General features: G+C 41.5%; 1 protein-coding gene across 2 annotated transcripts; it reads left to right on the plus strand.

Moving 5' to 3' along the window:
- Positions 1 to 5,195: 5,195 nt before the first annotated feature.
- Positions 5,196 to 58,748, plus strand: GALNT15 (polypeptide N-acetylgalactosaminyltransferase 15). Of its 2 annotated transcripts, XM_068236094.1 has the most exons (10): positions 5,196 to 6,128; positions 20,700 to 20,866; positions 26,526 to 26,730; positions 31,739 to 31,906; positions 33,953 to 34,070; positions 42,060 to 42,254; positions 45,031 to 45,159; positions 46,106 to 46,207; positions 49,343 to 49,471; positions 55,080 to 58,748. In XM_068236094.1, exons 1-10 carry the CDS (start codon positions 5,665 to 5,667, stop codon positions 55,203 to 55,205), a joined length of 1,803 nt encoding a protein of 600 aa, XP_068092195.1. In that variant the 5' UTR covers positions 5,196 to 5,664; the 3' UTR covers positions 55,206 to 58,748. The 2 variants fall into 2 exon arrangements, with proteins under 2 accessions (XP_068092195.1, XP_068092196.1); XM_068236095.1 differs by lacking the exon at positions 49,343 to 49,471.
- Positions 58,749 to 72,089: the final 13,341 nt, after the last annotated feature.

Below are 72,089 nucleotides of genomic sequence, written 5' to 3' on the forward strand. Positions count from 1 at the left end.
ATCATTTCCTGTACACTAAGTACCAATACTCAGACACCTCAGTGCTGCTAGATAACATCAGCACATGAATGAGGCCACCCTGATATCGCCCCCTCCTGTAACTCTACACAACCCTGTCCAAACTTCAACCCATCAGCCTCCAGAGCAGGGAACTCTATTGGCAACTTGCATGGAGGACCTTTGTCCATTTCTGATAACATACAATTAAATGATGATCTCAGAATTTTACTTCATTGCCACAAAGAGTCAGAGAGAAATGTTCTCCCCTTGAAATCAAATTGTTCTATGACATCTGAAGGAACCAATAATTGAAGAAGGGAGATTTTATTTTTTACTAATCTGTCCAAATGGTTTAAAGGGGCAGTACGGCGAAAATTATGCTTTTCCATTACCCCATATCAGTTATTTTATGTGGAGCCTAAATTTCTCCATAGACACAAGGTCTATGGAGAAATTCATTCTCTTCATATTAAATAACTGATATGGGGTTAATGGAAAAGCATAATATTGGCCATACTGTCCCTTTAACTGGATTTAAATTCGTTTGTTCTAATTAAAACACAAAAGATTGTTTCTAATAAAAGTTTTCCTGCACAAATATGGAAATAGGATGTACAGAATGTTTCCGTATATAGATACTGACCTATTACTTCTCTTTTACAGATTTCTCTATGCCGAAATAGTTTTGTGGTATCCAGTTCCTCCACAGATTCGGTATCATCCACAGAGATATAAATCCAGACAATGTCCTACTGGAAAGCATGGGCCACATGAGAATATCTGATTTTGGCCTGACTAAATTTGGTGGACATTCCCTCACTTCCTGAGCTGGCACTCCAGGATATGCGGCTCCAGAGGTACCTTACCTGGGGCTTCTTCCAGCCCCTTGCAGTGCTTCTGTGTCTGTGCCGTTATTCTGCCATTTTCCAGTCACTCGCAATACCCCTCTGCCTGCTGGATGCATGTCCCTGGTTCGTGCACCTCCTAATTGCTCTTCCATGGATGAGCAGTAAACAAAAATGTTGTGGTCAACTGAGCACATGCGCGGCTGCTTCTCGCTGAGTCGTCCAGTTGACACAGGGGCTAAAATATATCCTTGCTATTATTTATTTCCGACAGCCTTCTCAGCTGGCCTGTCTTCTGTCTTATTCAGGTCTTTGTTGCATCCTACATCCAGTATTAGGAGCTTGGGACTTCTAAGGTCATGAAGAATGAGGAGAAATGAGGAGACTGTACAGTCATCATGAGAGAGAAGCAGGTTATGGAGATGGCCTTGGATAACCTCTTTTGCACCTACCTCTATGCAGTATTCCAAACATCATCATATGTGTTCTGTGTAATGGAGCAGCTTCCCAGAGAGGATTTGCTTAATATCATCAATGGTTATGGACCTTTACCCTATAGTACCACAAGGTGAGATATTTTTCATGTCATTATGAAGATCACATCTACCCAACCAGTCATCCCTCACCACGAATGTCTATGGATGCATAGTACAAGTAGGGAGACAACAGAGTCAGCATTTCTTGTACACTCTGTGCCAATACCCACACACATCAGTGCTGCTAGATAATATCAGCACATGCATGGGGCCACCCTGACATCTCTCCCCCCTGTAACTCTACATAACCATGTCCAAACTTCCACCCATCAGCCACCAGAGCAGGGAATTCTATTGGCAACTTGCATGGAGGATTTGTTAATTGCTAATAACATATAATTAAATGTTGACTTAAATTAGTTTACTTTAAATGAGATTGTTTTATTGAAACACAAAATATTGTTTCTAATAAAACTTTCCTGCACATATATGGAAATAGGATGTACAGAATGTTTCTTTGTATAGACACAGACCTATTTTGTCTCTTTTACAGATTCCTATGTGCCTAAATAGTTTGTGGTATCCAGTTCCTCCACAGATTTGGTATCATCCACAGAGATATAAAACCAAGCAATGTCCTGTTGGGAAGCATGTACCACGTGAGAATATCTGAGGGCCCCAAGACTCTGAAGGGCACCGAGGGGAACCAAGCGAAGTGGTGAGAACTTTCCAGAATGTTTCCCCCCAGTTTTGAAGTGCTTCATCCAGCAGGCAAGTAGAAGTAGGATTTGGAGTGACACGCAAAGGCCACACTTGTTTTTTGAACCAAGGGAAGGGGTGTGAACATTCCAGAATGTCCCCCCCCCCCCCCCCCCAGTTTTGAAGGACTTCATCCAGCAGGCGAGTAGAAGCAGGATTTGGAGTCACACGCAACTTGTAGGAAGGGTCAGGCTTCTACAAATATTGGGGTACTTCAATAAGTGCAAGCAGGCAATGGCCAGTTACTGTCTGTAAAATTGTATCAGTTTTCAAACAGAAGTGATGGAACCAATGACTTCATTTACTGCCAGGTCTCTACTTCTGTAAAATGAGCAAATTCTCCCACAAGTACTTATTAAAACCTCTTTGGAAGTATTTTAGCAGTTTTTATTCTCTTATTAGAAGCTGTAGCATTTGGGCTACATAGCATATACCTATCATGTCTCGCTTACAGGCTTTACTGAGATCATTTTTCAGGTCCTTTTATTTATGTCCCATTATAATAATCTCACGCAAGGCACAAAAGTCCTGAGGCCTGCAGAGTCCCCCCAGTGATACTAGTGCCACAGTTTGAGAATTGGTGGTATAAGCAAACCTTTGCAACAATACAGTATGTAGGTTAATAGACACAGAACACAGAATAGAGGTTGTGCAGCATAATGTAGATAAGCACTAGCCACCATTAAAGACCTTACCATCAACCAGCCACCATTCTGCACCTTTAAGAGACAGCACCACTGCCAGCACCAGCCACCCCAAAAGCCAATACCATCAGCTCTAAAAAATTAAAAAATAAAGAAGTAGTTCACTTCTTCAGGAGCAAATCCCAGGTTTTTTGGATACTCATCAAGAAAGCTGCTTTCTCTTCAATAAAGCAAATGTCTTATAGTACAGGGACATTTGCATAACAATCGCGCATACAATTTCATACAGTCAGATGTTTCAGTATAGTACTGGAACATCGCAGGGAAAACGCCCTCCTGCTATGGCAATGAGGCCCATCAAACTGGCGTGGACACGCATGCCATGCATTGGGTTATGATGTGCCTCTGTTCACATACAGGGCTAAGTAATGGTTCTCTTAAGGTGCTTTTATGGACACTGGCTCTTTAAAACTATAAAACTATGTTGATGGATGGTTTCTTGTCCACAATAATTATGTATTGAAATTTATAGCAAATTATGTGTTATGATACAATGTAATATGTATGTTTGTATGTATATTCTTGTTTCTACTATTATTTTTCTACTGTCATAAAATTGTTGCCTTTATAAGTGAGATAGGTGCATCTCCATTGAATTCTGTGTGCCCGACGTGCAATATGTCAAAAATTACTCCAGTACCCTGCACTACACTTTTCCTGGTTGCGTTTCACGGTGGAAACCAGGAAAAGTGTAGTGCAGGGTGCTGGTGTCACTGTGGTCAAAGTGACCAGTGAAAGAGTCTGTTGCACTCCTGTATAAGTCACTAGGACTTTGGCAGGTTGAGGAAAACACAAGGGTGATAACCGGGGAGGAGGGGTTCTCAGGAACAGGGAACAGAGCCATGCCCTAGTGGGGGACTACACTTGGGATTTTGTAAATAGTCAGCAGGACACATGACGGAAAGGAGCAATCCCAGATAGTCCAACAAATCAGGACAGTTATTATTATTCAGTAGTTATAGAATGCCAACATATTCCGCATCGCTGTACAGAGAATACAGTGTTGTCACTTAAGTGTTCTCAGAGGGGCTCACAATCTAATGCCTACCATAGCCACAGGTTCATCCTAGTCCTGTGGATCCAGTGCTGGAAGCTATGCACACATTTCTAGGCTATCCTTCACGTTTCCCATCTAATAACACAATCATTCACACATAGGCCTCGATAAAGCATTGCCACATGCGGTAATGCAGAAAACAGCTGATTTTACCGAGCATTCAGGAAAATGTCAAGTCTTAAAGGCTGTTACCACATGGCAAGCAGAAATTACCAAGCAGTGAAGTAACTTACCGGCTTGTGCGGTAAACACCTCAAAACATGTCAGTAAATGTCAATTCACAAAGATTAGAACATGCAGCACGGTGATTACCCCCAGCTATGATGTGTCAGAAACTGTGCGGTAGCCCAACACTGACAGAAGCAGAGAGCGATAACCCATGACTGACAGTAGCAGAAAGACAATATGAACAGCCTCCCTCTCCTGCAAGTCCCTCTGATAAGCTCTGATACCTTCTAGGAAGGGTCAAAGCTTCTCTACCCCCCAGGCAGCGAAGGAGAGAGCCAGCACAAAAGAGATTCCCCTTGCAGGAATCTATTGAAAATTAATGTGCTGTGTGTGGTAGGAATCGATTCCTTCTGAATCAATATCTTCCTGGAAGGAATTGATCATTTTGGAACATTGGGTGGAAAGCTATAAAGGTGGGCATACATCTGTCTATTTTGCTGTCGACCATCCAATTTGATTATTATTACCAAATCAGATGAAAATCAGTGCTGCAACAAGTATGCCCAATTGACGATTCGACCAATTTTGGGCTAAAATTGGTTGAATGTATCAAGGTCATACAGAAAAGTCTTGGGCCGACATGGTCAATCAGCTGGGGTTGGTAACGGAGTGTGACATTGCAACATGACAGAATCTCTGGCTGATGTCACACACACTCCCAATGGCATCACAAGGCTGATTCCCGAAAGATTTCAAGCTGAAATTGATTGAGAATCTGCCTGTGGTATATAGGCAGCCGACAGATCTTTCTCTGATCAGAATCAATCAGTGAGAGATCTGTCTCCTGGTCTCTGCATCGCTAGATCTACAGGCACCTTTCGTTTATGTGTTTAAAAGCAGAGTACACACAAGGGGAAATGTAAAAATATTACAACAACTGATAAAACTAAGGAGATATTTCATACATTATGGAACTTCAAAAAGTAGACACTCCATGACCCTGTAAGAAGCAGCTGTAAAAGAGTACATATGATCATGAGAAAATGCGAGTCTCTCTAGACAGGTTAGATGACAGGGAAACATAGAGGGCGTTAGGACCAGGCTGCAGTGTGGAGTGTCTGGCAGTGCTGAACTTGTATAAGAAGGCGAGGCGGTGTGGCTGCCTATTTACAGTCCATCTGTTCATCAGATCTCAGCACAGTATCACAACAGAGCAGAGATCACACATCTGGCCTCGCTTCCCTTCCAGCAGCTGGGATGAAATGATAACACCGCACACCAATACAAGGCAATGGAAATAGAGTCTATAAGGAGATGACATCTAGAGGAGAGGAAATATTTTATTATTACTACCATGTGGCATTTCATTGAAGACTTTTTATCCTGAACAAATCCCAGGGATTACTGTTACTTGTTTGTTGATCCTATATATTTCCTTACATTGGCTGGAAGGAATTTATCTGAGGAAGGCTGCTTGATTTAAAAGGGAGGGGGTAAAAAAAGGAAAAGAAAATATACACAGTAAGAGCGTGCTACTGGAATGCAAAGAGGAATAGACGGATCTGTGTGGGAACATACATGTGAGGGAAACTGATCTGGAATGAAGATAATTGCTAATACCATGACGGTGTGTGCTTTACTTTACAACCAGAAACATGTTGCTGAGGAAGAGGTGCAGATCCCTGCTCTGCCAGCTGCAGGTCCTGGTGCTGACACTGGCATTGGTCCTGCTGCTGGTGATGGTGGCTATCCTTGATCCAGAGGCACAAAGTGAGGACAGCTCTGGCTATGCTCATCCACACCATAGCAGTGGGCAGCGATGGGCAGGTGGAGGATCTTCACTGGAGCAGTCAGAGGATGACAATCAGTATAGAGTGGAGCTCTTGTCCCCATTATCGTCTCTCAGGGAAGAGGAGCTGATTGCCATTGGGATGCCTGGACTCAGCAGAAACCACAACAAGTTCAGGAGAAACCATTATAAGATAGTGAAGCATTCCAAGAGGAATAAAGTTAATCAGAGTGGGCATATGGAGCAAGCAAGGAAGTCACAAGTGTATAATGACGCTGGCAGCCAGAAAATTCCTTTACACAGGGCAGTGCCTGAAGGTCGCCATCCACTGTGAGTATTGATAAAGGTGACCTGGGGTAACATTTTATATCAAAGCACTTGAAGTACTGTAGAAACCAGCTGGAAAAATTCTTAGATTTCTATATAATTCGTTTTCATAGTAGATCTAATAAAGGAATGTGTTTGCAGTCACTGAAAAATCAAACACAAGGGGCTTGATTCATCAAGCAGCGCGGCTTAATGATCCGTAGTGCGCCCTATGCACACCTTACATAGCAGTGTGCGCTGCCATGTAAGGAGTGTGCCTTCCTTAGTTACGTGCATTGCAATGCGCATAACATTAACTGCGGGTGGCCCTGCTTCTGTGACGTATTGCTACCGCCATACTTCACTCGCGGCCGCTACTATATCAATTTACATAGCACATTGATAAATCAAGCCCAAGATCTTAAAGAGGAACTGTAGTGAAAATAACATAATGAATAAAACGGCTTATTTTTTACAATATTCATTCATAGATTATTTAGTTAGTGTTTGCCCATTGTAAAATCTTTCCTCACCCTAATTTACATTCTGAAATTTATCACAGGTGGTGACATCTTTAGTTCTGCCAGGTGATCTGTACAGAATGTTGGTAACTGAGAGTTCTATGCACAGCGGGAGATACTAGTTGCTTGGCAGTTGGAAAAAGCTATTATTTCCCACAATGCAACAAGGTTCACAGACAGAAAACTGTCAGGGCCATGGTCATGACAGCACACTGTGGGAGGGGTTTCACTAAAATATCAGCCACACAAACCCCCCTGGCAATCGAAAGATTTCTCATAGAAAAGGGGGCATCAGCTATTAATTGGGATGAAGTTCAATTCTACATTTAAGTTCCTCTTTAAATCAGCGTATATTGGGCCTGATGCATGTAGTGGTGGTAATATTACTGGCCCTACCTACAGAAAAATACTGTGCTTTGCGCAAATAGCACAACCTACAGTACATGAGTAACATGAGCGTTGCTATGGTAATGCACATTACAATACTTGCCCAAAGCATGTTACCATAGCAACGCTCATGTTACCTATGTACCCATTGGTTGCGTTAATTGTACAAGGTGTGGTACTCTGCTGGCATTATTACCCATAATATCGATGTGTGCTGCCGGTGAACGGCAATACTACCACCGGTACGTGCATCAGCCCCATTGACTGAACAGCATCAGTTTATTCCAACGATAGCCATAGATTTGATCCAATCTTTCTGGAAATGCAGGATTGATTAAAACATCAATCAAAGGCTTAAAAAATATTGGTTTTAGTCAAAAATGTCATTTTGCTCTCTTCAGATTGTGATAATTCAATTTGCTTCATAGATTGTTCAGGTCACCTAATGATGTAGATTGTTTTGTATATGGAAAGCAATACATTCAGTCCTTATTTTACTTCCATTTTAATGATTTTAGTTAAAATTATTACCAGTCAGTCTAATATATCACCCCAAGTGTTGCTAACATAACACAAACCAACCAATATACAGTATACTTAATAGTAGGAGAAAAAAAACAGAGATGAGACATTGGTTCATAGCAATCAAATCAGGAAGAAATTTAAAGCAGTAGTATTAGCCATACTATGCCAGGGAAAAAACACATACAATATATAAGTAGATAAATACTTGATCTACTTACATAACACATGTTTTGTACTGTCCACATTTTGATTTCAGTGAATGGTATATAGTAAATGAAGTGAATTCTGTTCCTGGTGGGAACCATGTCTTTTGTCCACAGTTTAGGCTAAATCCTGATGTAATTTCTTCCCTTTACTTTTTTTTCTTTTTTCCTCCAATCGCTGAGTCACCTCAGTAAACACAAGTGAGCAGGGGATGGTGTTTCAGATCGGCAGCTAGACAGGGAAATGGAAGAGGAAGAATATATTATAGATAAAAAGAACCCCCAGCATGCAACTGTTTGGCACTGACTATTAAAGGGCCAGTGCTCCTTAAAGAGAGTCTGAAATGACTTTAAAAACAGCTTTTTAGCTTATATTCTACATGGGCATGTTTGCCCCTGCTAAAACGCCGCTCTTCCGCGGCTGAACGAGGGGTCTTTACCCCCCAATTCCCCTCCGTGGTGTCCGGGGATCGCTTCCTGTTGAGGCAGGGCTAATGGCTGCAGCCCTGCCTCTCAGCGCTGATCGCCGCCTCTCCCCCGCCCCTCCCAGTCTTCCTTCACTGAGAGGGGCGGGGGAAAGGCGGAGATCCGCTGCTGATAGACGAGCATGGAGGCAGAGCTACAGCCATTAGCTCTGCCTCCAGGAAGAGCAAAATCTACGGGATCGCTTCCTGTTGAGGCAGGGCTAATGGCTGCAGCCCTGCCTCTCAGCGCTGATCGCCGCCTCTCCCCCGCCCCTCCCAGTCTTCCTTCACTGAGAGGGGCGGGGGAGAGGTGGAGATCCGCCGCTGATAGACGCGCATGGAGGCAGAGCTACAGCCATTAGGTCTGCCTCCAGGAAGAGCAAAATCTACGACCAAGTTGGTCGTGGATTTTGCAGGGGGAGATTTGGGGGGGTAAAGACCCCTCGTTCACCCGCGGGATAGCGGTGTTTTAGCTGGGGCAAACATGCCCATGTAGACTATAAGCTAAAAAGCTATTTTTAAAGTCGCTTCAGAGTCTCTTTAAGTATCTGATAACTCCAAATCATAACAGCATAAAAAGTTTTAAAAGTTTTGAATGCAGGATTAGCATCTTTATCACTTAATAAACTCAGACCAGTAGCTGTTGAAATTTGATTTTTATGGTGACAATCCCGCTTTAATGTAATCAGTTTTCGTAAAAAAATTCTAAACTATCATAGGTAAACAAAATAAACTCTTGTGTACACCTTAAAGTGCACCTGCGACAAAATGGGGGGGGGGGGGTTTGTACATACCCGGGGCTTCCTCCTGCCCCCTCCAGGCTTATCGCTACCTCGCCGTCCTCCTCTGCCTCCTGGGTCTTCTGTAACTGGCCCCAAAAAGTCCTCCAGTTGGCGCAGGTGCTGTGCGGCCATGTGCGTTCCTCTGTCGCACTCCCGTGGCTGGGAGCGTTCTGAACCTGCGCAGTACGCCCCAGAACGGGAGGACTTTCCAGGGCCAATTACAGAATATTCAGGAGGCGGAGGAGGGCAGTGAGAGAGCAATAACCCTGGAGGGGGCTGGAGGAAGTCCTGGGTATGTATAATTCTAAGCCCCTCCTCCCTTTGTCTGAGGTTTACTTTAACTGTATTTTCTTTAAATCTAGGACAGGGTAAAAATAACCATCTATATGCTGTATACAGTGTTTAGTATTTTTTACGTTTATTGTAATCATAATTTTTAGGTATGATTTAAGATCCAGGCACATGTTTTTTCCTGGTCTGTGTAGGCAGAAAGTCACAAAGCTTGTTTATGTCTGTGTACGAGCTACTTGATTAGTGATGCCAAATAAATGATTTGTGAAATACCTGGTAAGGATCCCAGACACTGTCCATTTCCTGCTCCACAGACTACTGAAGATGATTAATGATATGATAATAATTTCGGCTTACATGCATTTTTAAAGTGACTGTTATAGGAAACCTGAGATGAACGTAGCACAAGCATTTATACTTACCTTGGGCTTCCTCCAGGGCTGCTCCGTTCTTCCATAATAAGCTCCAGTAGACCATAGGTTCTCAACGTGTGGTACGCGTACCCCAGGGGGTACTTCTGAGGGTTCTAGGGGGTACTCAGGCTTGATATACTTAACCAAAAACAACAAATTTAGAGTTTTAGAAAATGATACATCTTATTTAAAACAGCACCAAATTAGTATTTTAGCTAATTACAAGCAATAGTAAATGCTTGGAAATGGTTTAGAACCAATTATAATGTACTACGATTAAATTTATATTTGTCAAGGGGTACTTGTGATAATGTTTACTATGCTAGGGGGTACTTGGTGAGTAGAGGGTTTTAAAAGGGGTACATACCAATAAAATGTTGAGAAACACTGCAGTAGACTACTGGTCTAATGACTACTGCGCATGCGTGGACCTGGTTGCACTCCCATAGCTGCAAGCGGTTTGTGCCTGTTCATGTACAGTCTTAGCAAATTAGGCATGTATAGAACGCTCCTGGCCACGGGAATGCATTGGGGAGGGAGCGCATGACCAGGATTGCACATGTGCAGTGGAGCAAGACTGGGCCAGTCAGGAGTATTACTGTAAAAGATTGCGGGAGATTGTAGCAGACTAGGAGGACGGTGGGGCTGCTCCAATCTCAGGGGGGGGGGGGGGGGGGAGGAAGCCACAGGCAACTATAAATGTGTGTGCTATGTTAATTTCAGTTAAACGTGGGAGAAAAAAGTTGAGATTTACTTACTTGAGGTTTCATCCAGCCCCCGCAGTCTATCAGGTCCCTCAGTGTCCTCCCGGTCACCTCCATTGTGCTGCTGTCCCACCAACTGAAGTCTGCTGAGCCCAGTGGGCTATTCGATTCAGCTCATGAGCGTTATGCGCAAGCACAGTTGCACATTTTGCAAACTGCACATGTGCAGAACTTTGCCAACCAGATTTGCGCAGTTAATAAGTTGTATGGCTGGGACAGTGCATGATGTGACAGTGGCACAACAGAGCGGAAGGGAGGGCACCAAGCAACCTGACAGACTGTGGGGGGCTTTAAGAAGCTCCAGATAAGTAAAAATCAATTTCTTTCCCTCACTTAAAGGAGTTATCAGCCAAATTAGGTAAAATGAGCTTTACTCACCTGGGGCTCTCTCCAGCCCCCTGCAGCCAACTGTCCCACGCCGACCGTTCTGCTCCTCGCCGCTGTCCCGGTCTCCGTTCTTGTTCTTTAGGCCGACCGCGGGGTCGGCCTTACTGCGGCTGCGCGAGGCGCCACTGTCAATCACGGCCACGGGGGCCGCGGCGAACTGCTCTGATAACTCCTTTAAGGTTTCTTTTAATACAAATACTTAAAGGATACGTCCAGGCAGTAAAAAAAAAAAACATTTTACTCACCTGGGGCTTCATCCAGCTCCTAGAAGTGTGTAAGGCCGCAAGCCATGGTTCCGCTGTCAGCCATGGCTCCCGGTCTCCCTTCTGGTAGATCACGACCTGCGGCCAGGACTGGATCTTCTGAGCATGTGCACTCCTGATGCCGGGAGCACTCTGCGCTTGTGCAGTTCAATTCTTACTGAACTGAGCAGGTAGTTTGGTGTAGACGCTGAAATGCATTTTCCAGTCCTTTAACCACTTCCTCCACTGCTACAGTATATCAACGTCAGCTGTGGCACCCTCCAAACCACAATGACGTAAATATACTGACGTTTGCAGCCCTGCTGCACTTCAGAGCGCACCCTCCAGCACTGTCAGCTGCATTACTAATTGGCGAAAGGGAACATGTTCCCTTATAGCCAATTAGTCCACTCCCTCCCATGAACGATCGCTGCAGTAGTCAACTGCAGCGATCCTTCATCTGTCCCCCTCCGTGCATAAATAGTTAATCAAGCCGGGACCGGATATTCGGCATAGTGGGGCTGACTGCAGAGCGGGGATCATAGGCTCGGGCTTCAGGATAGTCACAGGAACGAGGTAACGTGAGTGAGGCTGCTTGCTGGAGGATTTTTTTAACTATTTATGCACGAAGGGGGCTGCCTGATGGGGGGGGGGGCAAGTTGGCTATGATGGGGGCCGGTGCTAATCCTGGGGGCATATCTGGCTACAATGGGGGAATGCTGATCTCAGGGGCACATCTGGCTATAATTAGGGGCACTATTCTTGGGGGCGCATCTGATGATCTATGTTGGGGGTGGCAAGTGCAGGGGACACATCTGACTATACTGGGGGGGCTTATATTGGGAACATATCTGACTATCCTGGTGGGGGGGTCTGATACTGGGGACACATCTGGCTATCTATTCTGGGGGACATAATACTAGTGGCATGGTTTTTATGACAGTAGCACTTTTTATTTTTAAGCTGGAACCGATAAAAACGGAGAAATCATGCATTTTTTATTTTTTTCCTCTTTTTTCCCATTAAAATGAATAGAAAACAACTATTTTCTTAGTACAAAATACCCCCCAATGAAAGCCTAGTTTGTCTTTAAAAAAACGGTGTATAGATCATTTAAGTGTCATGAGTAGGGATAAAGTTATTGCTGATTAAATAGGGTCATGGCTAAAACATCAAAACGGCTCTGGTCCATAAGGGGGAAACAAGGTCTGGATGCGAAGTGGTTAATAAAGTTACTTTTGAAACTTCTAGTAAGCCCCCCTACCTTTTTGAAGTTAGGGAGGGCCCAATCATCTCATTTTACTGAACTAACTTCAGCTGCATACAATTTAACCTCCTTGGCGGTAATCCCAAGCTAGGGTCGGGGCGTAAAACCGCAGCTAAGAACGGTAATCCAGACCTCTGCTCGGGGTAGCCACCGGAGGTAGTGTGCAGAGTATAGCGCGCAGCGGGCGGTTTTACATACCTCCCGGTTTTACATACCTCCCGACATCGGCCACCATTCTTCGTCATGACGACAGCCAGAAATTTCACTTAAGAGTTGCAGCGCCACCTGGAGGATGGAGGCATAACTGCAGCGCTGAAGCCAGGGAGGTGCGTCATTATTGAACTGCTGCAGATCTCCCTGGCAGCATGATTTTTTCAAGGTTTTAGGGTCTGAAAGGGTGCAAAAAAAATTGCACCGCTTTTAGACCCTAAAATCTGAAAAGAATCATAACGCCAAGGGGGTTAAATGATTCTTTTATGCAAGCTGAAATTATTAGCATTTCATTTATAGTCTCTGTTGACAGCGTGTCCTGTAGGCTGCACTCTTTGCAGTCAAAATCAAACTGTGCTACTCCGCTTACAGTCTAGAAATGATGCAGTCTTGTCACCAATAGTAGCCACACCTAGAGAGCGTATAATCTGAGTTTCTCTCATACCAGCTTCTGGTCATGTGATCAAAATATTATGGTTTTTTTGCAGAAAGCTATTTTCACATCTGTTGCTATGGAGGAGGAGGGGGAAGGGGTGATGTGTGGTGCATAATGGAGAAGCATCCAGCAGGGCAAGGAGGAGAATAATGTGATTGGAGGTCAGTTAGGTGTCGGATGGCAAGTGCTGAATCTTTAAAAGACATCCAAACTGAAAGAGAAAAGCTAAGGCCTCAGGGGCATTGGGGGGCCACTGTACACATGCTAGATTTTTGCTAGATTATTGGCAGGCGAGATTGTTTTTGGCTGCCTTGGCTGAGTCTTATCAACTGTGAGGCTTTAGGCAACATCAGGGGCACTGTACACGTGTTGTAAACATAGATTTAGAGAAGCTATTGTTGCCTCCCATATATCACAGATGGATTGTACGGCCATTTCCAAGTAATTTAATGTTCCTCAATCTACCTAATCTCTAATAAACAAAATATGATTCATAAGTGGAAATATTCAAGACAGTTGCCAATCTTCTCATAGGTGAAATTCACCTCAAGGTCAGACTGTGAAATGATCAAAGAAATAAGAAAAAAAAACATAAAACACCAGCTACATCTAAAAACCCATATACATACCAAACAAATGTCATGGAAAACGCATGACCAATTCCGCGGAAACAACTTTACCGGCAACTTCATTGAAATGACAAGTTTTTTTCCGTACACGAATGTTGCAAACAATCATATTCCACTACTGTGCGTGCAATCGGAAATGACAATGTGCACAACATTTCCGCATTCAGTAGAACAATGTAATTCAAACAATATTTTTACACACGTGGCCAACCGCACGGTATCTGCCTGATATTAGTCGCTTGTCATGTCGTTTGGCTACATTCTTGCACGTGAATGTCATCCAACATGGCAAAATCTGTACTTAGTTGGACGTTTATAAAGACTTTAATTGAGCATGTGTATGACGCCTTAGACTTTAGGACCCATATGCAATTAACTTTTTCTCCTGAATTTTCTCCTACATGATATTTTCACATATAGGCCCATATGCCAATTCACTTTTTCTCCTTAGTTTTCTCCAAGTTGATATTTTCACACCTTGTCAATAAAATGCCTTTTAAACCCCCAGCAAGCAATAAAATACACAAATTCATTTCAAAATCATTTTGATAGTACTTTTTGTACTTTTTTAATTGCTAAATGCTGAAAAGTTATGTAACAGAGATGATGAAAATTAAAATGCCTTTAAAGACACCAGCAAACAAGAAAATACTCAAAATGATTTTTAAGGTACTTTTTCACCTGTTTTTTTTTTGTATTTTTTCCAATGCAGAGTTATTGAAAAAATAAGTTAAAATGATCTCCTAGGTGAAAAAGTCAATGACTCTTTTATTTAGCATGTTAATTGTTAAAGTTCATGGCAGTACATTTAGAAAATGAATGACCAAGTATGGCTTGTTTGAAAAAGTTGCCAGGAACAATCCTTTTGTTTTTAAAAAGAACATGACAACTTGGCTCAGTTTCCAAAGTTGCATCTGAACAAACCACAAGATTTATGAAACAGTGTCCTTTGGGCAGATGAGACCAAAGAGATGTTTGACCGTAATGCAAAGATCCATGCCTGGTGAAAACCAATCACAGTATAACAGCAGAAACACCTCATTCCAACTGTCCAGCTTACAAGTGGAGTGATATTTGCACTTGTTTTGCTGTCACAGAACTTGGGCACCTAGCAGTAATTTAGTCTTCCATGAACTCTTTTGTATACCAAAGTATTCTAGAGTCCAAAGGGAAGCAGCTAAAGCTTGGCTCATACTGGGGCATGCAACTGGACAATAAGCCCATCCACACTTTACACACATCTATAACAGAAAGGCTGAAAAAGAAAAAAAAATCAAGGTGTTGCAACGGCCCAGCCAAAGTCTAGATGCCAAACCAATCAAAATACTGTGATGGGACCTAAAGAGAGCCATGTATATACAAATGCCCACACGCCTCAACAAACTGAAGCAATGTGTAAAGAAGAGTGGGCCAAGATTCCTTCACAACAGTATGAGACATAGGGGTGGATAGACATTTTCCACAGAATTCCGTTTTCTGATGTTCTGATTGGAAATGGGCTTACCTCAGTGGAAATCAATATGCGGAAATCGGAATTGTGTGGAAATGAAGCATTGGACCAGTCAGAGAATGCAGAATTTTCCAGCAGAAATCGGATTTCCACAGAAATTTTAGGCCAATCAGAGAATGCAGATTTTTTTCCCAGTGAAAACCGGAACACCGTTGTAATTTTAGGCCAGTCAGAAGACTTCAGAAATTTTAGGCCAATCGCAATTTTTTTTCATGGAAATTGGATTACCGCTGTAATTTTAGGCTAATCAGAAGGCTTCAGAAGTATTAGGCCAATCATGCAGTAGTTTACCTTGGCTGCCAATCAGAAATGTGGTTTCCGCATAATAGGGAACATCCCACAATTTTTTTATTACAATTAACTAACTTTATTGATTAAAAAAAATAACATTCTGTGGAAATCTTCAGGAATTGTAAATCGAATTTGCGAAGAATTGGAAAGAAACGAAAAGCATGAATTTTGTTGGAACCGGAAATGCATTTTGTTTAGATTTTTGTGTACAAAATTACAGTGTGGAATCTGTGATTGGTTTTATGCCCGAGGTTATATTTAAGTAACTATAGGACCAATTTTGGCATTTTCTTTCTTAAAACCTTAAAAGGAACCTAAAGTGAGAGGGATATGGAGGTTGCCATACAGGGAGTGCAGAATTATTAGGCAAATTAGTATTTTGACCACATCATCCTCTTTATGCATGTTGTCTTACTCCACGCTGTATAGGCTCGAAAGCCTACTACCAATTAAGCATATTAGGTGATGTGCATCTCTGTAATGAGAAGGGGTGTGGTCTAATGACATCAACACCCTATATCAGGTTTGCATAATTATTAGGCAACTTCCTTTCCTTTGGCAAAATGGGTCAAAAGAAGGACTTGACAGGCTCAGAAAAGTCAAAAATAGTGAGATATCTTGCAGAGGGATGCAGCACTCTTAAAATTGCAAAGCTTCTGAAGCGTGATCATCGAACAATCAAGTGTTTCATTCAAAATAGTCAACAGGGTCGCAAGAAGCGTGTGGAAAAACCAAGGCGCAAAATAACTGCCCATGAACTGCGAAAAGTCAAGCGTGCATCTGCCAAGATGCCACTTGCCACCAGTTTGGCCATATTTCAGAGCTGCAACATCACTGGAGTGCCCAAAAGCACAAGGTGTGCAATACTCAGAGACATGGCCAAGGTAAGAAAGGCTGAAAGACGACCACCACTGAACAAGACACACAAGCTGAAATGTCAAGACTGGGCCAAGAAATATCTCAAGACTGATTTTTCTAAGGTTTTATGGACTGATGAAATAAGAGTGAGTCTTGATGGGCCAGATGGATGGGCCCGTGGCTGGATTGGTAAAGGGCAGAGAGCTCCAGTCCGACTCAGACGCCAGCAAGGTGGAGGTGGAGTACTGGTTTGGGCTGGTATCATCAAAGATGAGCTTGTGGGGCCTTATCGGGTTGAGGATGGAGTCAAGCTCAACTCCCAGTCCTACAGTCAGTTTCTGGAAGACACCTTCTTCAAGCAGTGGTACAGGAAGTAGTCTGCATCCTTCAAGAAAAACATGATTTTCATGCAGGACAATGCTCCATCACACGCGTCCAAGTACTCCACAGCGTGGCTGGCAAGAAAGGGTATAAAAGAAGAAAAACTAATGACATGGCCTCCTTGTTCACCAGATCTGAACCCCATTGAGAACCTGTGGTCCATCATAAAATGTGAGATTTACAAGGAGGGAAAACAGTACACCTCTCTGAACAGTGTCTGGGAGGCTGTGGTTGCTGCTGCACGCAATGTTGATGGTGAACAGATCAAAACACTGACAGAATTCATGGATGGCAGGCTTTTGAGTGTCCTTGCAAAGAAAGGTGGCTATATTGGTCACTGATTTGTTTTTGTTTTGTTTTTGAATGTCAGAAATGTATATTTGTGAATGTTGAGATGTTCTATTGGTTTCACTGGTAAAAATAAATAATTGAAATGGGTATATATTTGTTTTTTGTTAAGTTGCCTAATAATTATGCACAGTAATAGTCACCTGCACACACAGATATCCCCCTAAAATAGCTAAAACTAAAAACAAACTAAAAACTACTGTGGTTGTTGTTTAATAATAAAATTATTCCTCAATAATTCTGCACTCCCTGTATTTATTTCCATTTAATCAATTAACTTGGCTTGGCTTAGCTGTCTTGCTGATCCTCTGCCTCTAATACTTTTAGCCTTGGTCCCTGAACAAGCATGTAGATCAGAAGTCTGACTAGATTAACTGCATGCTGGTTTCAGGTGTGATTCAGATACTACTGGTGCTGGAATGATCAACAAGACTGCTAGGCAACTGGTATTGTTTAAAACGAAACAAATATGGCAGCCTACATATACCTCTTGCTTCCCATGGTGCACACATCCAATTTTGATTGGTCAATGACTGGCCGATGTTACCAGTTCCATGTAGTATAAGAACTTACCTATGCAATCTGTTCATAGTATTCAAAATATGTTGGCCCTCATACTATACAGAGGTAGTACAATTGGTCAGTCATTGGCCAATCAAAATTGGATGTGTGTACACACCCTTAGAATTGAAACAGAGTCTACATTTTTTACAGAAATCAATCTTCTGAGAGATCTCTGTCTGGGCCAAAACACTTTGCATATCTTCCACTGGTTGCCTGTTAAATTTAGGATCTAGTTTAAGCATACAATTCTTGCCTACAAAGCTCTCGCCAATTTACATCCACAATACATCAATAGACTAATTTCTAGATACCATCCTAAAGGCAACCTGCTACTGATCTTCTCCTCTCATGCATCCTAATCACCTCTTTCCACTAACAATTACAGGACTTCTCATGAGCACCTCGGATCCCCTGGTACTCCCTTTCTAAGTTTGTGTAGCACTCACCAGCCTTTGAAATCCTTAAATGCTACCTAAAGCCTCTTTTTTTAAGTGGATCCGAGATGAAAAAACTAACTATAACAAGTAACTTGTCTATATATCTTATCTAAAGTTTAGATAGTTTACACAGCAAATCTGGCTGCATACAGCTTCAACAGAATATGATTATTTATTCCTGTGATACAATGAGGGTAGCCATGTTTTGTTTGTCATCATTACACAGGTAATCTGCAACTGCATCTCCTGCATCAACCTGTGAAAAATTCACTCCCCCCTCCCCTCTGCCTCGGAAATCTCTGGCTAGTATCCTCCCTCCTCCTTTTCCTGCCCAGACTGAGCTCCCATAAGCCCTTGCTACATGGGTCTGAGTGCCTTGGCATTTTGGAGAAGCTGTGGGCGAGGCTTGTTTAGTTTATACAGAATTAGAGTATTAAAACAAAAACAAAAGTATTTGGTTTGAGGAATGCCCTATAAACTATATGTAAGGAACACAATTATGCAATGAATAAAAGTTCATCTGGGATCCACTTTAAGGCAAACATATAATGCGACCTAAGCTATTTTTGCCAGTAAATGACCTACAGTCATTTGCTTCTAGCCTATTCATTAAAGCACAAAGAGTTTTGGCTTACCGTATGTACAGCTTACCAATTTCTCTCAACTCGTGCATTCACCCCTAATTCTTCCCTGTTGTATCTTGATATTAATGCATTAATGCACATTCCAGTGTGTGTGTGCAGATTTTTTGTTGCTGCTGTTCATTTGTACAATATATATTGTACAGTGTCATGGAAAATGTTTATGTGCTAAATATGAATAAAAATGTTTGTCGCTATCAAAAAGGTGTTATCTATTAGAAAGTCGATTTTCTTTAGGAGAAGGTAAATGTTAGGCATCAGAAAGGAGTTTTTAAGAAGAAGAAAGGTTAGGGTTAGGCACCAGGAAGGTGGGAAGATTACTGTTATGCACCAGTGTGTAAAGTGGTCAGGGTTAAATGGAGGAAACCAGGTTTTAGGTACCACCAAAAAATGCAGCATTGCACATGTGAAGCCCCTAATGATATGAAACCATGTAGCCAAAAGACAGATCAAGCATTCTTCAGTCTAATAAGTGATAAATGTTGCTGAATGGACATGCATAACTTTGCACTTAACCATCATGTGAAATTATCTAATGTAAAACAAGAAGTGGAATTGTCTACTACTCCTGTTTAATGATATTGTCTCATTTAAGTTAAAATAGCTTTTTTTTTCTAAAATAAAAACCTTTTGAAACTAAAATAGCTTTTTTTTCTCTTTTAGTCATCTCCCAACTCCATTTAGATCACTGCATTTTCATATCAAAACAGGTTTCTGAATGTTAAGTAAAGCGTGTCCACTCCTCATGCTGAGAGCAATTAACATTCTTAGTTTGCTAGTACGTTGTTTTTTTTTTTTTTTTTCGTTTTTTTTTTTTTACCCTTTCAAAGGATAACTGTACATTTTCTGTAAATCAGGGATCCTTAGGCCTCCTCCTGTATACCAGAGATGTAAGTTGCTCTCTCTATCTGGGATGTGCATTTAGGTAAATATAACTGCCACATCCCGCTGTGCTAATGCACACGCAGCGACTCAGTTGTAGATCCAGCTTAAGGTGCCCATTAACGGTACAATATATATTTTTTTATCAGATGTGACCTTTTGATGCTATTTTTAAAATCGGATTGTACAGAAAACTGCGCAGTGTGTGGTGAAAATTGATGTAAAACGATTCTATGGTCGATTACAGCAGAAAATGTAATTAACCCAAATGTTGGATTTTATGATCAAATTGGAATAGAGAAAATGTCCTAATCGACCCAGGGACAATCGATAATTACCTTCCAATTAATTTCAGTTGTAAGAAATTACAATGAAGCATTGCATGTGATGAAAATTGTACCGTTAATGGTTACCTTTATACAGTTCTTCACAGATGGAAGGCAGTGTAAGGGAGAGTTAAAAGGTACCTAGATTATAAGTTATAGTTTGCTTTAAACTTAGTAAGTTGCCAAGATATATAAAATTACAAATGATGAAGTGTGATTTTCTCACCCCCGGGGTCCGTATTCCACATATGGGCTTGAAATCCCCAGTATGAAATTGGGCACTGGCATTTTTTTCTTTTCAAACCATAGGTGCAAAGGATGCTGGGGGATTGATGTCATAACACCACCTCTAATGTCCATGTGATTTAATCTAGGCAGACAGACAGACATCTGAAATAAGAATGATAGCAAACAGACATGCTAAGACAGGCTACAGCAGTTCTGTGTTTTCTCTCTGTTACACACCGAAAAGAGAAGTAATTTGATCCAGGCAGGCAGAGAGCAGGGGAGGGAGGGGCAGGGGAGGGAACCAGGCTGGAGGGGGTGACACAAAGCTTTCGCATTAGGAGAAATAAGTAAGTGCTGCTACAGATATACATATGTGTCTGTTCTATCCACTATTATGTACCAGATGTAAACTTTATATATTCATCTAACTGTACACAGTGCATAGACTACATATATGTATTGCCTTTTAGACCCTTTTTGGGGCTGGAGGTGGTCTTTAAACAAATTATGAAGAAGGGTTTTAATTTTTTTTTTAGGTAGCTCTATTTTGGCAGTAACTATATTATTTGTATTTCTATACGGAACTGTTCTTTTTTTCCTGTACACAGATGTCTTGAGCAGACTTTTAATGAGAACCTGCCTACAGCCAGCGTCATTATCTGCTTCCACAATGAAGCCTGGTCTCTGCTGCTGAGAACCGTGCACAGCGTGATGGACAACTCCCCCAGAGGGATCCTGAAAGAAGTTATCTTGGTGGATGATCTCAGTCATCAGGGTAAACACTCAGATATTGCTAGACTACAGCACATCTTACCCTGTAATCATTGCTTTAAGAGCTGAGAAAATGACACCAGAATATCTCAGAGCAGTGATTACAAAGCATTTTTATTGGGAATGTTTCTTTCTGTGAAGTCTCTTCATACACACTATTACCAAGAACACTGTGGGGTTTTACTGGAGACAAAAGTATTTCTCAGCCCTGTCTGTCTGCACAGCAGGTGCTTATTATTCCCCAAATGGCAATTTCCATTTATAAAGAGCAGAAAATGATTGCTTTATTTTGTAATCCACAATCCTTCAATTGGATTGGGCATCAAATAAAAATCTGTTTTTATACCTAGCTTTTTGTTTTAAAGTAAATGGGAGCCACTAGAAAAACACGAACCAGATACTTACCTAAGGAGAAGGAAGGTTCCGGGTCCTATAGAGCCTTCCTGCTCCACTCACAGATCTCTCATTCTAGTGTTGGCTTCCCCGGTAGCAGTATTTGAACAAATTGGTCAAATACTGCTTTCTGCCACCGAAGGAGGCTTCGGAAGTCTTTGGGAGCCCGAGAGCTCGATGGGCGTCTCCGTACTCGGCCTGCGTGAGCATGCTCACTCGCGTGCTCACGCAGGCGCAGTACAGAGCTGCCTATCTTCGGGAGCACTCGGCTCCTGAAAACTTCCGTAGCCTACTCCAGCGGGGGATTCTAATGGGGGAGCCAGAGCTGCAACAAGGGCACCGTGAGAGGAGCAGAAAGTCTCTATAGGGCCCAGAGCCTTCCTTCTCCTTAGGTAAGTTTGTGGTTCATTTTTTTTTTAAATTCCCATTAACTTTCACCTTCAAAAGTAATTATCATTAAAGGGATACTTAAAGGGAATCTGAAGTGAAAATAAACTTATGATATAATGATTTGTATGTGTAGTACAGTCAAGAAATAAAACAGCAGCAGCAGAGTTATGAGTTTAATATTATTTCTAGTGCAGGAAGAGTTAAGAAACTCCAGTTGTTATCTATGCAAAAGAGCCACTGATCTAACCACGACTTTCAAAGTCACAGAGAGCTCTGTCTTCTGAAGCTTATTATCTCAAGTGTCTGTCACTGTATTTTGTTTTGTTTTGCAGAGGAAAGTTTAAAAATTTCACTTGCCTGCTCTGTGAAATCATTTAGAATGCTGAGTGTAGTGTGTAAACTGCAAATATTAGAGAATGATGCAATGTTATAAAAAAACTATATAACTGAAAATAAAAATCCAAAAGTAACTGTGAGGGTACGGGACAGCTCCAGGGGGCTGGTAGAAGCCCCAGGTAGGCAAAACTGATTTTTTTTTTCTTAGACTTAAGTGCCTCATTAAGGATTTTAGAACCCCTGAAAATGTTGTGTATTTATACTCAAAGAGGAACTTCACTAAATATAAATGAATAAAATTTGTGAATTAATGATTAAAATTTAGTTATAAAGTATTTAGTCAGTATTTTGTTCTCTGTAAAATCGTTCCTCACCCTGATTTATATTCTTAAATTTATCACAGGTGGTATCATCTTTACTGCTGGCAAGTAGCATCACTGCAGAAAGTTTATTTGTGTATTCTGAAGTGAGCAGAAACAACACCTGGTTTCCTAGAATGCTCTGGGTCAGAAGGCTGTGTGACATCATAGCCTAGACTAAGCATCACTGGGGGGGGGGGGTTACATATCAATATACAGCAATATATAGGAAAAGGAACAGGAGCGCCTCTCTGGTGCATTAACGTTTTAATTATACATTCAAGCGCATTAAAATTACACTTACACTGTGTAAGCAGAAATGGAGCGTGTCTCTTAGCCTGCCTGCAGGTCCCCTCCTAGCTCGCTCGCTTGGCCAGAGCGAGAAGCGCGGTGTTGCGGCGTGGAGTCGGGTCAGGTGGGCGGAGCTTCGCTACGTTGCCGTCTGACGTCACGACGCGTTTCGGCGTAGACCACGCCTTCGTCAGCGTTTGGAGCAGCACCTGAAAGCATTACTATTGCCGGCTAGTGTTCAGCAGCGCAGGAAATACTACTTTAACTTTCTACAGCAATATATACTCTGGAAGTGTTTCTGATGGATAGTGTATTTCATTCTGCTATACGTTGTTACCATGCCTCTTTATGTCTGTGTGCTTAAAATGGGTTATGATGGGGCCTCTATTATTTAGTATACTTAAATTTTTTGCTTTATTTTAGACAACAAATGTGTTTATTTCTAGCGCATAATTGAATGGAACTGTGCACGGTGTCAACCTTTATGATAACATTAACACACTATTACTGTATGTTTAAATATTACCTTTATGTAAACAGTATTAAAGTAGTCTGAAACTCTGACATAACATTCAATAAAAATGTGTTTTCCTACTTTTTATTAATCATAGTTATCATATTTGCGTTTGTGCACAAGTAATATTGTCTGTCTACAAATTACAAGTTTCCAAAGTGTAGTTTATCTTGCCCTGAAAGCTGCCATTGCATTTTATTCCAGCTGCTTTTTATTATATATTAAAATCTTCTAGTGAGCTGTTCTAAACTGTGTGTATGCCTGAAGCACAGAGAGCTTCTCAGATAGTGTTTTCAGTTGTTTACACACAAATGTAACAACAAACAAATGTAAACAAACATACTGTTATCTCCAGTCGGGATGCAGATTTCAAGCTGAATAGACTTTCCATGGCAGGACAAAGTGCTGTGTTTAACTGTTTCAGTGTTGTTCTGCTAAAAAAAATTCTGAGATAGTAGCTTTAAAGCTGTAAGGAATCTGTTAGAGCAAAGTAGAAATGTTGACTTTCAGACCACTTTAACTCAGAATTCAGTGGAAATGTGCACAATATTAACCTCTGCGATGACTGTAGAAACGCAAAATTTAGCCCCCAGGTTTGCAAAGAAATCATCTAAAGCGCCAGGTTTACTGCGAATCTGACAGCAGATTTTGCCTGCCTATCCCTAGCATCCAGTCGCCATTGCTGCAAATGTTGAATGGCACTATTGCACCAAGTACACAGAGCAACATGAAAACCATATGTGGCCCTTTATGCTGCATAACCAGAATGAATGTGCCAATTGGCTGAAAGAATTTGCTGGTCAGGTCTAAAGGTGCGTACACACATGCGACTATAGTCGTTTGTAACGATCGTTCCCCGGTCTTTAGCAATGACGATCGTTACAAAAAACGAACCACCGACTATTAAGGCAAACGACGAACGAGCCAAATCGCTACAAAAGAAAGTTCTGTCTCGGCGGATTTTAACCAACGACGATCGTTTGCAAAAGTAGTACATCGTTGGAAACGGTCGTTCGTACTAGGCTTGACATGCGCATTTTACTATTTCTCTGTGAAACTTCTCATTTTTATGCGCAGGCGCAATAGTTGCTTTACGTGATGTAACGTTCGTTCTAACGATCAGATCGTTACACACCTTTTAAAACTATCTTTACTTAGGTCGTTCTTTCATCAATTAAAAGTTTGTTCGTCGTTCTCAACGAACGATCGTTGTCGCATGTGTGTACGTAGTATAAGACTGGATGGGAGATTTCATGGCTCTGGGCTCCTAACAAGTTGTCCAGCTCACCCCTGAACTACCAATAACATTTACTACTTGCGGTGTATGTTTAATTGTTGGGGGAGGAAATGAGAGTAGGTTATAGAAAATTCTTGGAAAACAAATCTTGGCTACCCACTAAACGGTTCACCTTTTCTAATGGTATACTTTGCTTGAATTGCATTTAGGCATTCTATACAGTGTCTAGGTAAAGTATAAAGAAACAAAACATCTTTTACTTTGCCTGAAATGAATAAGGAATTTTATAGTATGCCTGAATTCCATACTTTGTCTGTATGGAACGTCATATTTTAGGAAAAAAGCTAAAGTGAAAACAGTGGGTACTAATGCTAAAAGGTGGATGGTACTTTCCCAGTAATTGATAGTTAGTAACCAGCCTGCACCCCTTCAGCAAATCTCAGGACACAATTCAATTATTAGTAGAGATGCAATGCAATGTTTCAAATCAGTGCAGGGATCCCTTTGCAAAGCAACATAAAAGGTGGTGTTACAGAATCTTAAAGAGAACCTGAACTGAAAATAAAAACTCAAAATAACCATACACAGGTCATACTTACCCGGTCTACTCCTCAATCTCTTTCTTCTCTCCTGCGTCCTGTTTGTTCACTGTGATCAACAGAATTCTCAGTCCTCCATTTTAAAAATGGCCATTACACCATAACAGCTTCCTGTTCAGCATACTGTTAAACTGTAATATCACCAACTTGAGCCATAGGGAAACATGGACATTTCCTTGCACATTCAGTTGTAACTGACAGCTGCTGATATATAACTGACAGCAACTGGTGTATTTCAGTTCCGACAAAATATTGTCAGAACTGGAAGGGATCACTTTAAAAAGAAAATGGTGAGCCTCTGAGAGGAGCTGGCAATGAAGCAAGTATGTAATATTCATTTGCAGCTACGTCATGTGTTTATTTTAAATGATTTTACCCGCTTCAGGTTCCCTTTGAGTAATACATAGGACCAGGCCGAGGCAGAGGCGAGAGAGGCTGAAGCATCAGGGCGCAGTGTAGGAGGGGGCGCACAACTCACTCAGCTATTATTCCCCTATTGTGATTGAAGCAGAGAGAAATAAGAAAAAGGGACACATGGCAGTAACTGCAAGCCATATAACTAAAGATTGGGTGGTTGTGGGCCCTGGATAGCCTCTTAGTCTAATAGCAATCAATGTGTGATGGCTGGGGTGGGAGGGATGGAGGGGTTCACTTTGGTGTCCCAGCCTTCGGTGCTGGAAGACCTTGTCCCATCTCTGAATACATGAGAAAAGTAGAGAAGAGATTGCTATGGAGATAGAATTTGGGAGATCAGGTTACATAGTTATTTGGGTTGAAAAAAGACATACGTCCATCGAGTTCAACCAGAGGTGTAAAGCAAAACCCAGTCTCTTCCTGTGGTTGTTTCCAGGCGTGTAGGTAACACCAGCTGCCTATCCCAGTGCCGCTCATATTTATTCAGTATGAGCTATGTAGTGTTTTTACCACAAATGTTATTTACAATCTAAAGAAGAGAGAACTTCTCAAAAAATGTGTACGTACAGGTGACCTTTGGCAAAGGAAGGAGGGAAGGATGCAGCAGTTTCCATCATCAATTGTCCATTGACCATGGAAGTTTCTGGAAGCATTCTGCTGCACACTTTCCTCCATTTTTTATAAGTGCTTTTAATGTGTTTTCAGTTCGATATTATTAAATGTATTATCTTAGGTGTTCCTCTCTTGTGGTTTGCAACAAGGTGGAAGTGCCTGATAGCATGATGGTCCTAAACTGTCCCTCTACAGTGAGGCATGAGGCAGACATAAGGAAGTACAATAGACAGCAGCCTTGCTCTCTGATATTTTTTTTTTACTTTAGTAGCAGTGTAGGACCACCTTTTTTGTATCACTAAACATAGAACAGGTGTCTGAAAATATCATAGTTTCCCAGTCCCTAAAATAATTTGTAGAGAACACAAATCATTGAAAATACCCTAAAAATCTGATTTGCTCTGAAATACACATTACCAGTGAACCAGTCTCTCTGGTTAGAACCTAAGCAGTAAAAAGTGATGCTAGCCTGATAACGCTACAGTAAGCAGAATTTTAATCCTGCATATTTTATCTAGGTCATCTTAAATCTGCACTGAGTGAATATGTTTCTCGAATTGATGGAGTGAAGCTAATGAGAAGCAACAAGAGACTGGGAGTTATAGGAGGTCGTATGCTTGGAGCAGCCAGAGCCACAGGGGAGATTCTGGTCTTCATGGACCCCCATTGTGAATGCCATCCAGGCTGGTTGGAGCCACTGCTGAGCAGAATCATGAGTAACAGGTATGGTGTTTTCTGACTCATATTCAGCTAGTACAAAACTGTACAACTGCACAGTGGAAACTATGTAAAGTAAATGGAATACATTGGAGGTGAGGTTCCAATTACTTATTAAATTGTTGTCTAGGTCACAAACTCTCCAGGGTGTTCTACAACCTTAATGGGTACCTGAACTTATATGTATCATGATGAGACAAACATGTGCATTCAGTACAAAGGATACATAAATGTAGGCTGTGTTCTTTTTTCTTTTTCACACTGAAAGGGTTAATGATTCAGGTATGCAATTTAAACTTTCTCTTCTGTCAAACGTTAGTCCACTATAGCATTACTCTCACGAATAAATAATTATAGGCTATAAAATGCTTGCATGACAGTGAGACAATTTAAGTTAAGGATGCCAAGGAAATAGACATAGTTAAAGCGGACCCAAACCAAACATTTTTTTTAATTAAAAATATTTAGTTGCACCACTCTAACACATACAAAGATAAATAAACACTCCTTCAAGCCTATGAGCATTTCAGTGCATGCTTTTCAGCCTTCTCTTTTAATAACTAGGGTTATACTGGGGGCAGCCATTAGCAATTCCTCCATTGCTGGACACCACAGTTTGCCGGATTTTGTCCGGCAATTTGAAAGGAAGGGAGGGGTTCCTACAATAAATGTAAAATATTTTATATTTGTCATCATGCAACCAAAAAAAGGCTGCTATTTATTATTATAATTTAGAAAATAGATTTTATTTCTGAAATCTTGTATTTTTAATTTGGGTCCACTTTAAAGATGGGTATTGTAAAACTTCTAAAACTGTCATCATTCTGTTGAAGCAATAACAATTTTAATCGTATTTTTCCCCCTTTTAAACATAAAAGAGACTGTGGGATTCTAAGTAAATGATTCTAATAAGGAATAGGACTAAAGATACAATGGTGTCATCAGTTTGCTTTCATGTTAGGTTTGCTTTAATAAAATCAGGACTACTGACACCTTATGCTGAGAATAGTTCTTAGTTCATGTTGGTTCCAGCAGATAAAGATGCTGAATAGTAAAGACAAGCCATGACCACTTTATAAGAATAAGAATAAGGTGCTTAGTGTAAGAACTTATACGTTGGTTGCTATGGGCAACAACACTACACCTTCGTTCGGCACCATATCACAGGAAGTGTGATAACTTGACTCTCATCACAGCAGCAGCATAGGAGATAGAACTTCTTAGATGTCGTCAAAGTTTCAGGAGTTTATTCAGTAAACAGACAAACGGCTTGGGCTATTTATAGTGAAAATACCATTCCAGTATAGATCAGGAGGGTTAGGGAGTAGAATAGAAGGAGGTTTGTGATACTTGTTAGGCATAAGAAGTTAGGATTAGGCATCAGGAATGGAATTGTGTTGGGGTGGAGATTAAGCTTAGGTGACCAGAGCCATAAGAAGATTTGGGGAAGGTTAGTCTAATAATGGGGGACAAATGCCAAATTCACTGATAAAAACACAATTATCAGAGCTGATATGAGAGTATTGGTACATGTCTATTATCCATACTCTGACCATCTGTTTGTTATCTTAAAGAGAAACTTCGATCAAGAATTGAACTTTACCCCAATCAGTAGCTGATACCCCCTTTTACATGATAAATCTATTCCTTTTCACAAACAGATCACCAGGGGGTGCTGTATGACTGATATGGTGGTGAAACCCCTCCCACAAGAAACTCTGAGGACCGTGGTACTCCTGGCAGTTTCCTGTCTGTTAACCTTGTTGCATTGTGGGAAATAGCTGTTTACAGCTGTTTCCAACTGCCAAAAACGCATGCAGCAGCTACATCACCTGCCAACAGTAAACATGTCACCATGTAATAAATGTCAGAATGTAAATCAGGGATTTAAAAGATTTTACAATGGGCAATCACTGACTAAATCATGTATACATAATTATTATAAAAATGAAGCTTTTTTATTACATTATTTTCACTGGAGTTCCTCTTTAACACCAAATGTAACAGGCATTGCTAGTGCACACAACACTGAAGATAAACAGAGCAATCATTTCAATTCCTCTTAACAAATATTTCACATGGAATCTAAATCACCATATAATTCAAATGAATGCTGTAAAGCAGATGTTGGTAGTAAACACAGATTTCTAAATATAGTTGCACATATAAAGTACAGTACATTGTTTTAAATTCTGGCTCTGGCAAGAATTTATGGTTGATGTTTCTCATTATTTAAGACCTCTATTTTTACAGAATGTGTGCAACAATCCTAAAAATAATCAGCACATTTTAAAGGCAACTCCAGATGTTAGCAGAAGAAAGCCTTATTTCAAAATTAATTTGTTCCTGTTGCTACAACCTCGGAAGCCCGGTCTTAGCTCTGGAGCTGCACTGTGTTACAATCTATAAGCCATGTTCTAAATACTTATGAAAGCTCAAAAGATGGGAAAATGATCTTAGGAGAGAGATAACTCAATAAGAGGCACGCCCACCTCCCCAAACATTGCTCTCAATTTTGTTGACATGATACTCTTCAAATTTAGACCAGTACAGAAGGTTCACACTAGTATAGATCAATGTATGTAGGTAGTATAGTACCCCTCCTCTCAAATGAACTAATTTTGAATGTAAATAGGCAGGTCTATGGTAGTTTTATGGGGATGTTAAAGTGGAATGAAACCCAGCATTTCTTTGCTCTAAAAGATTATTTACAGCATATAATATATTAACACATTTTGTTTTTTGTAAAACAGCATTCAAAGGGTTAATCACAGGACTGAAGTTTTCTCCTGCAGGGAGATCCCGCATCGGAACTGGTGATAACCTTATCTTGTGTTTACATTCTTTACATGATACAATTAAGTAAACATTCTCTGACTGTGCAGAAACTTCTGCTAATGAGGTCTGAACTGAAACACTGCTCAGAAATCATTACTGGGTGCATTACAGTAGAAATGCAACAGTTATGAATAAAATGCACTGGCAGCTTTCAAAGTAAATAAACTGAACTTTGGGAACTTATAATTTCTAAATGAATAATACTACATGTGCACAAAAGCAAATATGATAACTGTATGGGTTACAAAAAGTAGGAAAACACATTTTTATTGAATATTATGTCACATTTTTATACAGCCTTAAGATATATAGGTGTAAAGAGAAAAGTCACATGCCATCATGTACAAATTAAAACCTTCAAATTTTAATCCAATAAAAAACAAAACCATTACACATATAACATTATAAAAGAAAATGAATCAAACATTGAGTTCATAAATCCATGTCATCCATGGATTTATGAACTGAGTCTTTGATTCATTTTTTATGTTGTTATATGTGTACTGGTTTTCTGTTTTCTTCCGCCGCAATGTACAGAGTATATGTCTTGTCACTAATTGTCCCTCAGAGAGGCTCACAATCTAATCCCTACCAGAGTCATGTTTATGTATGTATCGTGCAATGCATGAATTGTAGTCTAGGGCCAATTTAGGGTGACACCAATTAACTTATCAGTATGTGTTTGAGATGTGAGAGGAAACTGGAGTGCCCAGAGGAAACTCATGCAGACACAGGGCGAACATGAAAACTCTGTGAATATTAGTACCCTGGCTGGTATAGGAACCGGGGGAACCAGCACTGCAAGATGTGGGTGCTAAATACTATGCCAACGTGCTGCTACAAACTCTGTGCAAGTAGTCCTTCACATTTAGTGTCCTTGTACACAGAAAGATTTTAAAAGGAGCACCATAGCGAAAATGGAGAAAAATTTACATACATGAAGCAGTGAGAACAGGTTAAAAATAAGCCAATGAAAAGGTTTAATTCTATAAAATAGGGCGTTGCTAAATCATCTTACCAATGGAGCTTGGACGACTTCATACAGCCAAACCTATGCAGACACATACAAACTCCATGCAGACAGTGCCCTGGCTGGGATACAAACCAGGGACCCACTTCTGCAAGGTGACAGTGCTAACCACTACGCCACAGTGCATTTTCTCAGCTATAATTGATTGCTATGTGTGCTAGCTTTGACGCACAGTTTGAGCTATAATTTAAATTTTTACAAGCTGTAAATGCATGGAACTGAGCTATTATTTGCTTCTACTTTTACCACATTTAGGGACATATTCACTAGATATAGATAAAGTTACTATTACTTACGCCAACTACATAGCGTGGGTTGCGCAATTAGCACAACCCACATTACCTAGTTAAGGGTCGCCCTACTAGGGTAACATGCAATGCAAGTCAAAGTTATGAACAGAAATGTGTAAAAAAAGATCACCCAGACTGGAAGTTGAAAAGAAACCTTATGTTACTTAATTTTAAAATGTATATCATATGTTGAACTAGACAATTAGTGACATTTATGGTAACTACATATGGTTAATTGTTGTTACCTAAACCAGCTCTAATGGTCAGATTAGGAGAGCTGGACATCTATAGCTACTCTTGTGAGATTTCTGTGTAATGCTAGGTACACACCATACAATTTTCTGGCAGATTTACCTGCCAGATTGATTATTTCCAACATGTCTGATCTGAATTTCGATCGATTTTTCGATCGATTTTTAATCATTTTTCGATTTTTCTGGGTCAATTTTCATAGAACCAAACAAAAATCTATCAAAAAAAAAAAGATTGAAAAAGCGATTTCAAAAACGTTCGGGAAATCGAAACATCTATCGAAATTTAGATCGAGCATGTTTGAAATAATCGATCTGGCAAGTAAATCTGCCAGAAAATTGCATGATGTGTACCTAGCATTAGGGGCAACTGTTCATTCTACACTAATAACTTCCTTTTTGCATATAATTTAGCCCTTGAGCGCCCATTATATGTTTATTTTTGTTGGGTAGTTTCTATATCTATAGGTACGTTCGTCCTCTCAGAGACCTATCCTGCTGACCTGTCCAGTGCTGAAAATAATTGGCACCATTGGGTTTTCACCAGCGAATCATTATTGTATTATACAAACAACATCATGAGTAAACCATTACTGTTTTCACAGAAATCGAATACTTTCCCCTGTTCTGGATGTTATTGACAGTAAAATGTTTGGCTATTACCATTCCTCTGACTTGAGAAAAGGAGTCTTTGACTGGAAACTTGACTTCCACTGGGCTACACTGCCAGAGAGTGAAGAGAAGTTATGGCAATCGCCCATTACTCCATTCAGGTAATGTTTGAATACTCAGCCGATAAAAGCTGCAAATGTATGTACAGTTCAGCATATCTAACTTTATAATATAGGGTTGCTCAATGAAATCATCTTTTGTGAGGTGTCCATAGCTTCAGTGAGACACTAGTGAGGCCTTCACAAAGGACTAGAGGACATGATCCGCGCATGGAGGAAAAACGTTTCAGCCATTTATTTAGGAAAGGGTTCTTTACAGTAAGAGTGATTAAGATGTGGAATGCATTGCCACAGGAAGTAGTTATGGCAAATTCTATATCTGCATTTAAAAGGGGCTTAGATGCTTTCCTTTAATTGAAAGGCATCCATGGCTATAATTACTAGGTAATGCCCATTGATGTTGATCCAGGGAATTTATCTGACTGCCATCTGGAGTCGGGATGGAATTTTTTTCCCTTTTGGTGCTAATTGGACTATGCCTTGTAAGGGTTTTTTGCCTTCCTCTGGATCAACAAGGATATGTGAGGGAGCAGGCTGGTGTTGTACTTTGTTCTCTTGTTGAACTTGATGGACGTATGTCTTTTTTCAACCCAAATAACTATGTAACTATGTAACTAGCCAATTTGGCACAACACCTTAGGAAGTGGGCTAGACCCACAAAATGCGTTATTTATATGCCAATAAAATATTCCTATTATAAACCCAAAATCTGAATTTTTATGAGATAAATGTTTGAACTTACTTATTTTTACATAGTTTGTGTACAATTTCAATTGTTTATGGACACCTTCTATTACTCTCCCGTTGTTACATTTTAGGCACCCTATTCCCCTTTCCCTTCTTGTCCTATTAATGTCCCAATTGGCAACTGAAGAGGAACTGAAACAAATTAAGACCCCAGGTGGTTTAAGTCTGTTACTATTTTTAGCAACCAACCCATTTGAGTTATTGCAAATGACATTACTCAATACAGCTAACTACTAATCTACTTCACTTACAGAGCTCCTGTTCCATCTGTTCTCCTTCCCTCCCCCCTGTCAACTGCTCTCATGCTCCAGCCAAGTGCTTGCTAGGGCTCGGTATCAGCATGTGTGACATGTCATGGTTTTCTGCCGTCAAGTAATTTCACAGCATGTCAAGCGCTGACACGTGGTTTTACAACTAATGGCTGCATTTAAATTGCACCCGAATGTCGCTTGGGGGTGGCAGACGGGACGCTAAACTGCTTGACAAGCGTGCTGTTCAGCCGTCTGTCTGAAAGAGGCCTAACTCTCCATCAGTAAAGCTTATTGTCTAATGTGTCTGTAGCATTCTAACACAATTTGTTTTTCTTTTCTTTTGGGGGGGGGTGCCAAGGCAAATAAACTAGCCGTACGGCCCCCAAGTGGTTTCCCCACTTTGCATTATGTTTGGCCCACTCTAAACCACCAGGGAAGCTTTACTGCAGGTGAAGCCCTGGAATACCAGAGAAGCCATATGTGGGATATAGGAGGAAAACTCTAAACACTAGGGAACTGTATTGGAGAGGGTGGGGGACACGAGACGCCAGGGAACTGTATAAGGGCTTGTTTCCACTACACGCAGATTGGATGCAGAATGAATGCAGAAAAACTGACTCCATTGAATGCCTATGGAAAAATCAGAAAAATCATGTTTGTTGGAAACAGGCCCATAGGCATTCATTGGAGTCAGTTTTTCTGCATCCATACTGCATCCAATCTGCGTGTAGTGGAAACAGGCCCTAAGGGAGGGAGGATCACTAGACTGTATAGGGGAGGGAAAAGAACTACTAGACACTAGGGAACTGTACAGGGGTTGAAGGGGAGCAAGGGAGCCATTAGACACCAAGGAACTTTATAAAGGAGGAAAGTGGCCAGTAGGCATTGAGGTTAGTCCACGACTAGGACCTAGAGTTCAATTTCGTCCCACTTTGTATTTGAGTTTGACACCCCTGCCCTAGAGGCAGAGAGAAAATAAGTGATAAAAGTCGAAAACTATTTTTTTATTGTGTTTAGCTTTTACTAATGGATTGTGAATGATACTGTGTAATATAATCTGAACATATAATACCATGTGATATTCACCCAGAACTCCTGTAATACCAGGAAGTGTAATAGCAGCCGACCGGCACTACTTTCAGAATATTGGAGCGTTTGATACAGACATGAAGTACTCGGGAATGGAAAATATTGAGCTCTCTCTCCGGGTGAGTTGAATGTTATTTACGGGATGGATTATGGGGAACAATATAAATACATACTAAAATCAATGCATAATACTCAATACATACTATTGAGTAAACAGTTAACACATTGTTTAGCAAATCATTCCAGCATTCATAAGAATAAACTAACTGGACACTAGACATACAACAAATCCTAACAGTCCGAATAGTAGCAAGCTTAACCACTTCACCCCTGAGGGGTTTTACCCCTTGAGCACCAGAGCAATTTTCACCTTTCAGCGCTCCTTCCATTAATTCGTCTATAACTTTATTATTACTTATCGCAATGAAATGAACTATATCTTTTTTTTTTCGCCACCAATTAGGCTTTCTTTAGGTGGGACATTATGCCAAGAATTATTTTATTCTAAATGTGTTTTAATGGGAAAATAGGAAAAAATGTGGGGAAAAAAATCATTATTTTTCAGTTTTCGGCCATTATAGTTTTTAAATAATACATGCTACTGTAATTAAAATCCATGAAATGTATTTGCCCATTTGTCCCAGGTATTACACCGTTTAAATTATGTCCCTATCACAATGTTTGGCGCCAATATTTTATTTGGAAATAAAGGTGCATTTTTTTCAATTTAGCGTCCATCCCTAATTACAAGCCCATAGTTTATAAAGTAACAGTGTTGTACCCTCTTGACATAAATATTTAAAGAGTTCAGTCCCTAAGGTAACTATTTATGTTTTTTTTTATTGTAATTTTTTTTTCTTTTTATTACAAAAAAATAAATAAATTGGGTAGTGTGGGAGGTAATGAGTTAATCTATAGTGTAAAAGTATGTATTTGTATATGAAAAATGTTTTGGATGTAGTTTTGGCCACAAGATGACCACAGTAATTTTTTGTGTATGCGTCCTGTAAGCATCGGAAGCACAATGAGGCTTGGAAACTTTTTTTTTTCACAATGATCACGCTGCTTCTCATAGAAGGAGCCGATCATTGCTTTAGGGCTGAGATCAATGAACGGGAACGCTTATTCCCATTCATTGTTCTCCGGGCGAGCGGCCGGCGGCGTGCACGAGCGCGTGCATGAGCAAGCAGGAGCGCAGACAGCGGCGGTAGCGGCGGGAGGTGCGTATATCTACGCTCCTGGTGGGGAAAGGGTGTTAAAAGGAGCGTAGATATACGCACCCGTGATGGTAAAGTGGTTGACGTGAACCTAAAGTAAAAATAGACTGATGTGATAATCAATTGAATCTAATATCTATCCTCCTACTCCTAACAAATGACTTTTAGATATCCAACAGTTTTATGCCATAATTAAAAACTAAAAACAAAAAATGTTTTATTGCTTGGTTTCAGCTCACAAACAAAGTCTATCCAGTGTCTCACAGAGGTACAATACATGAACTACTGACCTTTTTTTATCTATCCCCTGCACTCAGAAGCCCAGTTATCTGCCAGAAAAGTATTTTATGGCTGTAATTCCTTATCAGTGAGAAACACTACAGTCCAACTGTGTCCCAACTGAAGAGAAACTCAGTTGTATAGCTGAATATTAACTCTTTCAGTGTAGCAGAAGAGTATTAGGCAGCACCCAACCATCCAAGAGCGACATGCTATGGTCGTTGTCCCTCTGTCCCAGGAACAGCAGTAAGGATTCGAAGAGAAAGGACCCAGCACCGTCTAAGTAGAAGGTGCTGTGTCCTTTTAACTCTTTCAGGCAGAAAAAGCAGAAAATGAACACAGCCTATTTATTTGTTTGCTTGCCACTGTACATACACATGTCTATCTCATTATGTCACATAAGGTTCCCTTTAAAGTCTCCACATCCAGCTGGAGGAAGGATAGGGCTCATCAGTCAGACCCAGGAACTCAAATCTTTTGGTAGTTTAGATCTTCAATCTCAAAGACTGGGGTTTCCTGGCCTGAAAACACGGATTCCCTATGATGTTGTCTTCTTTGCTAAACAGGGTACCTGGCTTTAACTCAAGACCGACCAATGCACTCAGCAGCACTCTTGACAACACAACTGACCACCTTTTACATTCTTCACTCCTCTTGATAAGCAGGCAATCATTTTAATAAATAGGCAATCCTCTTGGGAAAAATAGAAAATGCTGTGTATTGTCTGCTCCTCTGAATAGATCTCAGAGATATATTAACTAATACTTAATACATTTGAAATATCCTGATTATAATATAATTTTGGACATGTTCAGTTTCCACTTCCCAATCATACTTTTCCCAGTCACTGCTTAGATTTGCATGCTTTGCTTTCAAGCAGGGCCAGAATTACCATAAGGCACTGTAGGCACGTGCCTACAGGCGCCTGATGATGGAAAGGCAGCTCACTTGCCTTCCCAAGTTCCTCCCTCCTTCCCTATGCAGAGTCCCAAGCAGAGTGTGAATGAGAAGTTACTCACCCTGCTTTCTGTATTCCACTGATGAGATCTCCTTTTTCACCTCTAGCTACTTAATACTGAGGGTACATCAGACTACCTAATGCTAAGGGTCACCTGTAGCTACCTATGACGGGCAAGGGAAGAAAGAGAGAAGTCAGACATAACACTTGCAGTGTGGTTTAGCAGGGGTTTGTAGGTTCATGGAGGGCGAAGTCTAGGGTACCAGAACATCAGTGCCTATTGGCTCCAATGATGTAAATCCGGGTCTGCTTCCATGTGAGTACCATGTTGCATCCTATGGAAGAGTGAGGACAAGCAGAAGGCACCAGAGCAGGTTCATAAGGTAAAGAGAGCTGGTGGTTTTCCAGGATTCTGACTCCACCTGTATTCTAAGCCCCTGCTCCATCCTCCACTTGCAAGAAAGGCCCAGTAATAAACAGGAGGATCGAAAGCTGCTGCTTTAGGCTCCATTTCACCTTAAACTATTTCTAAACATACGTCTTCTATGAGTGGTCATGTGTGACTACAATACGAATCAGTGGGCTGTCCACTGCAAATTTCAACAGTGTTGAATAGCCACTTGGCACATTTGAGCAGCATTTATATCCCCATTGCCACAGTTAAAAAAAAACAAAAACAAATTCAAAGTAAGCTTTATCAAAAACACAAAATGGAAATGCATGAAAAACTTAAAGGAGTAGTGATCTGCAATTAGATCTCTGTAGCTTTAAAAACAGGCACTTTAAATTGCTTGGAAAACTTATAATAAATAGCATTTCCCCCCACCCTAAAATCAGTGCTCTTCTGGTGTACTAACTAACAAATACACTATCCAGTGAGTCCCCCAAAAATGTAATCTTTTTGGATAAGTAATTAGCTGCACTAATCATGAAGTATTGCAATTCTTCCTAGCGTAATCAGCAGCATGTCCATCAGGAATTTTCCTGTTTGTTGTCCCTCATCAAGACTATACTGTAGATTTCTGCAGAAAAAAAAGTGAAATATAGTTTTTCAAAATCCTTGTGTTGTATAGATAGGCATTTATCATCCAGAAGATTCTAGATAATATTTTACAACCTCAACCACTGTCCCTCTTTTTGGTATTTTCATCTATAGATCTGAACTTTCACCTTATATGGCGTAGCATGGGCAGAGGGGGGGAGGATCGGAAATCATAATACATTATAACATATAAAGTTAATGTCCCTGTCACTAACTTTGATTTAAACTGAAGATCCACTTTAAGAAAGGTAGAAAAAAATGATTTTTTTTTGCATACAATATTGATAGCATTTACACCTAAAAGGAGATATCAATCTATATTTAGGTTAATTTCAAACACCATTGGGCAAGATTCACAAAACATTTTCACACGTATTCTTCTGTTTTCACCTTATCTATGTTATATGTTTAAGCTCTCAAAGAGCAAAAAAATATAATTAAGGTAATAAAATTAATATTGAAATTAAGTTAATGATTAACAACTTACTTTGAGTGATTTTTGTTATTGTAAATATGCTGAAGGATTATTTTTATTAATTAGGTGAAAAATAAGTCATTTATGAGAAGTTTTGTGAAATGACTCCAATGAAGGGTACAAAAGGTTGTTAATGGGAAATATTTGGTTTAAACACATTCCTTTGTCATGCTTTCTAGTAAAATCCAAGGGCTTTTTCATTAGTAGTGTAGAAAAATTCTAATATGCTAACTATCCCTACCGAGAAGACAGAAGTTGTGATAAGCAAATCAAATCTTATAGCAGCTGATGCACTTAGCAAGCAGCTGTTTATTTTTGTTATTTTTGTTATTTGTTTGCTCCCACTTCCTGAGTGAAACTCATTCGAATGTTTTGACAGTCATGACCCTTCAATTTTTTTTAAGAAATCACTTTTTCTTGTAGGTTTTTCTTTGCTGAAGTCTAGGTATGACTTAATCAGTGGCATAGCTAAGGAGCTATGAGCCCTGGTGCAAGGTTTACATTGGGCCCCCTCCCCCCAGCACTCTATACATAACAATTGATACAGTGCACCAAAACCTGCTTAGGACAACCACATTGTCAGAGCTGCAAGGAGGGGATAGGGAACAGTTTGTTAATGATTACTACTAATAAAAGCACCTATAGAAGTGACTATTACCAGCATAGGACCAATAGAGAGCTAATACTGTGGTTGAGGGTGGGCCCTTAGGGCCCTTCTGGCCCCGATGCGGTCGCTACCTCTGCACCCCCTATTGCTACGCCACTGGACTTAATGGTGCATCTTTACTCCAGGTTCAGCTATTAAAGTGGACCTGAACTCTTGCACAAGACAGAAGTGAAACAAGGTTTTTACCCCATAAGATTCCTGACAATTTTGGCAAATCAGCTGTGTCGCAATGATACAGCAATAACTTTTTTTTATTACTTACCCTATCAAAGTGATACACATATTGTTTTCCTAGGACAATCTAGGCTTTCTTTGGATATTTGTTTCCAAGAATTATTTAATTTTATAAGCATTGTATAGAAAGGAATTAGGCGTAAATGCAAAAAAGACACATTTTTTCATTTTACACCCTTTGTAACTTTTACATGATAAGTGCCACAGTATTGTAGTGGCTGGATAGTGTACTAGTTAAGGGCACCGCCTTGACATGGCAGACCAGGGTTTGAATCCTGGCTAGGGTAAGTACCTATTCAGTAAGGAGAGGAGTTCAAGGCAAGACAAGACTCCATAACACTGCATGGTGGCCTCTTGTGCCTGTCCTTAGTGGCTGCAGCTCTCGAGCGCTTTAAGTCCAACAGGAGAAAAGTGCTATACAAATGTTTGGATTATTATTGTACAGATACATTGCTAGGCAACAGCATAGCACTAGCGACCGCATCTGATCGATACGGGCGGCAGCCATTACAAGTGTCCACGAATCTTAAAGAAACACAGAGATGAGTCTCACTACAGCTTTTTTTACTTACCCGGGGCTTCCTCCAGCCCCATAAGCATGGATGTGTCCCTCGGCGTCCTCCTACAATGTCCCGTTCAGCCACGATGAGCCCCGGTAAGCGGCTCAGCGATGTCAGCAGCAGACCTTCTGCGCATGTGCGGACGCAAAAGGCCCCCACTAAGTCAGAGTGAGTCCGACTGAGCTGCTTACCGAGGGTTGACTGGGGGAGAACTGCGGCACTGAGGAGGACGGTGAGGGACACATTCATGCTTATGGGGCTGGAGGAAGCCTCAGGTAAGTAAAAAACTGTAGTAAAACTCATCTCTGAGTCTCTTTAAGGCTGAGTATAGGTGACACAAGGGGTTAATTTAATAGATAGGAGTTAATATTTTGCTTGGGGGGGTTGTGATCACTTTATTCTTTAATGGTGACACTTACTTTGCTGGTGGGTGGGGTGATCACTTTATTGTTTAATGGTGACACTGTCACTTTAAAACTTTTTTTCAACTGCTTTTTTGCCTGTTTACAATGAATGACAACAATGAATGACAACCACAGCCATTTACATTCAAATGATTACACGAGCGTGCATGAGCACGTGTACAATTGTGCATGAGAACATGCACACACGGAAACAGCGGGAGTGAGCGTGTGCACGCGCACAAGCGAGCCAGTGGCCTCAAAGTGTAGGACCTGAATTTCACATCCTGGAATGCACAGGAGGGCTAATTAGGACATGAAATTCACGTCCTGAAATCTTAACTGGCTAAAAAAGTTTAGCCTGTCTTATTTCCCCTCATTTGTGACTAATCACCACTGTAATTTGAGCTATCAGCTGTGTCAGCTCAGGAATCTCCTCTGCCATGGCAGAGCAGCTAATTTGTAAACACAGGATGTTAACTCTATATCTGCTTCCATGAGAGCAGCAAATAGACACACTGTAGATTTATTGCAGGATTTTTATCAGGTGTAACAAAGAAATGTTCTTCTTTAACCACTTCGCCACCAGGGTACAGTATATCTACGCTCCTTTGGACTTCATTCCCCGCCCGGAGCGTAGATATACGCACCCCCCGCCACTACCGCCGCTGCCGCCGCTGTCCGCGCTCCCGTTCGCACTCCCGCGATCGTGCACGCCGCTGCCCGCTCGCCCGGAGATCAATGAACGGGAAAATCCATTCCCGTTCGTTGATCTCTGCCCCGCAATGATCGGCATGCTTCTACGAGAAGCAGCGCGATCATTGTGAAAAAACTCAGTTTCCCAGCCCCCCTTCCTGCAAGCGTCCTTCCGACGCTTGCAGGACGCCTAAAAAAAAAATTTGGCCATCTTGTGGCCAAAAAGTAATACTACACCCAAACATTTTTTTTACATACAAATATATTATTTTTACTATTAATTTTAACTAATTAACTCCCACACTCCCCAATTGTTACCAATGGTTTTTTTTTTTTTTTGAAATATTAAAATAAATAAAAAAAAATTTCAATAAAAAAAAAACCTTAAATAGTTACCTTAGGGATTGAAATCTTTAAATATTTAGATCAAGTGGGTATAACACTGTTACTTTATAAATTATGGGCTTGTAATTAGGGATAGATGCAAAACTGAAAAAAATGCACCTTTATTTGCAAATAAAATATTGGCGCCAAACATTGTGATAGGGACATAATTTAAACGGTGTAATAACTGGGACAAATTGGCATATAAGTTACATGGATTTTAATTATAGTAGCATGCATTATTTAAAAACTATAATGGCGTAAAACTGAAAAATAATGTTTTTTTCTTCCAAATGTTTTCCTATTTTCCCATTAAAACACATTTAGAATAAAATAATTCTTGGCATAATGTCCCACCTAAAGAAAGCCTGATTGGTGGTGAAAAAAACAAGATATAGTTCATTTCATTGCGATAAGTAATGATAAAGTTATAGGCGAATGAATGGATGGAGCGCTGAAAGGAGAAAATTGCTCGGATGCTGAAGGGGTAAAACCCCTCAGTTGTGAAGTGGTTAAAGGTTATTATGCTGTTGCATATCATTTAGAGTAGAGAGAAAGTTCTGAGTTCAAGTCAGCTTTAAGCTGTGTAGTCTCTTTAAACTGTATTTTTGTCCTTGCTCTAGCTGTCCCTCAAAGCTGGTTTCTTGTCACTGCAGTTGCCAGGTATAATATAGTTTCTGTTTCCTGTTAACTGAACCAGTATGAGGCACTGAAGAGAGCACACTAATAAGAATTACAAGTGTTTTTCACATAGCAAAATTGCACATAATGTAAGGCCACACAAAAATCACATTGATATGCTTTCCAATGTGATATTTTGTGCGTTTAAAAGTGCGCAGTAAATGTCTTCTTCCCGCAGAGTGTATGCAAATCGTATGCAATTTCCATGCAATGCTATCCCATGGGAAATAAAAAGGCATGCATTTTGAAAAAAAATGACCGGATAATGTATTTTTTCACTCGTTGAATGTAGATCTGTATTAAAAACTCAAAAATGCACAAACAACGCACATACAACGCAAACACAGGAACAACCATAGAAAAGCACGTGGCAGAAAACTCATGTTTTTTTTTTCTAAACAGACAAGTGTGCTTCCATCCTTAAAAATACTAGAAAGTTGTTTTGTATCTCTCTACTTTATTTGTGCATTTATACTTATTGATCAGAGTTTTTAAAGTGTAGTTTTGTTGGCAGGTTTGGCTCTGTGGCGGCTCTGTAGAAATTGTGCCTTGCTCTAGAGTTGGCCATCTGTCTCAGAATCAAAGTGCACTGAACTTGATTAAAAATGAAGCCATTCTAAGAAACAAGATCCGAATAGCTGAGATATGGCTGGATGAGTATAAAGATGTTTTCTATCAGAACATTGGAATTAAGCTCCTACGTAACCTGGTCAGTAGAATGTACATTCTTTATTTACATCAGTGTTTCTCAACATTTTATTAGTGTGTACCCCTATTAAAACCCTGTACTCACCAAATACCCCATAGCATAGTAAACATTATCACAAGTACCCCTTGACAAATATAAATGTAATTGTAGTACATGATAATTGGCTGTAAACAATTTTAAAGCATTTACTAATGCTTTTAATTAGCTAAAACATTAATTTGGCGATTAAATAAGATTTATCATTTTCTAAAACGAAATTGGTTATTCTTGGTTAAGTATATCAAGCCCGAGTACCCCCTGGAATCATCAGAAGTAACCCCTGGGGTACGTGTACCACAAATTAAGAACCTAGGATCTACATGATACATCAGCTACAGCCATAACTTTTTATGTTTCAATTTTGTGCATAAAGTGCCACTAAATTCCAGAGCTGCATATTAAAAGGGACCCAAAGCAGAATTTGAACTTACCTGGGGCTTCCCCCCCCCCCCCCCCCCCCATAGCCTGTAAAGTCCCTTAGTGCCCAACTTTGGCCAAAGTTGTGCGCAACTGTGCAGATGCACCTGGCTCAATAGTGCGCCCGTCGCCAAAAGCATCCTGCACGGCTCTCGAAACACTGATCCACACATGCGCAAGATGCTTACGGCGATGGGCACATGATCCAGCCGGTTGCGCACAACTGAAGTCACGCACCTAACGGAGCCACCAGGCGCAGCCCCAATCAGATTACTGACAAACCCTTGTCTGTAATCTTTGGGAAGTACGCAAGCGGCAATGGGAGACTGGAGGACGACATGGGGAGCCTATATAGGATTCCCATTTTATGCCTCTGCTCAGGGTCCCTTTAAATGAATAAGCATACAAAAGTGCTAATACTGTGCAAAAAACAATAAATAACTTGAAATCAGCGGAAAATGAACCCTGCTTCCAAAAGCTAAGACTAAGCCTGCTATGGTTACAGAAGATTTTGGCGCTATATATATATATAAAAAAATAATAACATAATAATACATAGCTGTTTGGGTTGAAAAGGACATGCGTCTAAGGAGTTCATCCAGAAAATATGCTACAACACTAGCCTGCACATATCTCAGTTAACATTTTTTGTAATACAATGAAAACATGTTATACAACCACCCATTAAAAAGTTAATACACACTACTATGAAATTATAAAAAATTATTGTATTGATGAACTTTACTAGTACTAATACTGTATTTAATGTATTTGTAAAAGAATATTCACCCTTATCTCCAGTTTTATTGAAATAATCCCTTCAGGGGCCAGGGCATCTTCTGTATATACAGTGCTGTGCAAAATGAAACCAGTACTTCGTGTAACCACCTGTTGCCCGTTTCATTGGCTCCTGACGCTGTGATGAGTGTGAGCCAATGAGATGCTCACAGTGATCACAAGGTCAACAGCCAAGGAATTCAGCTTCTGACCAGCTCACAGAGCTTGGCCGTCATAGCAACAGCAGTGCGAGGGGTCTGCAGCGACGGGAGAGTGGCGCGATTGGGGGTAGCGGCTTGGGTCCGTGTGAGCGCGGTAATTGAAATATATGTCCTGGCAGGAATAAGCAGCCACAAACAGGACGTAGATTTCAATTCCAGAAGCGGTAAAGCAAGATCTACACTGGTGGAAACTTGATTCTAAAGATCCTCTGAAGGAGATGGATTTGGCACCTGCTGGACACTCTTGCACGTCGTGATGACTTTTTCCCCACAATCTTTCACTTTGAAGCTTTTGATGGTCTGGTAGATGATTCTTTCAAGAACTGAAGCCGCAAATTTTACAAAGCACAATATTTGTGTCACTGACAAAACTTATGGCCTTGATTGTAGCCTGATGTTTGATATTTGAGACGTGCTCCAGCTTTTTGTTGACCTATGATTGGTTTATATGTCGGTGGGGTTGTATAAATACTGCTATGTATACTTGTATTCTCAGTCTGTCACACGCTTGAAAAAGAGATACATCTCGAAACGTCGCACTATGTGTGACAATCTACAATGACGAAATCTCAATAAAAGAGCATTACTGAATTTTGGATGGTGCCGACATAATCTTTTGCTACAATTTGATCCGGGTGGTTGCCGGACGGCCTTGGCAAATCTCACTACTCTTGGAAGGTGTGCCTCCTCTTCGCTTCTTCCAGCTTTTTGTTGGTGCATCAAAAATGTTTTACTGATAATTTATTATATAATAATTGAAGATATAGTTTGCACTTTCTACTTGTATTATAAGTGGATACTGCTTGATCTCATATCCAGAACAGTATTAGAAAAGGTTGTCACACTGATCAGCAAACACATTAAAACCCCTTTGTGCTGCCAGAACAGCTGTGACCGCTTGATACATGGACTCAATAAAACCCCTAAAGGTGTCCTCTGGTATCAGGTACCAACATATCAAAAGGAACTGGAGGTGATAGACATATGGATGCTGCCACATTTATTTCCTTTTAAACAGTACCAATTGCCTGGCAGTCCTGACGATCGTTCTCGTACCCATAGTGCCTGAATCACACACCTGAAACTAGCAAAAAGCTAATTTTGTCAAATTTTTATCAGAAACATCTGATCTGCATGCTAGTTCAGGGTCAATAGCTATAAGTATTAGAGGCAGTGGATCAGCAAGACAGTCAGGCAATGTGTAACAAAGTGATACCTCTTATGCTTGATATTTGTATTACATAAAAATATTATAATATTTTTACCAACTCTACCACCTTGTGGCGATGTGTAAAATTACATTACTTTTGCATTTCACTTAGAGCAAAGCTGATGTGACTGATCGTGAGCAGCTGCGACAGAGACTTGCCTGCAAGGGATTCCAGTGGTTTTTAGAAAATATCTATACTGACATCAATGCATCATTACCAGTGGAACCATCCTCAAGTCAAGTAATGTGTTTCTATTTATTTATATTTATAGAAGGCACGATCTTTTATATGTTACCCAATACACAGAAACAGAGATCAATAAAATTAAGTGGTTGATTTCGGCGCCTCTGTGCGGCTGGTAATTTGGGTGCTGTGTAGACCGCAATATTAATTGCAGATATTGCGGTGCCCACTGTATAATTTGGGCACTAGATACACTTGAAATGGCAATCAACAAAAAATCAAAAATAGCGGTGGAGGGACAACACAGATAGCGTCAGAGCAACAGATACTGTAGTTTTGGCAGAGGTAAGTAATACAGTGCACATTGGCACCAATAGTGTTAGGCCAGGCAGCAGGGATTAGTGTTAGGTAGGTAGTTGGCAGTTTAGTGTTAGGGGGAGGTAAGGGGGGTTAGTGTTAAGCATAGGTAGCAGTAGTTTAGTGTAAGGGATAGGTAGAGGGGAGGGTTAGTGTGGGAGATAAGTTATCTCGCAATTACCCCCCCCCACACACACACACACATCCCCCCCATCTGTTGCACAGAAAAATCAGTCGATCTCCCAGAGTGCTCTGGGAAGAGGGCAAGTGGCAAGTGACAATGGCAAAAAAATAAAAATAAATGAGTGGCGGGGCTACATACTTATATCCTGGTATTTCTAGAAGGAATCAGGCATAGCCAGGGTAAAAAAGGTACAGTATCCTGAATAATTTAGCACAATTTTTTATGCGTCTTTAAGGTGTTTCTTTAAAATGATGTAGTAAAGGAGGACATAGGCCAGTAATCAATCAGTTAATCAACCAATCTTGTGCAGCCCAAAGTTTATATTCACATTCTCAGCACAGCTCAGTGAAAAGTTCTCACATCCAGTACGTTCCTTAGATTAGTTGATATATATCTGAATTAATATTATGCTCCCAAAAATATCATGCAGTTAAAACATACTTTTTTTCTTATTGGTTTTAGGTATTTAATATAGAAGCAGATTCCTGTGTGCAGATTATGTACAATAGAAGACTGACACATCATATAGTTGAGCTCTCGGACTGTGGAGTTAAAATTAATCAGGTATTATGCTATAGCCATAATTAAACTGAACTGCACGTAAACAGCCAACTAAACAGATTAAATCAAGGCTGGATTTACTCTATATAATAACAGACCACACAACTTGTGCTGAGAAGTGTATATTCACATTCAGTACACAATACACAATGTATAAAGACATGTACAGCCAAAGTAACAATCAGTAGATACAGGATATTGTGATACACATATAGATTGCATAAGGGCCCGTTCTCACTTGGGCGATAAGCGGGAGAGTCCCACTAATTGCTAGCGCAGTACAAACATAATGGCAGTGATCTCACTGCCGTGATCGCCGCCAGTCATGGGTGAGTCGCAATTAGCGGCAATCGCAAACCGCGTTGCTTGCAGCATTTTTCCGCGATTCTGCAGCGATCACAATACTGTGCCTAAAAAACCTCTGATTGCGATCGCTCGAAAATCGCGAGAGTTTACAGTAAAATCACCCGTATAATTAGAGCTAACGTTTTTCTAGTGTGAATGGGCCCTAAGTGTGCAGTCACAACCTGATGGTCCCCATTAGCACCAACCCATTTAGCTATAGATAGCTTTGTGGGTCACCTCATTTACATCTGTATATTTAATTGTTTTATTGACATTGTTTAGTTTGCATCATATATTATTCTGACTGTGCTTCACTTGCATACAGCAGTCATTTATTGGTTCTTTTTTGATACGTTGGCCTCTTGCTGCGTACAAGCTATACTACACCATATTATTATATGTATCTTTGGTAGTCTTTTTTTCCCCATTTTTGGCCTAATGTTTCCTAGTCTTTTTGCATTTAGAGGCATGTACAGTATATTCATATTACCAGTATATTATTTTGTATCTATTGATTGTTGCATTGGCTTTACGTGTCTTTTTACATTACATATTGTGTTCTGTATATGAATATACAGTACATTTTTGAGTATAATTTGGTGTGTCTATTACATATTTGCACTGCTACTTGTTTAGAACAGTACCCTTGCATTTTGCTACTTTAACTGGTTATACTCCTATGGTGTGCAATCCCTTCATTGATTTTGTTTGGAGTTATTCTTTTCCCACCCCTAGGCCAAGTTTCTTGTGGCTCTCCTTCCATGTGCACTGGCCCAGCTCACATTCCATTTGCAGCCTCCTCACAGCCCATCTTCGGCCCAGCTCACACTGGCGTTAAAAAACGGTCCATTTGCAGATCAGAATGGATCCTAACGAATGCAAATGGATCCAATGTTAACCTATGGATCCGTACACATCCGTCCGTTCAAATGGATCCGTTCCGCATGATCTGCTGAACGGAACGCAAGTTTCCTGCTGCACCAATATTTCCGGACCACTGAGCCCAGCAGAATCGAAACGGAACCTGAAGCGCTGCATTGTGGGCAATGAGAAAACAGAACATTTCTTCACACTAGTGAAGAAATGGACCGTTCTAAGGGGCAAAATCCACTTTGGGGGTGGGGGGTGATGTGGGAAAATGTAACGGAAGCAGCGGAACGGAAATTGAGTGAAAACAGATCAGATCAACCGATAATCAGATCCATGTTCACAGATCTGTTTGCCACTGTAATGCAAGTGTGAACCAGGCCTTCATGGGCAGCCTGCTATTCCATGGCCAGCAGCCACTCTAGGCCTGGGACTATATGGTCCTTCCAGAAATCTGACCTTAGATTAAATTCAATAAGGCTGTGTGATATCTTACCTTCCAGAACACTTGAAATTTTCTCCAGCTTGTTTATTCATTAAAATGTTCCACACAGTCTGGCCAGAGGGTACATCCAGCAACATGATATTTGCTGATTGGAGTGTGTGATAATCAGAAGCAGAGAATAATAAGTATAATCTGGTTGTCTCTGACTTCCCCAACCCTGTTCTCAAGGCCCACCAACAGTGCATGTTTTGCAGGAAACCACAAACATGCACAGGTGGGGTAATTAGTGCCTCAACGGAGCTAATTAACTACCTCAGTGGATTTCTACAAAGCATACACTGTCGGTGGGCCCTGAGGACAGGGTTGGGGAACACTGGTCTATATGAATTAAATAGTGGCTAGCTGGGTTTGCCTGGAGTTCGTAGTCTCGTAGACTGGTATGCCAGTTCATACCAGGACACATCTTTTGCTGTACACCCAGTGAATCAGTGGTGGTCCAAGATGGGGGATCGCTAAGGCCTCTTGCACACTGCAAGTGATTCCGATTCAGATTCCGCTTTTTAATCAGTTTTTACATCCGATTCCGATTCCGATTAGCAGTGTGCAGGGAGCAAACTGCAAATCGGAATCTGAATCGGATGTAAAAACTGATTAAAAAGCGGAATCTGAATCGGAATCACTTGCAGTGTGCAAGAGGCCTAACATGGCACACCAGTACAAACACTAAATCATGGCTGAGTGTCTCATTTGATGAAAATTTTGTGTATATACCGTTATTTATAATTGTGATAAGACATTGCAGACCGATAATGATTTACATAAACTTCTCACATTAAAACCAGCATCACACAAAAAAACAAAAAACCTCAAAATCAACATGAAAGCAAGTGACTTAAGGTGGCCACACACCATACATTTTTTTAAATATCTGTTCAATTTAAGAATTGCAAACATTTTTTCAGACTGATTGTAACATTTCAAAAATATGACCAATGTATCACACACCCATGTTCAATGTTTCCCCAATTATGATAAAAATGATTGGAAACTCTGAGAAAATTGCTAGGGTGTGTATATTAATAAATTGACAATCTAACACACACCATACAATCTTTAGAGAAATTGATGAAAAATATCTGGCATCCCGGATAGATAAAAATCGAAGAAAAAACGAGAAATCCGAACGGATTTTTCAGTCGAATGAATAAAAAAAGCTTTCAATTTTTTCGGAAGATCCGATCGTTTTTATCGAATTACTGTAAAATCGGATCATTTTATTGTATCTTGTGTAGCCACCTTTATGAGAGTAATGGGCTGGGTGACCCGCCTAATGCTAAATATGGCTTTTTAGGGTCCATGATTTATCTTTTTATCTTGCTTTCAGTACAACAAAAATTAGCTCTTATGTAAATGCAGACGTTTCACATTTCACCTGTTATTAACCTGTAAAAAAATAGTAAGAAATACTTTTTGATTTGCAGCTATTTGGATATCAATATAAGAAGATCCAGTCTATGTCTGTACCGTCACTGTGCCTCCATGTAGTACACAAACAGGTTGTGGCCACAAATTGCACTTTCAATGAAGTATCTACCTGGGATATCAGTGAGGTAAAGGTCGTGCTACTGGAATTCATATTCATGCATTATATGTACAAAAGTTATTGATGTTGCTGATTATCATCATACTATATAGGGAGCATGTTTTAAAAAAGTTCTGCTGCATTAAAAAGGAGTTGCACTGACACACAGAAAGAGGCAATCCTCACTGAAGCAATGCTTAAAGAGAAACTCCGACCAAGCATTGAACTTTATCCCAATCAGTAGCTGATACCCCCTTTTACATGAGAAATCTTTCCTTTTCACAAACAGACCATCAGGGGACGCTGTATGACTGATATTGTGGTGAAACCCCTCCAACAAGAAAAAAAAAACGGATCAAAAAACACAGCATGCAGTAAAGATTAAAAATCGGAATCGGATGTAAACCGATTAAAAAGCGGAATCTGCAGAGGAATCTGAATCGGAAATGCATGCAGTGTGCAAGAGGCCTGTGAGTGGAATGTGGCCAACTCTAGCTGAATGGTCACCACAGATCACAGATTCCTTCCTCATAGGTCACCCCACATCACGCTCTTACATTGGCTGCTTGCAAACATAAAAGCCAGAATATTAAAGGCTGGGGTGATTTTGCAGCACCAAGCACTGCTGCAATGAACCTTTGAGTGGTTAGAAGAATATCCTGTATCCCCTATGAAAAGAATGCCCATGAAGGTCAGCCCCTAATTAATAGGAATCTGCGTTTGAAAGCAATCACAATTACCTATGGCTTCATAGACATAGGTTAGATAGTGTTCACCATCTGAAAGGTAGCCAACCCATTTTTGCAACTGATTTGTATCTACTTTTATTATTAGACCTAAAATTGCTTAAAAAATGGCTACAGGAAGACACAGCTGACATCTTTAAGCTGCTGGATGTGATCGTCGCAAACTTTAATTAAGATTATCCACTGATCCATTTTCAGTAGATGTTTATATAATTATAATTTTTAATTCATAGACTTACTATGCTTCATAACCAGGAGACTTGCACATTCTACAAATGCTTAGATGGCAAACCCCTCCTTAACCACTTAACCTTCTTGCCAGTTATCCCGAGCTCAGCTCGGGGTAACCTGCGCAGAAGGATTTCTCCGGCCCCGCTGGGCCGATTTTCAAAATGTTTTTTACTGCACAGTGCTAAGTGCAAAGTGCTAGCTGCGTGCATATTCCGATCGCCGCCGCCGATTCGCTGCTACCCGCCGCGCTGCCCCCCCCTCCAGACCCCTTGCGCAGCCTGGCCAATCAGTGCCAGGCAGCGCTGAGGGGTGGATCGGGATTCCCTCTGACGTCCCGCCCGGTCGCCATGGCGACCGGAGAAGCCCAGCAGGAAATCCCGTTCTGAACGGGATTTCCTGCTTACTCTGATCGCCGAAGGCTATCGGAGTGGGTAGGGGGATGCCGCTTGTCAGCTGCTATCATGTAGCGACCCCTGTGCTCGCTACATTATTAATTTTTTTTTTTAAAGTGCTGCGCTGCCCCCTTGCCGTCAGAATTGGAACAGCAAGGGGGTTAAGGACCGGCCCCTTTTTGATTGATCTGTGCTGCGTGGGTTCTTCAGCCCCCAGCACAGATCAGGTGGCAGGCAGGGCGATCAGACTCCCCCCCCCCCCTTTTTTTCCCACTAGGGGGATGTCCTGCTCTGGGGGGGGGGGTCTGATCGCCGCCGCTGCCTTGTGCCTTGCGGAGGGGCTCCTCAAAGCCCCCCCTCTGCAGCGCTATTCCGCCCTCCCTCTCCTTCCCTCCCTCTCCTCATCACTATGGGTGGTACAGGACAGCGATCCTGTACCGCCTCAGATAGGCTTCAGTCTATCAGACGGTGGCCAATCAGAGGCTGGGGATCGGCGATCTCCTTTACGCCGCTGCTGTGACAGCAGCGCTGTACGCTGTAAACACCAGGGATTTCTTCCCCGGGTGTTTACATTTAGCCTGCGAGCCGCGATCGGAGGCTCGCAGGCTGTTCCCGGAGCCCCCCGCCGTGAACTGACAGGAAACGGCTGCTCGTTTCCATGGAAATCCACTTGCGACCAGCCGCCGCCTATTGGCGTTAGCTGGTCGTTAAGTGGTTAAAGGGAACCTTAAGTGAAATGTGACATAAGTAGATAAACATGTGTAAGAACAGCGGCAAGCATAGAAATAAATATGCTGCGCTCCTTTTCCTTCACTCTCTGAATGAAAAAGTTAATATTCAGCTATGCAACTTTCTCCAGTCGGACCAAAGTGTCCCTCACTGATAAGGGATTATAGCCATAAAATAGTTTCCTGAGAGGGCTTTTAAGAGCAGGGGATATATAAAAAAGACCAATAATTCATATATTTTAGCACTCCGAGTCATAGGACAGACTTTGTCATTGAGCTAAGACGAAACAGTACATCTACTTCTACACATAATATAAAACTGTGGGATATCAAAAAATTTAATTTTAGGAGTAGGAGGAGAGATGCATTTGTTTTCACTTAATGGTGAGGTTAGTATCAAATCAGACCCACTTTAAAGCCCCTCCATTGAGAGGTTAAAACATGCATTTTGGCAGAATGGTCATTAATTTCTTATTTGCTCTAATTAGTGCATTAAAAGGACGTTTATAAACGCAGTAGTTCTGCGCTTGTGCAGTCTGCTCCGGTCCACGTGGCAGTGATTGACAGCGCCGCTCGCACAGGCGCAGTACAGGCCGACCTGGTGGTCGGCCTTACGTCATCGCCGGGGACCGGGAGGCAGCGTCAGCGAACTGCTGACGGCAGAGCTGCGGCGAGGGACAAGCTGGGAGATTAGGGCTGGAGGAAGCCCCGGGTAAGTAGCCCTTATTTTGTTAAGATTCGCCTTAATAAATCCTTTAAGTAGTTAAAGAGAGTCTGAAGCCTAAAAAAAGCCCCTGGATTTTGGGGGTATAAATAACTCGTTCTGCCACAGGGATGCGGCATATCAGCTATGGGGTTAATGCTAAACAGGGTTGTGCAGTAAAAAGAGGTATTTTTTTTAGGCTTCAGACTTTTTTAAATCAAACCTAAAGTGAAAATACAATGATGAGATAAACAATTTTATCTATAGACCTAATCCTAGAGAAGACTTGACATTCCATAGTCATTTTGTTGTAAAAAATCAAGTTTAAACTTTTGACTGCCTCAGGTACATGACCATTTTTTTTTTATGTCATTTAGCTACCAAACAAAGAAACCTTAAAATACTGTACTTGTTATCTGTTCCCTGCACCCACGTGTTTTGTTTTTCTCAGCCACAAAGAATTTTACGGCTCTAATTAGTTATCAGTGAAAGTTTAGCTGCAAGAAGACTTTCATTTAGAGTCCTGAATTCTTTACCCTTACCATGTGAAAAACTGGAACATAGCTTAGTTCGAAGTAGGATTGGGACTACAGTTACACTTGTTTATATCTTTTGTCACATGCCACTTCAGGTACCCTTTAAGGCCCAGCCTCAGCTATTGTTCATTTTTCTAACTCTGGGTATGTGAGTTGAGTGTCTGGGAAGTTAAAAGTATAAATTTGTTGGGCCTCACTGGTATAGCGGTACTGAAATCACTCGTGCTCCACGTGTCAGTGGCCCAGTGCTCAGCTGCATTAGTTATTCAGTCTTATAGGGAGTGGAAGAAAGAATTGCAGGGTTTGCCAGTACATTGTTACAAAGACTTAAACTAGTATTGCAGCTCTTAAGGACTGAAGCTAAAAGTTATGGTGAGAGGTTTACAGACTTGTAAACCCTTTGAGGTTTTCTCTTGCAACCCAATAAAAGAGTTTTACAAGACTACAACACTTTAAAGTCTTAAGAGTATGATCTCAGACAATTGGTGTACATCAGACTGCCTATTATTAAATACAGACTTTATAATGTGCACGTGGAAAGTTAGATTGTACAGCTTTGGCCAATACTGAGAAACTTACTGTAGAAGCAGCAGGATTTTTAACCACTAGAAAATCCATCTTAATCTTACTTAAGAAGCAATGTTTTTTTTTACCTCTAGAAAATTCAACTTTTTTGAATTTTTGACAAAAAAACAGATAGGCATTAAATTGAACTTGGCGCCAAATTTTAAAAGGGAGCATTCACCTACCTACAAGAGGCTGCTGCGTAGTCCACCATCTAAATGTGGGCCTCCATCTTTTCTTTCCCTGTGCCACAGTACCACAGCTTGAATTACCTGCGGTGATGTCATGTGTCCCTGGCCAGTACTATTTACAAACCTCCCTTAGTGGGAGGTTCATTTCATAAGTTGGTTGAACTTAGGAGCATCAGGTGTTCAGTATTGTGTATCAATGTTAATACTTGTGCTTTAATTTAAACCTTTTACTAATTACAAATCTAGTCTTAGACTAGGTTAAACATGTGATAAACATTGGTAGCATAAAGTACATTTACCTGTACCTTGGATTCTTAGGACTTGAGCAATAGCAAGGCAGCATTGACCGACTAAAAGGGCCTTAATCTCCTTGATAATTTTATTGTACTCCTTGCAAAGTGCCAAAAATTAAAATGCTAAAAAAACTTCTAAAATAGGCAGAAGCTCTACTCTACTCTGAATAGTTCTATAGGATGGAAAAAAATACCTTTGTTCATTTGTCCATCAAATTAAAGCAGTATAAAAACAATCCTAAATCCTCAGAAGTATGAAACTCAAATTTTATCTTTGGTCTACAACATTAAACGCAGCATAAATTGATAGAAAAATAAGATATAAATGGTTTCCAAGTTACTAGATTGGTTAAAAATGTAAGGAAGATAGTTCTTAATCGTCCCACTATTATGATGTACCAGTGGGTGAACTCCTTCACTTTTCGTCCAACACTCCCGCCAATAGGAGCGTGATGGGGGTGCAGGCGTGTAGTCTGGCCTCACATGTGCAGTGCTGCGGGACTGGTGGCAACTTGAGGAAGAGACAGGCCCTCTAGCGGTTAATCGGAGCGCACAGCAGGACGGCGAGGGAGCCAATGGCTTAAAAGGGGGCTGAAGTAAGCCCCAGGTAAGTTTAAATGCTTTATTCAATTTCATCTCAGGTACACTAATAATAATAATTTTTAGACTTTTGCATTTCGGCATTGTTGTATTCATGTGATATGCTTCTTGACTCAGGCAGCTAGACTTAGGCCTAGTGCACACCAGAGCGGTTCGGCTGCGGTTTGCGATCCGCTTGCGGGTGCGGATCCGCTAGGGTAATGTATTTCAATGGGCTGGTGCACACCAGAGCGGGAGGCGTTTTGCAGAAACGCATAGTCCCGGGCTGCTGCAGATTTTGGATTGCGGAGGTGTTTCTGCCTCAATGTTAAGTATAGGAAAAACGCAAACCGCTCTGAAATACGGCACTTCAGAGCGGTTTGCCAGGCGTTTTTTGTTACAGTAGCTGTTCAGTAACAGCTTCACTGTGACAATACATGAAATCTACTACACCAAAAACGCTTCCCAAAACCGCAAAATGCTAGCTGAAACGCTACAGAAAAATAAGAAAAAGCAGTTTTCTGCTAGCATTTTGCGGATCTGCTAGTGGTTTTTGGTGTGCACCAGGCCATACAGTCAATATTGCTTCTAATGCTAGTTTGTTTAGAAATGTTAACAAAATAATGATTTCATTTTATTGCTTCAAGTTTTTATTTATATTTTGTTCTTGCAGGCTGGACAGTTGATACACATGGCTACAGGGAAGTGTGTGAGCACAGAGGCCGGCAGCACATTCCTCTATCTAAGAACATGTCAGACTAACCAAAGGAACCAGACATGGAAAATGATACAAACCTGAGCTACACCAAGACTACAACCAGAAATGTAACACACGGGTCTGATTTCTGAAGGTTCTCCCAGGCTGGATAATAGCTAACAGTATTAGCGACCACAAGTGATCCTGGAAACTTGGCCTGGATCTTTAAATAAGCTATTAATTGGATTAACCTCCTGAGCGGTATGCCCGACACTGTGTCAGGCATGCCGCTCGCTAGCCTCAGGACAAGGTTCAGCTAGCACTAGGCTAACTAGTATAGGTGGCCAGCTCCCCCTGATCCAGCCGCTTATACATTACCCACAGCCTGGTTCCAACGATCACCGCAGTCTCCCCGTACAGCTCTGATCTTCTCTATGGGGAGGATCGTGACTACGCATGACTGTACACATATTTTAGTTTTCATTGTTATAAATGATATTTTCAGATTTTATTAACCACTTCACCTACAAGGTTTTTTCCCCTTAGATACCAGTGCAATAGCGCTCCTTCCATTTATTTGACCATAACTTTATTACTACTTGTCACAACTAAATCATCTATCTCTTGTTTTTTAGCCACTAATTAGGCTTTCTTTGTGTTCTACTTTTTGCTAAGAAATCATAATTTCTCAATTTTCAGCCATTATAGTTTCAAAATAATACATGCTACCGTAATTAACCACTTTACCACCACGGGTGCGTGCATCTACGCTCCTTTTATCATCCTTTCCCCACCAGGAGCGTAGATACACGCACCCCCCGCCGCTGACCACGCTCCCGCTCGCTCTTGCACGCGCTCTTGCGATCATGCACGCCGCCTCCCGCTTGTCCGGAGATCAATGAAAGGGAAAAACATTTTCCCATTTGTTGATCTAAGCCCCTCAGCAATGATCGGCTGCTTCTATGAGAAAAAAAAAAGTTTCCCAGCCTCACTGAACTTCCTGTAAGCGTAGTTCCTACGCTTACAGGACGCATTCACAAAAAATTACTGTGGTCATCTTGTGGCCAAAAAGTAAAACTACAGTCAAAAACATTTTTCATATACAAATACATTCTTTTACATTATAAATTAACTCATTAACTCCCACACTCCCCAATTTTTTTTATTTTTTTTTTGGTAATAGAAAAAAATTTGCAATAAAAAAAAAATACATAAATAGTTACCTTAGGGACTGAACTCTTTAAATATTTATGTCAAGAGGGTATAACACTGTTACTTTATAAACTATGGGCTTGTAATTAGGGTTGGACGCAAAACTGAAAAAAATGCACCTTTATTTCCAAATAAAATATTGGCGCCAAACATTGTGATAGGGACATAATTTAAACGGTGTAATATCCGGGACAAATGGGCAAATAAATTTCATGTATTTTAATTACAGTAGCATGCATTATTTAAAAACTATAATGGCTGAAAACTGAAAAATAATGATTTTCCCCCCAAATTTTTTCTATTTTCCCATTAAAACACATTTAGAATAAAAAAATTCTTGGCATAATGTCCCACCTAAAGAAAGCCTAATTGGTGGCGAAAAAAACAAGATATAGTTCATTTCATTGCGATAAGTAATGATAAAGTTATAGACGAATGAATGGAAGAGCGCTGAAAGGTGAAAATTGCTCTGGTGCTCCAGGGGTAAAACCCCTCAGTTGTGAAGTGGTTAAAAGCCACACATTTTATTTGCCCATTTGTCCCAGTTATTGCAACGTTCAAAATATTTTCTTAGTACAATGTATGGCGCCAATATTTTATTTGGCAATAAAGGTGCATTTTTTTCAATTTTGCGTCCATCACTATTTACAAGCCCATGATTTAAAAAACAAAATAAAAACAATAATATACCTTCTTGACATACACATCAAAAAAGTTCAGTCCCTAAGGTAAACTATTTGTTTTTTTTATATTAATTCTTTTTTTTTAATACAAAAAACCCCCCTGGGTACTATGGGATAGTGTTGGAGGGAATAGTTAATTTTAGATGTAAATATATGACTTTTTATTAAAACAAAAATTGTATGTAGGTGTAATATTGCTATTTGGCCACAAGGTATCCTTGTGCATTCCTTTCTGTTGCGTACTATTAGTATGCTAATAACATGAAGCAATGCCTGGACATATAAGTATCGGCCTTTGTGAATGACGCAGCATCTCATTGATTTTATTTATATGAACAAACAACAAAATATGGTTAAACACCATATTATAAAATTTTGGCTATACTACTTTTTTTCCCAGGCGCCCTTATTTGATGTATGCCACAAAGACCCTTATTTAATTCAGTTTTCACTTAAGTTTTCTCCTAGATCATTTTTCACACGTTATCAAAAAATGCCTTTTATGCCACCAGCATGCAAGAAAACACTCAGAATAATGTTGACAGTACTTTTACATACTTTTTCAATTGCAGAGTGCTAAAAAGTAATTTTAAACAGAAGATAACAAATTATGAATCGAATTAAGGCCCAAGTCTGCCTTACTAAATCTGTAATCAGGAAAAAAAAATTGAACATTACCTGCAAGTGTTAATGTAGATTTCTGCTAATGAATTGCTATGTAACACCAAGTGAACGCAATACAAATGTCTACAATGGCAGTTGATGAGCATTGTTGCTTGACTGGATGCAGTTGCCAAGTGGTAATTACAAAATATCCCATCCATCCCTTTGAGCTGGGCATTACTTACTCACTTCCCTTCCACTTATCAGTTCTCATGCATACTTTCCTCTCTTTTACTGACTGCTAATCAGTGGTGTAACTAGAGGGAGTAGCCCCAGCGGTTGTATGGGGGTTCAGAGCTGAGGAGGGCCCCTTCCTCCGATACAGGGTATGATACTTCAGATCAGGTGTTTTTGTGGCTACACTTGTTATGGGTGCAAAGATCGTGATGGCCACTCTTGTTTAATGACTCTTGTAAGATGGGCACCAAGGCAGTGAAGGGCACCAAGAAAAAGCAAGGGAAGGGTATGAGCATTTGGGGGCCCGCATCAAAGTTTCACTGGGGGCCCCATGAATTGTAATTATGTCAATGCTGCTGATGCAATTTTGCACCAAATACCGTATTTTTCAGACTATAAGATGTTCCTGACTATAAGACGCACCTAGGTTTAGAGGGCAAAAACCAAGGGAAAAAATATATATATTAAACCTGGTGCATCCATGGTGAAGGGGCATCTTGTGGATTATGTCCCCTTTGTACCTCATGCCCCCTTGTACCTCTTGTGTCTCCCTGTGTCCTCCTCTGCCCTCCTTGTGTCCTCACGTGTCCCCCATGTGTCCGCCTCTGTCCTCCTTGTGCTCTCATCTTTGCCCCTTTGTGTCCCCCTGTGTCCTCTTCTGCATGGGCACAGTACAGGGGGTCCCCGACATTGCTACGGGTTGGAGGTTCGTATTGGCAGGCTTTCACAAGTCAGGAACTCCCTGCATTTGGACTATAAGACGCAGTGACTTTCCCCCACTTTTGGGGGAGAAAAAGTGAGTCTTGTAGTTCAAAAAATACAGTAAATGCTTTGCAATGATGCAATATTACACACCCAACCCCAACATGTCTTGTCCTTCCAAACAGGACTTTGTCAAGATTTTAAAGGGACTCCGCCACACGCCGGCCGCCTCGCGTCATCACGGCGGCCGGCGTGAAAGTACTGCGCATGCGCGCTTTGTTCGCGCATGCGCAGTACTTTCACGCCGGCCGCCGTGATGACGCGAGGCGGCCGGCGTATGACGTAATCCGCGTCATATGCGGAAGAAGCAGCCCGACACTCGGGAGAGTGTCGCCCGGGCTGCGGCCTGCCAGCCATTCCGGAGCAGGGAGAAGGAGAGGAGCCAGGACGCCGGCGTGGGACCTCCCGACCAGCACTGGGCTGGAAAAAGCCCCTGGTGAGTACAACTTTCCTTTTTTTTCTGAGCTCGGAGTCCCTTTAAGAATTGCTAAACAATGCTAAATACAGTGTAATGCAACCCCTTTAATAGTACTTTCCACTGCCACACAACCAATCACATAGACTACTACAATCTCAATGGGTCACAAATATATTTGAATTCTGTTTCTAGTAACCCCTATTTCAATGTTATTCATCCAGGATAACTTGTGTTATGTAACCCAGCTCAGGAGAAACAGGACCATTGTCTTATCTCAAAGAAAAACTGGTATTCCCTTTGGCTATTCCGAAAGATCATACAGCATGCAGTATCAGTTCTGAACATAATGGGATAGATAGCTTAGATGTCAGGTTGATGTATGTGTGACAGTATGAAATGTAAATAAATATGTCAGTGTCATAAGGAAGAAGGAAACTCTTTACTTGGTGTTCCTCTTGGATGTATGTGGTGCTCTCTGTCATTCAGCACTGTAGTAGACATTAGGATTTGTAAAACTCCACATTTGTTACAGAATTATGGGTAAGGGGGGGATAACATACACTTACGGGGACACTGTTCAGGGGTCCGTCATCGGGTAATTTAACAATGTTACCGCCAGGCAACTGATTGGGTCTTTGCAACCAAGATTTTCCAGCATGCCTGATTGATCGATCAATATCTGCCAGATTTGAACATTATGATCCAATCAGCCAGATATCGATGCTGAAAATTAATGTAGGGGTTAATAATTAATGTTAAGAGTAATGTATGGGTACCCTCAAACTCTAAGCAATTTGGTCCTTAACAAAAGTGGTATTTTCCTTTGCACTTTGGACAATTTCTTCAATTTGTGGCCTGTATTGATTATTTGTGATTGTTTTGGATGTGAGTGTGATCTGTCATCCTCTGCAGTACTTGGCTTGAGATTTTTGAGTCTAGTTGATATAGTATTTTTCCCTCCTGCCCCATTTTTAGTACGGAATGTGCTTTTTTGGCTAAATCAAGTATACATATCTGCAAGCACTCATTGTGTACACGCTACCAGAATGGATCACAAACAGTTGTTTTAGGATGGAAACATTTGCCACCATCAAAAATATGGAGTAACTGTAAAGCCACCTAATCTTGCCCCTGGTCTACTTTTCTGAATGCATTTCACATGTTGTATATAATGTAATTTACCTGTAAATTACCAGTGTTTTTGTTTTTTGTGTGCTTTTTTTAACAGCTAAGTATTAGAAAGTAGAAGCAAAATGTTTCTGTGTGTGTCATGTGTGACTTCTTATTCCAGTTCTACATAGGATGTAATAGTTAACATTCAATTGAAAGAAAGAAAAACTAAAGTTTGCCATAAGCAAGCAAAGTTCTCACCAGTGGAAACACAGTTGGTCTATAAAGGCGATAAAATGGTTGAAGCTGGATTTTAATAAAGACATCTGGACTTAATTGGTGATAAGTAAAAATAGAATCCATATATCTGGTTTCAGTTATAGCGCATACCAGTGTTGTTTTTAGAAAACTGTATATTTGTTATTTCCTATCATTTCTGAGACAATAATAAAGTGTTAAATTATTTGACAAGGCATAGTGTTGGCAAGCATAAGCCTATGTTGCCTGAGTTCTTTGTGTCTGCGTCTTGTTTACTTCAACTTCTGGGTATATGGCTGTTTTTCTTTTTTTTCTTTTTTTTCTGTTTTCTGTTTTTTTTCCACTGTTTTCTTATTTGCCTCAAGTCATGTTGTCTTATCTAGAATGCAGCAGAAGAGAAGCTATTCTGAAGAGCAAGTACCATTGAGGCCTCTTTCAAAGTAGGACGTTGCGTTTTGACGCATCGTTAAAGTTGCAACGCAAATTACAACGCAAAAGTCGCAACGCAACTTAATTCCCCATTATCGTTGCATACAGTAGAGCATACAGGCAATGAAAAGTATGCTTCCAAGTCAGTGGCGGACACAGGCAGCAGTGGGCCCCTGTGCAAAATATCAATTGTGGGCCCCCCTGACCTGCGGCGCGCCAAGCGCGCCGCGGCAAAAAATGGGCGTGGCTATAACCTACGACGCGCGAAGCACGCCGCAGCAAAAAGGTGTGGATAGAACCTGCGGCGCGGCAAAAAATGGGCGTGGCAATGACCGGATAAGGGCGGAGCTAACTGTAATTTAAAGTGATCCCGGGGTGAGAGTGATATGGAGGCTGCCATATTTATTTCCTTTTAAACAATACTAGTTGGCTGGCGGCCCTGCTGATCTATTTGGCTGCAGTAATAAACTGAATTACACCAGCAACAAGCATGCAGCTTAATCTTCTCAGTTCTGACAATATTGTCAGAAACCCCTGACCTGCTGCATGCTTGTTCAGGGTCTATGGTTGAAAGAATAAGAGGCAGAGGACCAGAACGGCAACCAGGCAACTGGTATTGCTTAAAAGGAGAGAAATATGGCAGCCTCAATATTATTCTCACCTCAGGTTCCCTTGAAAAGTGCAACGCAAAGACAGTGGGCCCAGGTTTTGGTGACCCTTTCCCCAGAAAATTCACATAATTGTGCAGGTTTTCTCATGAAAATACACATAATGTGAGCAGATATGCCCAGAAAATACGTGCAATCATGTCGGCAGATATGCCCAGAAAATACGTGCAATCATGTCGGCAGATATGCCCAGAAAATACGTGCAATCATGTCGGCAGATATGCCCAGAAAATACGTGCAATCATGACGGCAGATATGCCCAGAAAATACGTGCAATCATGTCGGCAGATATGCCCAGAAAATACGTGCAATCATGTCGGCAGATATGCCCAGAAAATACGTGCAATCATGTCGGCAGATATGCCCAGAAAATACGTGCAATCATGTCGGCAGATATGCCCAGAAAATACGTGCAATCATGTCGGCAGATATGCCCAGAAAATACGTGCAATCATGTCGGCAGATATGCCCAGAAAATACGTGCAATCATGTCGGCAGATATGCCCAGAAAATACGTGCAATCATGTCGGCAGATATGCCCAGAAAATACGTGCAATCATGTCGGCAGATATGCCCAGAAAATACGTGCAATCATGTCGGCAGATATGCCCAGAAAATACGTGCAATCATGTCGGCAGATATGCCCAGAAAATACGTGCAATCATGTCGGCAGATTTGCCCAGAAAACACATGCAATCATGTAGCAAATTTGCCCAGAACATACATGCAATCATGTGGCAGACCTGCCCAGAACATACACGCAATCATGTGGCAGACCTGCCCAGAACATACACCTGCTAAAATAAATAATAAAAAAAACCATTTACTCACCTGCAGCAGCAGACCTCCTGTCCCAGCCTCCATCCAGCGCGCAGCTCCCATGGGTGGTTGGGTGGATAGGTAGCCTGGTGGGTAGGTAGGTAGGCAGCCCTTAGCCGGGTGGGTAAGTAGCCTGGTGGGTGGCTGGGTAGCCGGGTGGGTGGGTAGCCTGGTGGGTAGGTAGCCTGGTGGGTGGGTAGGTGGGTGGTTAGGTAGCTGGGTGGGTGGGTAGGTAGCCTGGTGGGTCTTTAGGTAGGTAGCCTGGTGGGTTGGTAGGTAGCCGGGTGGGTAGGTAGGTAGGTAGCCTGGTGGGTGGGTAGGTAGCCGGGTGGGTGTGTAGGTAGCCGGGTGGGTGGTTAGGTAGCCGGGTAGGTAGCCGGGTGAGTGGTTGGGTAGCCGGGTGGGTGGGTAGCCAGGTGGGTAGGTAGCCGGGTGGGTAGGTAGCCGGGTGGGTAGGTAGCCGGGTGGGTAGGTAGCCGGGTGGGTAGGTAGCCGGCAGGGTGGTTAGGTAGCTGGGTGGGTAGGTAGACGGGTGGGTGGTTAGGTAGCCGGGTGGGTAGATGTGTGGGTGGTTAGGTAGCCGGGTGGGTAGCCGGGTGGGTGGTTAGGTAGCCGGGTAGGTAGCTGGGTGGGTAGGTAGCCGGGTGGGTGGGTAGGTATCCGGGTGGGTGGGTAGGTAGCCGGCAGGGTGGTTAGGTAGCTGGGTGGTTAGGTAGCTGGGTGGGTAGGTAGCCGGGTGGGTGGCTAGGTAGCCGGGTGGGTAGGTAGCCGGGTGAGTGCGTAGATGTGTGGGTGGTTAGGTAGCCGGGTGGGTGGGTAGCCGGGTGGGTAGGTAGTCAGGTGGGTGGTTAGGTAGCCGGGTAGGTAGCCGGGTGGGTAGGTAGCCGGGTGGGTGGTTAGGTAGCCGAGTGGGTAGGTAGCCGGGTGGGTGGGTAGGTAGCCGGCAGGGTGGTTAGGTAGCCGGGTAGGTAGCCGGGTGGGTGGGTCGGCAGCCGGCAGGGTGGTTAGGTAGCCGGGTAGGTAGCCGGGTGGGTAGGTAGCCGGGTGGGTGGTTAGGTAGCCGGGTAGGTAGCCGGGTGGGTGTGTGGGTATCCGGGTGGGTAGGTAGCCGGGTGGGTAGGTAGCCAGCAGGGTGGTTAGGTAGCCGGGTAGGTAGCTGGGTGGGTGGTTAGGTAGCCGGGTGGGTGTGTGGGTATCCGGGTGGGTAGGTAGCCGGGTGAGTGTGTGGGTAGCCGGGTGGGTAAGGTAGCCGGGTGGATGGGTGTGTAGCTATCCGGGTGGGGGGCCCGACTCCTATCCTCCCTCACTCACCTCGGGGCCCCCCTCCCGGTATGCGCGGCGGCGGCGGCGGGCGGGAGAGCAGAAAATCCAGGAAGTCTCCGCCGGGGCTGCAGCAGACACTAGAGGCTGCTGCCGCTTGGTCTCCCGTGTCTCCAACTTTGTACACTGCTCGCTACTAAACCAGGAAGTAGCGAGCAGTGTACAAAGTTGGAGACACGGGAGACCAAGCGGCAGCAGCCTCTAGTGTCTGCTGCAGCCCCGGCGGAGACTTCCTGTATTTTCTGCTCTCCCGCCGCATCGCATGAGGGGGGGGGGGGGGCGATGTGAGGGGGGAGGACAGGAGTAGGGGCCCCCCAGGTTAAAATAAAAATAAAAGGTAAAATTAAAAAAAAAACCCTGCAATACTTAATGGGCCCCTGAAGCAGCGGAACTTCAGGGGCCCTCGTGCGGCGGCACGGCCTGCACGGCCGTATGTCCGCCACTGTTCCAAGTTATTACTGAGCATGTGCAAACATTCCAATGCAGCTAATAATGTGTATAACGCACAGCATGCAGCACTTTCACTTATCGTGCAGCATTAGTCACCACCGCAACGTGTGCACTGTGAATGGGGCATTGATTTTTCATTGCAGTGAGTTATTCTGCATTAAGTGTTGTTTTAACGTGCGACTTTAACGTCGCACTGTGAAAGAGGCCTAATGGTGTAATGAACTTGAGGCTAAAAAAATTAATTTTTGTGTTTACAGAATTTACACCGAAAATCTATCAAAAACTTTTTGTTTTGTTGTGGGAAAAATGTGGAAGTGTTGTTTGTGTCCTGTTTCTGGAGGTTTGACCTCGTATTTTGTTCCAGTGAAAGGAAAACAGGAAGACATCTCACTTAGTAGAGGGTGGCTAACTATAATTGTGCCTTCGTAAAATGTAGGCACAACTTATGACAAAGGACACCTGAAGTGAGTGGGATATGGAGACTGCCATATTTAATAATCCTATAATCCTAACATTTGTAAGCGCTTTTCTCTCTTTCAGGTCAAGAGAAAACATCATACTTAAGCGATCCAGAGCATTAAAAAAAAATCCAATCCAGTGATCATATCTAAAGCAGTTACGATTGTATCGTATGAAAAAATTTGCTGTGCCAATCGACCATTTCTTTCAAGAAATTATCAATAATCCAATTGTTCAGCATCGATTGGGCCCACCAGTTTCTCGGTTTTCGTACAATGCGATATGAATAATTTGATTGAAAATACAATAGTTAACCAAATGTAGGCCCAAGTCTTATTTTAAAAATGGCAAAGCTCTGGTTTGCGTTAACTACAAATGCACATAAATAGAGTGAACTAGAGGAGCACAAAATGAAATGAAAGAAATGTACTCTTCATGTGCTCAAACTCACAGCCCCAAGTACCGTACCTCTTTGATTGAATAGCCCAAAACGGGATCCAGAGGTTTGGCACCACTGTGTATAACTTGTTCTTTAAATGGTTAAAATGCATATAAGTAGAGATTTAGGTACTTATTAATCACATATTCATACAGGATAACATTAATCATTGCTATATTGTTCAGCGTTAAATCCATTCTTGCTTGTAACGTGGAAGCAAAGCAAAGTAAAAATAGGTCATGAATTTAATTTTGTGTTTAATGAAATACAGGTTCTCTTGGCCAAGGCCAGCGTAACAATAGTGCTTTAGTTAGTTACAATGTGTACTAAATCACCCCCCAAAAATAGACCCTTTATATGATCTTTTCTCTATTTAATGTTTTCTCTGACTCTAGCTAGTCACACTAAAAGCACCCTAGGTTATTTGACTGGCATTGACTAGATATAAAAGAAGGGGGGGGGGGGGGGTTTAAACTCATTTCTCTTCATTCAAAGCAATACATTTTGCTCACTGTAAACGTCAAGGGTCATTGTAGGAAACGGTTATTTAAACCTGGCCAAAACCATGGCAGTCAGATCAGAGTACCTTACGTATGCACACAAATCCCATGTTTTGGCACAGCAAGACTGCTTAGACAAGCCATAAACTCCGAGCCTGTCACCAAAACAAAGCTTGCTACCCACCTCACTGGAATATATGAGGCATCAGCCTTTGACTGGCAGACTTTTAAGCTCAGACTGTTAAAATCAATGTTACCAAGGCCATGGGAATCTTTTTCATGGCCAGTTTTGTCTGGGCTCCAGCGTTCTTACAGCATGCTCCAGGAATTAGTGTTAAATCTTATTATTACCAATGTTGGATGTAGAAGCTGCTGAGAACTTGCATCTACATTACGGTTTAATTTGGCCTTTTGGCTATTCATTATTTTGTCAGGTATACTGAATGACATTTATTTTCCGTTTTCTTTATTTTGCCTTTCTGAGACTACTGCATGTGCAGGATACTTAGTGTAATCCTATATAATAAAAGCCCTGTGTCTCTGCATCCTGTCCCTGTGTGTGTGTGTGTGTATCCCTGCGTTTGCGCTACGGCAGCCTGGGACAGGAGCAGGACGGGCCAGGGGGCGGGCCAGGTGCGCGTGCGGCAGGTGGGTGTGGGCACGCACATATGGCGGCAAAGACAGACCTAGATGGGCTAAGGTCACTAGTACAGAAATAAACACACCATATATTTTATAATCCATGGTTTATTTAAAAAGCAAATGGTCCTGCTTTTATTTATCCACTTCCATATTGGATGGCTCTGGCCTCTTATGGACGGGTGGAAGGAATGATGTCAGTCCCCCTCACCATGGATACCACTAGATCACCAGTAAAGCTACAGTATATGGGATCAGGGGGGTGCCACCAGACCACCAGGGATGTCAAATGGGAAGTTACCGCTAGCACATCACCTTGCTCAACCCCCCCTTAAAAATGGATGAAGGGGGGAGGCTGTACTGGGTGTCACATACCCTAGGTATGCCACTGCTTGAGACATTACACACAACAAGAAGTACTTGATAATAATAACTTCTATCTGGGTGCAGAATGTGTAGAATGTAATGATGAAAAATGTTACACTAGGCCAGCAATAATAGTTATAAAAAAAAACAAAAAACATTGCTTACTATGCCAACTTGCCTATTGTAGTGCCATTTTTCTGTGCATTATAGCACCTATGTCTAGAGGCAGAAATCAAAGGTAAAATAAGGCTTGGATCACTCTGTGTCCATTGGGATGCACTGTAGTACAGTCAGGCGCAAAGGTATCTTATGGTGAATTTCACATCTACAGTGACAAGCAATGGGCTTGATTCATTAAAAGGTGATAACTCATATCACGGCCGTTTGCACGCGCATTATCGCGTTTGCACATGAAAATTCGCCTTTGTGCGCAAAAACTGTATCGTTTGCGTGCGCAAATTCGCGATCGCGCGCGAATGTGAAAATGTGCACAAAAACGGTTGTGATATGAGTTATCACCTTTCAGTGAATCAAGCCCCTTATGTTTTTCCTCTCCTCCTCATTAACTGTAACCTTATGTACTTCTGCATGCCAGGTGTCTCTATCAATCAATTCTTCTTTCAGCTGTTGATTAGGCATTTTACACATAAATGCTCTTTATCAATCTTCTATCAATTTCTTACTTACATACATATTTTTTTCTTATGTTGCTGTCACTTACAGTAGATAGTAAAAGCGGACAGATTTTGGACTAGTCCATCTCCTCATGGGGGATTCTCAGTATTTCCTTTATTCTTTACAAAAACACTGCCTGGAAAGAATCTATACAAAGATGTCAGCAAACTTCCCTACTAATTTGGCAGTTGGACTGAGTAACTGCAGTTCATTAAGTGCTTTTGTAAATAAACAAATAACTGAGAATCCCTCATGGAGAGATGGACTAGTCCAAAACCTGTCAGAACTGTCAGATTTTAACTACCTACAGTAAGTGACAGCAACACATGCAGTAAAGAGACTTTCGTTTTCCTTAACCACTTAATGCTCCTGGTACAGTATATCTATGCCCCCCAAAAATTCATCTAAACCTCAGGGGCGTAGATATACACACTCCACCACAATTGCTGCTGTGCACGCTCCTGCTTGCTCTTCCGAGCTCGTTCTCGCCGCTGCCGGTTAGCGCTGAGATCAATGAATTGGAATGCAATTAATTAATCTAGGTCCCCATGTCAATGATTGTGGCATCAATGAGATGCCTGCGTCATTGTTTAGCTTGTAAGTAGCTTGTGCAGGAAAGAAAATGTATGAAGACATCTTGTGGCCAAATAGTAAAATTACACCTACCGTACATACAATTTAAAGAAAAAAAAACCAGACCCACATTTTCATTTAAAACTAACTCCTTCCCTCCCACACTTTCCCATTGTACTCCCATTATTGTACCCAAATACATATTTTGCATTTAAAAAAAAAAGACAATTTAAAAAAATACATAAATAGTTACCTTAGGGACTGATTTTTTTTAATATGTGTGTCAAGAGGGTATATTACTGTTATTTTTTTTTTAAATTATGGGCTTTTAAATTGTGATGGACCCAAAATTGAAAAAATGCACCTTTATTTCCAAATAAAAATATTGGTGATACATTGTGATAGGGACATAATTTAAAGAGAGTCTGAAGCCTAATAAAATACTTATTTATACCTGCTATTTATGTTAAGCAATGCTAGCAGTGCTGAAATGCCGCATTCTTGCAGTAGAACGAGGGCTTTATGCCCCCCAAATACTGGGACAAAATGCCATGACTTTTCAGGTTGTGGATTTTGCTGCCCAGGGAGGCAGAGCTTTGTGCTGTAGCTCTGCCACTACTGGAGTCAATCTTCCCTCTCCCTGCACCTCTCAGTGAAAGAACAATGAGAGGGGCGGGGAGAGGCAGCGATCAGCGGAGATTGACTCCAGTAGAAGCAGAGCTACAGCGCAAAGCTCTGCCTCTATCAGGAAGCGCTCCCAGATTTTTGCCCCTGTTATTTGGGGGGTATAAAGCCCTCTTTCTGCCGCGGGAATGCGATGTTCCAGCACATTGCTTAACATAGATAGCAGGTAAAATAAATGGATATTCATGATATTCAGGTGTATAAGACTACTTTTTAACCCTTGAAAATCATCTGAAAAGTCAGGGGTAGTCTTCTACGCCAGGTGTCATTGATGCCGGGTGATACACCCTACCCTTTTACCGACTCTCAGATCTCACTGCTGAGGACTGTAGTGAAGCGGCGCAGGCACACATGTGCGAGATCTGAGAGGTAGAGAAGGAGGTAAATAGGATACGAGGGCAGGCCAGAAGGGAGAAAGAGACGTATTTTATGGGCACAGCGCAATCTATTCCTCTACACTGCTCTGATAAACAGGAAGACAGGGAGTGCTGACTAATGCGCTTAGGGAGAGTTGACCAATCCAACCAGTCAATCGCCTGTATAATGTTATATACTGGGTGCCACATACAGTAAAGCACCAATATCTGTTCATACGTAGCACCAGTATGTTTTTTTTTTTATTTGGTGTGCGTTGGAAGAGGGATAGTCTTAAAAGGCGAATATATATCCCAAACTCTACATTTTAACTGGAAAAGTTGGGGGTCGGCTTATACGCCGGAATATACAGTATTTGAATAGGCTTCAGTCTCAACAAATGGGCAAATAAAAGACATGGGTTTTAATTACGGTAGCATGTATTATTTTAAAACTATAATGCCCAAAAACTGAGAAATAATAAATTTTTTCCATATTTTTCTTAATATTCCCGTTAAAATGCATTTAGAATAAAATAATTCTTAGCAAAATGTACCACCCAAAGAAAGCCTAGTTGATTGTGGAAAAAACAAGATATACTGTAGATCATTTTGTTGTGATAAGCAGTGATAAAGTTATTGGTGAATGAATGGGAGGAGTGTTAAAATGTAAAAATTGCTAGGATACATAAGGTGAAAAAACACTGAAAGAGACTCTGTAACAACATTTTCAGCCTTATTTCTTCTATCCTGTAAGTTCATATACCTGTTCTAATGTGGTCTGTATTACAGCAGCCTTTTCTAGTTGCACTGTCTCTGCAATATATCTAATCTTCTTTTCTTTGTCAAGCTTTGTCGACCCAGAGAGGAATGCACTGCTCTGCTGTGATAAGGAGAAGTTATGCACGCCCCCTGCAGGCTCTGTGTGTGTGCTTTGTTTATCCCTCACAGACAGGTCTCTTCTCTCAGTTTCAGCTTGTCTGAGGGGGAAGGGAGCTGCCCATGCTGATAAACTGTGAGAATCCGTGACTGGAGTGCAGAAAATTCACTATGTAATACTATATAAACTATATACTGTATACTGTAACATGTTAAACTACACTAACTGATAAACTACACTTTGGAAACTTGTCATTTGTAAACAGACAAAATTACTTGTGCACAAAAGCAAATATGATAACTGTATGAGTAATAAGTAGTAGGAAAACACATTTTTATTGAATGTTATGTCGGAGTTTCAAACGACTTTAAGGCTGAAGTGGTTAATAATACTATAATAAGTCACAATCCATTCCACACTATCTCTAACCTCCTGAACATAGATAAAGAACACATCAATTGCAAGTTATTGCAAAAAGCAACCTTTTTCATACTCTTTGTTTTTATACTTACAGTTTATACTTACATCATTTATACTTACATCATTTATCTGAAAAAGGCGTGGTTTGCCGAAACGTGCAATGATGCTGGAGGCAGGTCAGGAACAGGTCTGCCCACACACCCATGCATGTTGTGAATCCTTTCCACTGGACACTGCGCTGCTGGCAACGTCCCGGGAATATGAACAGTCTTACACTGCATTGCAGAAAGGGGATCCAGTTCCAGAGTTGATGATATGTGATTATGGTTTTTATTTCCTAAAAGTAGAACTTTTAAAGCATTTGAATAAATATCCTGACGTTTTTACGCTATGGAGCAGTCTGATTTCATTTAGAAGTTGTGAAGCACATCATTTATGACTTCCGTAAGGTTTTTTAACTAAGGTGCGTTTTTGCTCTTTCATTTTAATAGAGGGTTTGGCGATTATAGAAAAGAACGTGCGAACATTGCTTTAGAACATGTCCTTGGAAGCCTATCATTGGTAACACCTGATAAATAAACCACCAAAAGAAGAGCTGGTAAAAACAGTAAGGGCTCGTTTCCACTAGTGCGGCGTGCGTTTCACAGACGCACACCGGCACTGAGCGGGTGGGCGGGATCGCAGACGAATCCCATGAGCCGTGCCATGCATGGCTATGGGATTCGCAGCCTCCGCCGCCAATTCTGCGGGAGGTTCCGGCCGAATCGCTCCTGCAAGTGATTCCGCCGCGGCGCCGTCATCCCCTATGGCAGAGTTTCCCCGTGTGATTCATGTGCGGGGGAAACTCTGTGGAATCGCGGTGGAAACCGCGATAGTGGAAATGGGCCCTTAATTATATATTCATGTGCAGAAGACCTAAATCTCAGCAGAGAGACGGAATATATAAAACAAATAGTATGGACTGAACACATTTTGAACAGTCTGAGTTTGGCAGGGTACCAAACTTAAAGATAAACTTTAACCTAGGATTGAATTGCAACCCAATTAGTAGCCAAAACCCCTTTTCCCACATGTTTGTGTCAGTTGTGTCAGTCAGACACTACTGCAGCCAAAGAGATCAGCAAGACTGCCAGGCAACATGTATTGTTTAAAAAGAAATAAATATGGCAGCCTTCATGTAACTCTTGCTTTAGGTTCCTTTTAAAGGAAACCAGAGACTAACAATAGTCAAAGTTTTATACATACCTGGTGCTTCCTCCAGCCCCATCCACACGCATCACTCCCTCACTGCCGTCCTCAGCTTTTTCAAGCTCTGGTACCGGGTCCCGTAACTTCAGCCAGCCGCGGCCAGTCTGAGCATGTGCAGCGCGCTTTCTTCATCTCTCTTCGGCAGATAATAGCACTGCGCAAGCGCAGTACTATTCTCCGCCAAAGAGAGACAGAGGGAGTGCACTGTGCATGCTCAGAATGGCCGTGGCCACGACTGGCCGAAGTTACGGGATTGGGTACCAGAGCTGGAGAAGGCTGATTACGGTGGCATAGGAGCGATCCGTGCAGATGGGACTGGATGAAGCACCAGGTATGTATAAAACTTTGACTATTGTTCATCCCTGGTACACTTTAAAGAGACTCTGTAACAAAAAAAAAACGTTCCCCTGGGGGGTACTCACCTTCGGGAGGGGGAAGCCTCAGGGCCCAAATGAGGCTTCCCCCTCCCCTGTAGCTGCAGGCAATCCAGCTCTGGCTCCCCTTAACTCTCCGGCAATCCTGGCTCGACTAGCCTGACAAGCTTCATTTAATTACCTTCCTTGGCTCCAGCGGGGGCGCTGTTGCGGCTCTCAGCACGGAGATAGGCGGATATAGCTGATCACTTTCGGGCCCACTCTACTACGCAGGCGCAGGAGACTTGCGCCTGCGCAGTAGATCGGCCGGACATCAATCGGCTATTTCCACCTATCTACGAGCAGGGAGCCGATACTGTGCCTGCACTGGAGCCAGGAAGGTTAATATTTACATCCCTCGTCATTCC

The sequence above is a fragment of the Hyperolius riggenbachi genome, chromosome 5, assembly GCF_040937935.1.
Source record: "Hyperolius riggenbachi isolate aHypRig1 chromosome 5, aHypRig1.pri, whole genome shotgun sequence".
Classification (NCBI taxonomy): domain Eukaryota; kingdom Metazoa; phylum Chordata; class Amphibia; order Anura; family Hyperoliidae; genus Hyperolius; species Hyperolius riggenbachi.

What these genes read in the sequence shown, in the direction of transcription:
- GALNT15 (XM_068236094.1), top strand. Translation starts at nt 5,665, where the DNA reads ATGTTGCTGAGGAAGAGGTGCAGATCCCTGCTCTGCCAGCTGCAGGTC. An exon ending in AGCAGAATCATGAGTAACAG is followed by an intron (nt 26,731 to 31,738) that starts GTATGGTGTTTT and finishes CTGTTTTCACAG; the next exon opens with AAATCGAATACTTTCCCCTG. An exon ending in CTACCTGGGATATCAGTGAG is followed by an intron (nt 49,472 to 55,079) that starts GTAAAGGTCGTG and finishes TTGTTCTTGCAG; the next exon opens with GCTGGACAGTTGATACACAT.